Genomic DNA, 51,231 nt, shown 5'->3' with positions numbered 1-51,231 from the left:
CAGCCCCCAGCTTCCCGTAAGTCTTTACTCTGCACCTTCCTAGTTTAGACTTACCTCCCTGGACTCACCTGTTCCCTCTCCCCTCCTCAGACGCTGCTGTTCCGTTGCAATCCCCACTGGACCTATCCAGAGCGCCCTCAGTTCCCGATTTTTTTAAAATAAAATTCTTTAATTTTTCTAATTGACTCGTAAGTCATGAATTCTGCATGTCTTGGGTTAAACTCGTCCACAAAACCATGTCATTTTCCTGCTTATAAATTGTATAATTCAAATCAAATCAAATCAAATCACTTTTATTGTCATGTCACATGTGCAGGTACACTGGTACAGTACATGCGAGTGAAATTCTTGTGTGCGAGCTTCACAGCAACAGAGTTGTAAAAATACAGTAATGTAAAAACAAGTAAAATATAAAAATGGCTAATCTAAATATACAAATGAATAAAGTAAACAATAAGATAAGAGATATAAATATACAGAGGCTGTTATGTGCAAAACCGTGGCATTAATGTACAGTATGGAGCGTGTAATGTTGGAGTTTCAGTAGTGAGGGTGAGGTGTCTGCGATGTGTTCAGCAGTCTGATGGCCTGATGGAAAAAGCTGTCTCTCAGTCTGCTGGTTCTGGACCAGATGCTGCAGAACCTCCTTTCTGATGGAAGTAGTCTGAACAGTTTATGGCTGGGGTGACTTGAGTCCTTGATGATCCTCCCCGCTTTCCTCAGGCACCGCTTCTTATAGATGTCCTGGAGGGAGGGAAGCTCACCTCCAATAATCCTTTCAGCACACCGCACTACTCTCTAATTGGGCCTTCACAAATGCAATCTTTCTGTTTCTGTGCATTTTTTGACATGTTTGTGTGAACTTGAGTAAATCTAGAATCTAGGTCTAAAAACGTCTTAATGCTGCCCCCTGTGGCAGAACAGCAGCTACTGCATTTTAAATTTGTGACTGACTGGGGCTGGAACAATTTCATGTCATCGGTACAGTCTCCTCCCATTCCCCCTCCCTCCCAGGATGGAAATTCCCCACACTTGGCCATGCTACTCTGTACCTCCTGGCAACGCCAACTTTCATAGCATGTTTCAAATCTTGACTAGGGATGGAGTTACATTTTCTGACGGTGTGCAGTCCCTCTTTAAGGTTTTAGATGACGGGTGAAGCTACGTCATACACAGTAAGATGATAAGTAGATAAATTCACTAAAATCAAGTTGTTTTAGAGCTGACTATTGTTTTTTACTTGTTAGCATTGTTAGCTCAACAATAGCATCTAGCCTGCTTTCCCTGATATTAGAGCAAACCAAAGAAAATGTTGTGGCTTCTTAGGGGTACATAAGCTTTTAACGGCAAACATGCTTTCTGCTTTTTGCCAGCCAACGTCAAATTACAAATGCCAGCAAAGCAGTATTTGCCGGCGCAGACTTGGTAATTGCGTGGGCTTGAAGATAATTGCCTCTGGAACCAAGTAGTATGGAGGCGGGACAAATTATAAACATATGTTTCAATGTAACTTTACTTTGAACACAATTGAGACATGATTCTGTTTTATAATAATTTCACTAGAGAATTCTTTCATATGATACATTTAATAAGACTTTGTTTATGTATGTTCATTTTTTTCAGTCATTTGTCCTGAGAGCAAAAGTGGAAAGTTTTTTTTATGTGGATTGGATGATAGTAATCATTACTAGAGCAACCTAAATGTGCTCTTTACAAAACGCTCTGGTCTCAGAGTGTTAATGTGTATTTATATTTAATTATTTAATTAATTATAGCTGCAAAGTAATAAAAGTTCAGTCCAGTGAATAAGGATGTATGTTTCTAAATAATCCTTACTCGGGAGACTCAGGACTACTAAGTGCTCAAAAGGGGGGAAAAGGAGAATTTATAGTTCTTTAAGTGTGAACAGTTTATTAATTTGCTGTTTCTTTAATACATAATTGACAAAAAAGGACAAAGAGGTTCCAATAACATCTGTAGCCAGAAGGAGGCAGAAACAAGTGAACAGTTAGTGGGTCTTAAAGTTGAGAGTTCTTGTTTCCCCAATTTCATCATGCTTACCTCATGTCTTCCCTTCTAGTACCAACAGATTGCTTTCTTCTTCAAGTTTTAAAGATATATAGCACATCATTAGGTGAGGCTACTGTTTCTTTCCTGAGTCTAGGATTGTTTCATCTGGGTTCTGGGTGTTCCATTCTTACACAACACACCCAGATATGCCTCAAGATCTCCAAAGCTTTTGGGTCATCATCCTTTGATTCTATTTGTCTTCATAAATGAAATCATGTCAGCTTGGAGAAGTTCCTCTAATTGTCCGCTACAAAACCATCTTTATACAGATCCATCAGTGAACCCATATACACTAGGATAGAAAAGGAAAAAAAAGACTAAATGACTAAGTAGAATAGAATTTACTGATCTCACAATAGAACAAAAATAATCCAAGAAATTAAAGTTTTGTGTTTAGAAATGCCGAACTCCTTACTAATTTCATCCAGTCAAGTTTGGATCAAACTAAGTCACCCAAAGATAACGATTTTATTTTAAGTAGCCTTTATTGCAGACTCACGGTCCAAAAAATACATAGAAAAATATACAAAGGTGACATTAAAAAGAAAACAATTAACTTGTTAAAAGAAGAACAGTATCCTACAAGAGACGATCAGTGCTTCCATAGTTTTAAGGTAGCGTACAGCACCTGGTATTAGTCAGAGTTAGGATGACACCGTTCGTAGACATTAATACGGCATATAAATTTATACATAAAAATTCTTAAAACAGCTTTCAATGTGCTGACCCTGACAGAAACAAACTAGCACTGGCCCATCTGGGCTTTTTTTTTACCAGAAGTTTTAATACATCTTTGTAAGCCACCTGCAGTCTCTGGATACTAGCTGTTTTATAGTTCCACCATAAATGTGCTGTGTATAGTGAGGTACAGTAAGCTCTAAAAAAGTTAAGTTTGACATTAACAGAACAATCTCCAAATTCACGACACAGTACATTAGCTTGTGCATATAATTTCGGCACTGACGATAAATGTCCTCATCATCTGACAGGTTGTCTGTCAACACGACCCAGATATTTCACTACATTTGAGACACATAAAATAGAGCCAGATAGCTTGAAGTCAGGAAATCTAATCCATTTGTCCTCTTTAGTTCGACAGATCGTGATTTTACTTTTTGCAGGATTAAATTTAACATCATGCTGTTCACCAAACTCAGAGCACACATCAAGAAGCTCCTGAAGACCAGCTGAATGGCTAAATACCACTATGTCATCAGCATACATCAGATGATTTATTACTGTACCTCCTGCCATACAGCCAGTTCTACACTGAATTAATTGTTTAGACAGATCGTTCATATACAAATTAAACAATAGTAGCGTGGTCATGACGCTACACAATGCCGGTGCTAAAATGCTCCCTTGTCTTACTCCGTTACAGACCTGAAAAGGTGCAGATACACAGTTGGCCCACTTGACCCGCATGGTCTGGTTTGTATACCAATATGACAAACATCCAACTGTGTACTTAGGCACACCAGCTTTCCACAGTTTATAAAATAATTTTCTGTGGTTCACACGATCGAAAGCCTTGGAGGCATCTAAAAACACATAAAAACTGTTGAGTTTTTGTTTTTTTAGCTACTTGATAGCTCCTTTAAAGCATGCATGCACATGTCAGTGCCATGTTTAGGCTTAAATCCAAATTGGTTGTCAGTACACTGTATCAATTTGTCCAATCTTGTCAGTAGTATTTGTTCAAAAACTTTACAGAGAATGCTTGCAAGAGCAATGGGCCTTATCTGAGCTGCCTACTTTCCCTGATTTGTTCTTCATCACAGGAACCAAAAGAACGTTCATTGTGGAGTCTTGAATAAAACCATGAAACATAAAGGCAGTGAAGCATAAGGCAAGAAGGGGGGCTAACCTTACACTTGCATATTTAAGATGTTCAGTAGAAATCAGATCCAATCCTGTAGTCTTACCTACAAACACATTTTTAATTGCTTGATGAACCTCCTGAGTGTCAATTAATATTCACATCATCAACATTATCAACCTGGAAAGGTTCACTTAGCACACAAGTATACAGTTTACTGTAGTGCTGTAGCCAGAGCTCTGCAATCATATCTGACCCAGAGACACCATCTATCATATAGGGGAGTGAGGGTTTACAGTTATTAACCATTTTTATCTGTTTCCAAAATGCTTTGCTATCCTTGCCTAAGAGTGTCTTAGCCATGAACTCTGCCCTTATTTTTAGGGTTAGGGTTGCCCTCATATTTAAAAATGACAAAGTGCATTTTTGATGGTTGTTTTTAAATGATAGATTGTGTTCATTCCTGGCATTGTTTAGGCTTAGAATAGAAAATTAGTGCAAAGGGTTACATGTGTTCTAAATGTTTTTGCTCTTTTTAAAATGAATCAAGGCTGCATACAGCAGATCTGGTTTTAAATGTACTCATGATGCCCTCTAGAGGAGCAGTAACAGCAAATCTGAAACACTGTGGTGAGGATCATTCCTAATTATTGGGTTACAAAATAAATGCTGTTTTCTGGGAGCTCCGGTATAAAATACTGCAGTGGTATGGGGTGCCATTAAAGTCAAACAGTCATAACTTCATTTTGGGTCATTTAGCCTATAAGAGAAAAAATGGGAATTGATTTTTCTAAATCATATTTTCACCGGTATTCCTACATTTAAATATGTTAAAGTTCCCAACTAAATATTTAGTTTTTAAAATACATTTTACATTTTTCAACTAAATATTCTATTTGAAGGAGAAAAACAAAACATATGAATAGTGTTAAAATAAATACTACAATATTTCACAATAAATTGATGCCAGAACCATTTCATCTCCTTGTCAGAGAGCCACTCGGATCCTACGTACAGGTGAGTCATTGTGATAGCGGATAGTGAGACATTCTCATGGATGTTATTACAATGGTACACTTTGTGAACTTTCAGGCTGCAGCTGTTCCTTTACAGTCATTCTGGCATCATTTACCACCTCATCATGGCCCTATTTATTCATCTGATACTGAATCTGTTAAGATCTAGAAAATAATACATTAAAGCCTTTTTAAAACCTGCTCTCTGTTTAATATTCTCATCACTATTGAATATTGAGAAGTGGTAAAGAAAGAGGAAATTCTATTTCCATAAATAGTGTCTGACTCAAGTCAGCTGTTGTCCCACCCGTGTGTCACACACTCATGGCTGAATTTAGTCATACTCAAGCTAAATATGGATTTTAAAAATATACTGTTAGACCAAAAAAGTTTAACTGGTGATGACAGAGAATCTAGAACGATAACCCAAACAGCTGAGAAAATAACCATATTGCATGATGTCAAAGAAAATGGTGTTAAAATAGAAATAAATACAAATATGGATTAAAATAAATCTATTTTAGGAAAAAAGTCTAAATGTTTAATCTGTTTCATGATGAAATCTTTAGAAGTGACGGCAAATTTACCCGATTTGAAAGTAAATTAACTCACAGCTAGACCACACTTACTGCTGGCTGACCTTTTTTTTCCAGTCTTTCGCAAAATGTCTCTCCACAGTATTTTAGAAATGCTGATGGAACCATTTCTGTATATTGAACAGCAGAGCATGCTTTCGCTGCCTAATAATACATTAGACAACAGGAAACAAGCTGACCGGTCCTCGCACCCATTTGCAACTTCCTGTTTCTGCGTCTCTGCAAGCCTGTGGTTTTCACGCTGACACACATGCAAATGCACAGAGAGAGAGAGAGAGAGAGAGAGAGAGAGAGAGAGAGAGAGAGAGAGAGAGAGAGAGAGAGAGACAGAGAGAGAGAGAGAGAGAGAGAGAGAGAGAGAGAGAGAGAGAGAGAGAGAGAGAGAGAGAGAGAGAGAGAGAGAGAGAGAGAGAGAGAGAGAGAGAGTTTGTGAAATGGATGTGACAGTTGTTATAAAAGTGACAAGTTCCAATCGACGGCAGCAGAGAAACCCAGTAATGGAGCCAGAGGAGATCAGAGAGGGTTACCTAGTTAAGAAGGTAAGAATATCTGTAGAAATACTATCTACTTCCTAATACTACACGTTACTAATATTCTAGCCAATTTTACCACAGAAAAACTGGGTTTTGTAAAAACATGAAACAAATTTTAACATCAAAAACTTCCCATGTAGACAACATACTAATAAATGTTCTAATGTACACATTTTGGTGTGTTTTAGAAAAATGCTGAAAAGTAAGCTGATGAATGAGAAACATCAAATCAAAAGATAAAAAATGCTGTGGATCCACTTAAATAGTAAAGGGTGATAATGTTAAACATCGAGCCAACTTTTGGATTGAGGAACAGATGCCACACATTTGCAACATGACGTGTGAAAACACACTTCTGTTGTTCAGTTAAAAAAAAACAAGTTCTGTTTTAGAGCTGAGCAACACATGAACTCTTGCATTTTTATTGTAAAGTTTATTCTGCAGGAGGACACCCAATAGATTATAACAAATCCTAAACTGCAATAAGTAAATACACTCAGATAATCCTCTCATTATGAAAAAATATACATGTTCTGTGCACAAATTAGATGTTTATTTCATGAAACTTTTAGTATTTTTCTAGGTTAAACTTTTTACCAAAAACGTTTTCACATCAGCGCCTCACTCACAGAGGCTGATGTTTCCCACATAGCTGAAAATTCAGCAGCAGCAGCTTTTGTTTAAGCGGGTTCCTCTTTCATTTAGTCTACATGTTCAGTTTGCTTTCCCACCTCATTTTTAATCACTGTAGTTCTATTTGAGCACATTTAGTATAAACTTAAACAAAACTGCTCACTTTTCCCCCGTGTTGAATGAGAACTGAATTGTTAAAAAGTCTTCTAGCACCTGGAAGAAGTGAAACATCACCGGTCCTGCATAGTTTTGCTGAAACTGGTTTTCTAAATTTAACAGAAAATGATTGCAAAAAAGAAACATTGCAGATCTATGAACATTTATAGGTAACCAGCTGGTGATGACTGATAACATGACATATGTTTGTGTCTGTGTTCACCCCAAAAATAAATTGATAAGAGACAGTGATGAACAAAGGAGAAAACATTACATTTTTTTTTCAAGACACAAATCAGCAAGTAACTATTTTTAAGTGTCATGTAATGTCTGAACTCCTGCGGGAGAGAAGTGGTCTTGTAAGGATGACGGATTTGGCTTTTCATGGTCACTGTCATGTAAATTGCACATTTTGAACTTTTCTGTGTAACCTACACTAGTGTTGAAAGAGCACATTCCTGGTCCTGGAGAGCCGGCATTTAGCACATTTTAGTGGTTTCTCTGCACCACCACACCTAACTCAGTGGTTGAAACACCTGTGCAGCAGCTAATTGGGCTCTGCAGAAGCCTGTTGGGTGCGTTGGAGCGGGGTTAAAACTAAAACATGCTGGATTCCTGCCCTCGAGGACCAGGATTGAGCACCCCTGCACTAAAAGATGGTCTCATGCTACTTACTCAGTGAAAAAAAAGAAGTGGTGTTTCAAACCTTTCTTTGAACTAAAGTCAGTGTTTTATAATTCCACTGTGAAGAAGCCAAGCAGTAAATAAAACAACTATTTCTGATGATTTTTAAACATATCTAATTCTGTGATGAGCTGCGTGAAACTATGTTTAAGGGTAGTGCACCCTGTCATGACACAATTAGGAAACACTTTACAAAAAGGGTTCCTTTATTAACATTACCTTAGTGCATTATTAAGCATTAATAAACAAAGGGTCCCTTTACTAATATTCCCAATATTGTTAACTGTTAAGTTTCCTTAAGGTTAGGACAAAGGGCCAAGGGGGTGGGGTGTCTGTTTAGTAATGCATTACTCAATATTCACATTATTATTAAGCACTGGTTAATACTTTATTTAATAGTTTATTAACGTACTAAGTTACGTTAATAAAGGGACCCTTATTGTAAAGTGTTACTTGATTGGGAAATCTAATAAATAAATATTTTTTTGCTTTTTGATGTTTTATTTTCTTGACATAATTCTGAAAGTCATTCTTGAATCAACTTGATATTTAATAAATGAACATCAGTCCCAGACCCACCCGTGTGGGAGGGAGACAACACCACCTGATCTGATAATTACCACATTCTTCAATGAAAAGACGAGTCATCCTATCCCAAATGTCACTTTTTCTTAACTCGATAAAGTTTTAAATGAAATGTTGATGGTTGCTTTTTTCCCCCCTAAATATAAACGGGCCAGAGGCACGTCTGAGCCAATCTGCTAATATGTGTAATATTTAAGCCAACTTCTGCAAAGAAGGAATTTCTCTAGTAAGCGGCTTCTTCTCTTTGTACAAATGACCAGAAGATTCATTTCTACGTTCTTGCAGAACTAAATAAAAACTTCATTTTCTCAATATGAAAACTTTCATTTTCTTGTAAAAAAAAACCCATGGCATTATGTCAAATTGTGAATAAAGAAGTGAAAGCTCTAACAGGAAAAAGAAGTTCAAATTGCATAGTGTTGCATTTTCATTTTTAGTCATTTATTATGGGAAGAATGGAGAAGCTGAGAATAAAAGTGTGAGGAAACACACTTGTTGAGCAGGTCAAGCTCAGTTAATTCAAAATGCATGGGACCTGTGCACCCGCAGCCAGCTACAGGTGCTGGCCAGTAAATTAGAATATCATCAAAAGGTTGAAAATATTTCAGTAATTCCATTCAAAACGTGAAACTTGTACATTATATTCATGCAATGCACACAGACCAATGTATTTCCAATGTTCATTACATTTAAATTTGATATTCATAAGTGACAACTAATGAAAACTCCAAATTTGGTATCTCAAAAAATTAGAATATTCTGAAAAGGCTGAATATAGAAGACACCTGCTGCCACTCTAATCAGCTGATTTACTCAAAACACCTGCAAAGGCCTTTAAAAGGTCCCTCAGTCTTGTTTTGAAGGCACCACAATCATGGGGAAGACTTCTGACTTAACAGCTGTCCAAAAGACAATCATTGACACCTTGCACAAGGAGGGCAAGACACAAAAGGTGATTGCTAAAGAAGCTGGCTGTTCGCAGAGCTCTGTGTCCAAGCACATTAACAGACAGGCGAAGGGACGGAAAAAATGTGGTAGAAAAAAGTGTACAAGCTCTAGGGATAACCGCACCCTGCAGAGAATTGTGACGACAAACCCATTCAAAAATGTGGGGGAGATCCACAAAGAGTGGACTGCAGCTGGAGTCAGCGCTTCAAGAACCACCACGAGGAGACTCATGAAAGACATGGGATTCAGGTGTCGCATTCCGTGTGTCAAGCCACTCTTGAACAAGAAACAGCGCAAGAAGCGTCTCGCCTGGGCCAAGGACAAAAAGGACTGGACTGATGCTGAGTGGTCCAAAGTTATGTTTTCTGATGAAAGCAAGTTCTGCATTTCCTTTGGAAATCAAGGACCCAGAGTCTGGAGGAAGAGCGGAGAAGCACAGAATCCACGTTGCATGAGGTCCAGTGTAAAGTTTCCACCGTCAGTGATGGTGTGGGGTGCCATGTCATCTGCCGGTGTTGGCCCACTCTGTTTCCTGAGGTCCAGGGTCAATGCAGCCGTCTACCAGGAAGTTTTAGAGCACTTCATGCTTCCTGCTGCTGACCAACTTTATGGGGATGCAGACTTCACCTTTCAACAGGACTTGGCACCTGCACACAGTGCCAAAACCACCAGCACCTGGTTCAAGGACCATGGTATCCCTGTCCTTGATTGGCCAGCAAACTCGCCTGACCTTAACCCCATAGAAAATCTATGGGGTATTGTGAAGCGGAGGATGCAATACGCTAGACCCAACAATGCAGAGGAGCTGAAGACGACTATCAGAGCAACCTGGGCTCTCATAACACCTGAGCAGTGCCACAGACTGATTGAGTCCATGCCACGCCGCATTACTGCAGTTATTGAGGCAAAAGGAGCCCCGACTAAGTATTGAGTGCTATACATGCACATTCTTTTCATGTTCATTCTTTTCAGTTGGCCAACATTAGAGAAACAAACATTTTTTCATTGGCCTTTAGAATATTCTAATTTTCTGAGATACCAGATTTGATGTTTTCATTGGTTGTCACCTATAAATATCAAAATTAAACGTAATAAACATCGGAAATACATTGGTCTGTGTGCATTGCATGAATATAATGTACAAGTTTCACGTTTTGAATGGAATTACTGAAATATTTTCAACCTTTTGATGATATTCTAATTTACTGGCCAGCACCTGTATTTGCCTCTTTTTGCTCAAGGCTGCGTGTTGTCTTATTGATCCTCAGGGTACGGTGTTAAACTCCTGGAGGGCAGTGTGGGTGGTGTTGTCAGAAGATGGTTTGGAATTCTATAAAAAGAAAACCAACCAGTCGCCGAAGGGAATGATCCCGCTGAAGGGAGCCACACTCCTCAGCCCCTGCCAGGATTTCAGTAAGAGAATGGTGAGAAAATGTCAAGTTCATCTTTCAGGAATAATTGAGCGCATGCACCCAGGGACCAGAGTTGTGAAAGTGGTCGCAACAACAGATGACTTAACTTAGCAGCTGCTTTAAATGTTGGGATGAAAAGTGAGAGTTGAACTGACTGATGATGTTTGATTTTAGCTGGTCTTCAAGATCACCACAGAGAAGAAACAAGATCATTTTTTCCAAGCCTCATACGTGGAGGAGAGAGAGTGCTGGGTGAAAGACATCAAGAAGGCCATTACCTGCCTGCAGGGTGGGAAGAGGTTTGCCAGGAAGTCCACGCGGCGCTCCATTCGCCTGCCTGACACGGTCAACCTCGCGTATGTCCAATGGAATCTTTTTTACTGTTTGAAATTTATGAAAAAATTACTTGTTTTATTCCAAGAGTTGACCATTAACACCCTCCAGACTGTTTGACAACAACAGATTTTTTTCTTATTCTGAATATCTGTGTGACGTGTTAAAGGTTGATCATGGAACCGTTTAACAAAAAGCTATGGTGCGGTATTATTTTAATTAAAAAGAAATCAAATATTCATTTTAATGGGCACGGCACTGGGTTTATGTTTACATGTACCAGCCAGTAGAGGGCACCATTGCTGGTTGCCAAACAGTCCGCTCGGCGCAGCGAGGCTGGCCCTGTGGAAAATGGCCGACTCAGAAAGTCAAGAAGCCGCTTCTGAGCCCAGAAGATGTTGTTATCCTTCTCAGAAGAGGAGCGACCAGAAAACATCTAAAACCAGAGTAACTTTAGGTGGTCTACAACAAATGGACCCAAATAAAACATTTCACATATCGGTAGCGAACCTCGTTACCCTGACGACAGCGAACCTTGTTCTATTGTTGCAACTGCAACCTCCACACACTAGAGGTCGCTTTGGTGCTCGTGTTCCATATTACACCTTTAATTGTCACGTTCACAAGGCTAATGATGAAAACAACAGAAATACACGAGGAGGTTGAATTTGCTTGCCCTGTGTTTTGTCAGCAATCTCTACACAGAGATGAAAGATCAGAAAAATGGAGTGAAGGAGCTGAAACTGGAGCAAGATAATCGCGTTTTCAACCACTGCTTCACAGGTAAAAACTGCTTTGCTCTCATAGATAAGCAACCGCAAGTGTGAAGGCATTTTTCTTTTTTAACTTTCACATCTTCTCAACACTTTTCACCACTTGTATTTTCTGCGCAGGTGCAACAGTGGTGGAGTGGCTGGTTTCGAATGGGCAGGCAAGAAACAGGCCCGAGGCCCTGATGTTAGCAACAGGGCTTCTGAACGAGGGCTTTCTTCAGCCTGCGGGGGACCTGTCCAAGGACGGAGCAGAGGCTGGAGAGCAAACAACCTTCTTAGATCAAACAAAAGCTCTTTACTACTTTGTGAGTTCAGCTCAGCAAACAAATATGTAATTAAACTTGATCCCAAATCAGAGGCACACTAGATGATGTGAATGTTCATCCACTCAGGCTGACGTGGGTTTTTGCATTTGTCTCCTCAGGCAGACAGCGGCTTTTTCTGTGAAGGCTACTCTAGCGACGAAGATGTTCTCCTGAAGGAAGAATTCAGAGGAAACATCATAAAACAAGGCTGTTTGCTCAAACAGGTGAACCAAAATGCTCTGCTCACATGCAAACACCATCCTAAAACAAGAAGTTGACTTTTGAATGTGATTCTCACAGAACTGAGATTATGATGTAGTTTAAACATGTTTGATGAAATACACCCGATATTTTTCAAATGTGCTGCAAAACAGGGGCACAGACGAAAAAACTGGAAAGTACGGAAGTTCATTCTGAGAGACGACCCTGCTTATATCCACTATTCTGATCCCTCTAAGGTAAATGCTAGGATTTGGATTATCATGCAAATGAATATGACTAAAAATTAAAATAAACATCTTTCTTAGGCCGATGATCCTCTGGGCTCCATTCATCTCCGTGGAGCTGTGGTTACAGCTGTGGAGTACGTGCCTGATGGTGGGTGAAGTTGTTGTAATAAGATCCACATGACGATCCCCCGCTGTGACCCAAAAAACAGATCTTATGTGTGCTGTCGGTATAGTTTCTCTTCCAGGGAGTCTTTTAACTCCTTTTTTTTTTCATTTTCCCGGTTTCAGCCAAAAAGTATGACATTGATGGCAACCTCTTTGAGATCATCACAGCAGATGAGACTCACTACTTCCTCCAAGCTGCAACAGCTGAAGAAAGAAAGGAGTGGATCAAAGCCATACAGACTGTGTCAAAAAGTGGGAAATAACAGAAGCTGTTGAGCAGCGGAGAATATCTGCCAGCCACACTCGTAACAAAACTGGATTGCAATCAAACTTTTGCATCTTTTATGTTTTTTTGTGGTAGAAAAACTGGCAAGTTTATACACACAAATGATGGGTTTGTGCACTATGCACAAAATGATGAAAAAAACATAAATATGGTATAATTCAGTTAGTCGGGGTTTCATTATGAATAAGTATGCTCTTATTCGTCGTAAAGAATGATTAAAAAAAAGCTGGCAAGTAATTCTGAAACCAGCACAGTTTATATATTAGCTTTTGTTCCTAACTATTTAAATGCATGGGCTGGTAGAAAACCAAAGCACAGAAGCTTTCTTTTTCGTTTTTAAATTTGATCTCACACCTTAAAAAGGTGCTGCACCCAAAACATTTAAAATGCTTCTGGGATGATGTCAAAACGGAGTTTTCAGACTCATCATTTACCCACTGTGGTTTAGTGATTTCCTCTGTACTTACTTGCTTTTCAAGAGGGTTTCTACTATCAAACGAACACACTCAGTTCCTGTGTGCAATCTGTCGATGCTTCTCATCCTCCCGTTGACGTTTCACAGTCACTTTGTCACTTACATGCCTTCTGGAAAATGTAAGACAGCTTATCGGCAGTAAAAATGATTGCTTGAGTGACAGACAGCATGACGGGATGGAAAGAGTCCGCCACAGAAGGGACAGGCATGTTTAGAGGAATCGTGTCATTAGAATTTCCCCAGTTTTGTCAACTCCACTCTGACATCCAATAACCCTCTCAATTTTTCTGATACAACTTTCATTTTTTCCCCCAGATGTCTGATGACTAAAATTAGGTTAATGAGCACACTAAAGCCAGGAAATCATGAAATTAAATAATTGCACTAAAACCCAATGCTCCAAATAAAATCTCATTCTGTACGTTACAGATTATTGTTTTAATCTACTTCTTAAATAAGGAAATAATTTAGGCAAATAATGAAAATGACTTCTTCATGCATTGTGTCTTTTTCAAACACCCGAGGGCGCCATTTATCAACTGATTATTGTTCCTCTAAGCCACATCAGAGCAAATTGCAAAGTGGGATCTTGTTTTCAGGACTGCAGAGACATGTGAATATGCAGGTAAATGCATGTCGGGGTTGACATTTTTAAAATCTGGTTTTCTTTGATAATAGTTAAAAGAGAAAAAGTCATAAAACTGACAAAAAGGGTTTTTTAAACTAAGGCTGTTGCCTCTAAACTGTGTAATTAATATGATTAATTTGTCTAAATTATCTAAATGATGTCATCCTGCACCTATAATATCTGAGTGGTTTAGGAAGGCTTTGGTTTTTACTGTGCCGTTAGTGCGCCTGTATCTCCACAGATGAGTGACTCGTTGCTGATCCTGGAAGTGGAAAACTAACATGAAGTTATCCCGTTTGACACAGCAACAGTATTTAAAGTGTATCGTGTTCACATCAAGCTAAAGCATTAACAAGAAAACATCAGGCAGCTGTTACTGAATTATATTTAAGTTGTTCTTCTGTTTTCTACTCTGTTTATTACAGCATCAAACAGGCATGTAGAGGATCAGGATCCAGCCGTTATTTTTCCACTCCTCTTCAATTAAGATGAAATGCTTTGAAGATTTTGGTAACTAATGTTTATCTTCACTGGAGAGGCAGGGACTACTTCTGCACGTCTAAGCAGTTCTCTTAGCATCTCAATGATCGAGGGTTTTCTTTGTTCTGTAGCTGGTGAAGACATCTGATTGCCATCATAATTCTGTTCTGTTAATAAATAAGCAAAGTTTGTTTTGTAGCACGTATAGAAAGATAAATCGCAAAGTGATTCACGAAGGTCAACAAAGTAAATAAAAATGTCATAAAATCGTAAAATGATCATAAAGACAAAACAGCAACATATCACACAACAAAGGTAAATAAAATCAGAAGACGTGATTAAACAGGTGAAGAAAACAAAAACGATTCATGTAAAATCAGTTTTAAAAGGTCTGTTTTTTTTTTGCTCTTTCTGAATTATAACTCAAAGAAACTTCACCATTTACTGAGTAAAACAACTTCCACTCCATCACATCACATTTTTTCTTACTTTAATTAAATTGACTTTCTTTCACAAGCTGCACTAAAAATCATTCAACATAATTGTGTGAATGATTGATCAAAACAATCTGCACCTGCATATCATTTGGTAAATATAGAGTTATATAAATGCATTGGAGGATGAGTCACTGAAAAAATGGGAATAATGTAAAAATCACTTGCTTTGAACATAAAAATCGAACACTTCTCAGTTAAATAAAGGTAAAAATATAAGGAAGTTTCTATGGTGCTTGTTGGTGTATCTCTCAACTCACAACAATTAAACCTCATTAATTATGAAGCCTAACATTAATAACTACTTACTGTAACTGTCCGTAAAAGAAAATGACAGCATTGTGGGCCAGAACTTAACCCCATCCTCCCATGAATGAACTGCTATCAAGTCAAAGTAAATTGCTGATGTAAGAAAGTCAGCATTGTCTAAACATCACCATGCTCAGATCTCCCACAATGAACTTTGCAAAAGTCTCTGTGTTAATGTAAGTGAGTTTAAAAAAGGATAACCACAGTGTTCGGATAATTTCAACTAGTCAACCAAGTTAGGTTCAGTGGCGGTTTTACCATTAGGCATAGGTCGGCGGCCACCTGGGGCCTCCTTATGCTGAGAGCCCCCCTAGCCCTGACTGCTGGCACCCCTCTGTTAATGCCACAATGGACTATTCCTTTAAGATGCCGATGCACAAACAGGAAGTGATTGGTAGTCATTCCACTCCAATCCAATTGGTGGCAGTAATTCACCAAATTGTTGTTTGCCAAGTGCCATAAGACCACAAATAAGAATAAGAAGAAGAGTAAGCAGAAAAAGAAGAGAGGCGGGACCGTTCGTAACAAACTTCGAAGCAGTAGTCAAGCATGAAATGGAGTTATCCTAGTGCAATGTTTCTAACTACCAAGCGAGCTGACCCTCTGGTTCTTTGAAGTTCATTAGCCTGGTAAGGGATTCATGGTCTGCGTGAAGGAGAAATCCTTTTCCATTGAGGAAGTGGCAGAAGGATAGAAGTTAACCACACCTTTAACTAATTTTAAGTCAGTTAACACATCCAGGACCAATAGATGAACATTGAAATGGTTGTAGGCTGAAAGTTGAGCTTTTACCGTATTTTCCAATTCAGTAGATATCTGCGGCTTTTAGCCCGGTGCGGCTTACATTGAGGTGCGCTCTATAGTCCGGAAATTAGCCTAATTGAATTGAACTGAATTTTACATTTGTTTATATAGGTTGGCCTCATTGAGACCTATGGTTAAATTTTCTAAAGACATATTCATAAAAACAATGACATTATATTACAACAAAGTAACAAAAACAGTGAAAAATGTCCATTGATTTTCCACGTCTCTTTCAAGGCTGTCTGAAATAATCGGCTGAGATGTTCAAGGTCTTATGGTCCAGCATGATGGGGTAACTTATGAAAAGACCTTTGTGCTAGTTCTTATCAAACAATGAAAATGAATGTTAATGTTGATCGAACTAAGCATTTGATCAGAAAATACAGAGTGTAGAGGTGCATGAGGGTTTACATCCTGCATCTTACAGCCCTAGTAGACAGCATCCAACGTCTTCAGACGACTAGCAGAAGCATGTATGTATAAAGTATCATCACAGTCAAGGAAGGAGGCTGCAATTTGCTGGTTTTAAAAGAAAAACGAGCTGTTCCTAACAGAAAAACCAAGTTTGTTTAAGCTTCTTAGTAGACAAAAAGGTCTCTTTAAACAGCTGGAGAAAACAAAAACAACATGCTACAAATTGGACTTAAAGCTGCAATAGCAAATTTGGAAAGGAAGTTAGCCTAAAACACGTTTTTCATGCCTCATAACAACGTTCTAACAAAGTACGGCTAGAAATTTGTTGTGGAGATTTAAAAAATGAAAAAAATTAATAGAGTTGTTCGCTCGCATTTGTCTAAAAACCTCCACCAATAACATTGTTCAAAACCTAGCTTGTTTGCAGACTCGCTGTAGCAGCTTTCAACAGATAAAGTTTTTTTTCATTGTTCTTTTGTTTTGTTTAGTGCGGACGAGGATTAGGACCACTGAAAAGAAAAAAGCAAAGAAAGATAATTCTGACTTTAATTTCTGAATTCTTACTTTAATCTTAGAATTAAGAGAAAAAATTCAGAATTCTGAGATTAAAGTCAGAATTCTCTTTCTTTACTTTTGACTTCTGTCCCTCTCCACATGCCATAAATAATCCATCTACTACATCACAGCAGTATCTTCATGCTTGCCGACGAGCTTCAGATCCAGGCAATTATTGAAAGGCTTGATTGACAAAGACTTAAATCTCACTGGTATTGTAGGTGCTGAGTTTGTTATTGATGGCGTTGATGGGGTGTTGCTGCGTCATGAGAATGTTTGCTTTTGTTTATCTGTCCTCCCTCTCTCTGAAGCTTCAGAGCTGCTTCATTCTGGGCCATGACAGGCTGTCATCAGTAGTTTAGAGCCGTATTAACTACTGGTGACAGTGTTGAATGGATGGGTCCTGTGAGAGTTTGTCCCCGGTGGGGATAAAGTCCAAAACATTGATCTGTCCACTGTGATGGGGAGTTTAAAATTACATTTTAATCAGCATGCCCACAGTCTTAATAAAAAGCTGCTGTTTATTTTTACAATACTACAGTTTATAAACATTTATTAAAGTTCATTCGGCGACATTGTTCACCAATAACTTAAGAAAAACCCAGAAAATGGGTTGAAGGATAACCTTGATTATGAGCGGAGTGTGACTATTAATCAGTTGATACTATTTAATCACTTAACATATTTTAACTGCTTGTTCCAATTGAACACAAACTTGCTATGACATTATGCCTAAAGTATGGATTCATTCTAAATTCCCATGCCCAAGGCCAGATTAACCATATGGGCAACTCGGCAATTGCCCAGGGGTCCACAAACTCTAAAGGGCCCAGGGCAGCAAGGGCACAAGCAAAATACTGTATCTGTAATCTCCTGCTTTATATTAAACTAGGGTGACCATAAGTCCTCTTTTCCCCGGACATGTCCACTTTTCACTCTCTGTCCGGGGTGTCCGGGGGGTGGGGGTGGGGGGTTCTTGTATTGATGAAAATGTCTGGTTTTTCGTCCAGGAGCAGGGATCGAATTATGGGGGAGCTGTATATCCTACACATCCAGGGAGAGCCGGAAAAAAGTGTTCTACCTATATTACATCAGTATATGGACTCTCAGTGTACCGGGGTTCGGAGAGCACAGAGAGCGGCAGAGCTCTGATCGTTGGTGCGCTCCAGGCTGCTGCGTCCAGCGCACGGTCCATTCTCAAAGTGGCGCAACCAAAAAACTATAATTAACACACGATCGTTCATGTCCGCACATGTTCTCTACTTTCTGTCTTATTTGTGCCTGAAGCGCTCTGCTACTGCGGAGCTCATCGCCTGTGCTGCGGTGATTTCACCTCACTGACGTAGCATCAAAACACGTTCTCCGCTTTGTGGTCAGGAGATCCCTTTGGTCTGCTCAAATGTAACTGATGAGGTGAAAAAGTAAGAATCCAGGCAGCAGTTTTCCTGGAGAGTTTAGAGGAGATGTTTGGCGTGGTTTGTGTGACGTTGCCATAGTGTGACGTCATAGGCACAGATCCCCTGTCCTCTTTTTTGGAAATGGAAATATGATCACCCTATATTAAACAAACTGTCCACCCGGGCTTTTGCGCTGCACAGAGACGCTTCGCTGCCTATGACTTTGAACGTCAGTTGAAAGTCAGTCTCATGCAGACTGACCAATGAAGAGAGGGCCTCAAGTTAAGACCCTCTCCTCATTGGTCAGTCCACATGAGGTGGGTCAAAGGTTACTATGAGCGGGTTACGTGACGTCAGGAATTCAAGTATTGAGTATATTTACTACATATTACAGTAAAATATTCTGTATGTGACCATATTATGGTGATCCTTGGGTCGTGATGATGGGGCCCTTGAATATTGTTGCCCAGGGTACAACAAAGTGTTAATCTGGCCTTGCTCATGCCTGAACTACAAATAAGGAGAGAACGATAATTACATTTTAAAAGCACCCTTGCTGTGTGTGCCAGGGTGTGCTAAGTATTGTACATTATAGTCTCTCAAACAGATGCTTTAGGGAAAATGAAATGAGAAGTGGAGTTGAGAGCATCAACATGTCTAATGAAGCAGGCTGAAAAAACAAGAATATAGCTTCAATATACATGAAAAGCATAGGATTCCTCAAAGGAAGGAATATTACTCCCTGGCTTCCATGTCAGAGAAGAAAGTCAAGGGAAAAAAATTATCTATAGATATGTTGGTTTCATTTAGAAACATTTGTTTTTTGCAGTCTCTTGATATAATTCACATTCTGGCACCTGGACTACAGATGAAGCTCAACAACTTGCATAGCGTTATTTAGTTTTCAGGAGGCCATGGCAACCATACTGAATGGAATTGACTCTGAAAGCCATTCATTTAATGATGTCCCTATAAAGTTAACGGTCATAAAAACCTTTAAATCCATCCAATGAATTATGAGATACATTTTGCTAATAGAATAGTTAATGGAGCAGTAAGTATACTTGTCTGAACTTGCACACTAATGTACAGGTATCAACTTACTGTGCATGACTCCACTTTGATTGGAGTCTTCTGGCAGGGAACCCTAACTGGCAACAGCTTTGAAACTCACAGCCCAGCAGTGAGAAAGTGACTTTTTGCTTAGAAAAATGAATTTGACCACATCATGTCATTTTTACATATTTCACCTCTAAATAAGTTCTTCACTGAGAAACCATTTATTACTATTATTTTATTATTATTTCTGAGTTTTTCATGCAGGCTGAACATGAAAACTAGTCTCGTACATCTATTTTCTGCATTAGCTTCTGATAGCAAATAGACGATGAAGCTCTAGGATTAGAAAAGACAGACCTCTACATCCCACTGTCTCTTAACTTGCATGATCTCACCCATCTTGACTCGCAACGGGAAAGGCTGTTGTTGGTTTAGCATCCAGGAAAGAGCTGAGAACGTCTCGACTAGTAGAAGCTAACCGTTAACAACACAAAACCACGGCCGAACTCTTTCAGGTTTGTGTTATTTATGGAGATAAAACATTAATTAAGCAAAGAGTCAGTGGTAGAGTTGCTTTGCTGTTATCCAATCAGAGGTGAGATGTCAAAATATCAGAAAATAAGACTCTAAATTGTGGTCTGAAGCTACTTTCTCCTCTGGCTGAATTCTCAGTACTAAAACACGCACACTGGAACTTTTGTCCCCAGAGTACAACTTCCAAGGCATTCATTCATTTTGTGCGATTGTTTCTCAGAGTTGTGTTCTGGATGAATCCCAGCAAGGGTCAAACCCAGTTTGAGGTAAATTTTTAATAAAGTTGTGTTTTGTTACTTGAAAATTAATCAGCAAAAAATAAAATGAAATGTTGCAGACATTGAGAAAATAATAAAACATCAACAAATTAAACTGGCTGTAAAATTTTATATTTATAAATATTATAGAAATGGGATTATTACCATGGAAAGAAATCTTTATGTTTTCATCCATAATTTCATAGATTGCACAAAGCCATTATGTCACCCTGGTTTCCAAAGGACAAAAGACAAATGGACTTGTTTTATTTTAAACTGTTCAAGGAAGAATATTGATTAAATTGTTCTCAAGAGGGCACAATGAAAGCCTAAAATCAGAATCATTATTTGTGCCCCGCCAACGATTTCCTGTCACAGAATGCCTTCTTGTGTAAATCCGTAGGCACAATGAGGGTAGAGAAACACACCGAGACCTTACATTAAACTGGTGTCCAAGAAAAGCAGGCTTGTCGTCTAATAGTCTTTTAACTGGTAAACTTGCTCCTGGCAAGACTTGGCCACTGATGTAAAGAGCAGAGCTCTTCTTCTGCTGCTTTATTGAGAAAAGGAAAGAGATTAGTTTGGCTAAGTCTGCTTTTTTCTGCTTCCAGCTCAATTGTTGACCTTCAAATTTCACGCATTAATTTGTCATTTCATCTTGACTTATAAAAACAATTAAACAAAACTGTTGTCTTTGTTACAAACTGCAATAAATCAGGGTTTAGTGTGCACTGGGACGTAATTTGGGGGGGGGGGGGGGGACATGTCCCCCCCACTTTTTCAAAAGGCAGTTTTGGTCCCCTGCACTTTTTTCCGTCCAAAAACAATATTACGCTCCATTAAATGGATTTGGTTGAGCACTAGGACCGAAACGGAAACCGGTTTCCTATTAGACCCAACCAAAAGCTAATCTATTGGCTCTGCTGATACTTGCTAACGTATTATTGGCTGTTGCTGCTGTCACTCCAAATTGTAAACAGTCAGAACGTGCTCACGTTGTTTTGCTAGTTTGGAGCCGCTAGGGAACACCGGTACTGAGTCACATCGTCAACTAGACGCTGTGTAATATCAGAGCTCAGCTCAGCTTCCATTATATAACATTTGAATAAGTGTTCATTTGTGAGTCTTTGGTAGTTAGGCACAGCCAGGAGGCAGCATGTCAAGAAAACGAAAAGTGGATATAAGAGACTTCTTTCAAAGTCAAAACGTAAGTTGGAACATGTGACACCGCTGCATTAAGCTCAGACTCACCTCCTCCTTCACAAACATACTCAAAACTAACTTTTACAAACTCATCTCCTCCACATAACTGACTCCTCAGACACAATTTATTCGTATTATTATAATTATTATTTTTTTATTATTACTATTATCGTCATAATTATTATTACTAGTAGTAGTAGTAGTAGAAGTGTAACTTCAAAACTTTTATCATTTAACTTTATTGTAAACTTATCTATTGCAATGTATATGTTCACATTAAAAAGCTCTGAAAAATGAACAGTATCATCATCATCAACAGATTTTTTTAAGCTTAATGTCAAAGATGTACACTTTTCATTAGATTTATCTTATTTTTTCCATTTATTTTTTGTGTGTTGAAATGCAACAACTGTTTAAACACTTTTAAGGGAAAAAAACATATTTAGTATGTTTTTATACACTCAAATGTTAGGGTGATGATCATGTGTAAAACATTAGTTCAGCATGTCCTCTAACACAGCAAATGAACAAACGGCCAGATCTCAGGAGGGACCGTTTATGTATAAATAATTTTTATACTTTTGACTAGGCCTGGGAAAGTAACAAATTTTGCTGGACGATATTTTGTCCAACAAATTGTTGATGATAAACGATATCATTGTCAACATTATCTAGACCAAAATAACCACTAATACAATGTTAATATATCACAATAATGCAAGTACACCCTTTAAAATGCAACAAATAAACCTTCATTTAACATTGAAATGTCCAGAACCAGAACTTCTAAATGAATAAAAATAACAAACAAAAATTAAATAAAAAAGGAATCTCACTCCCTGTTAGAAAATGTTGCACCAAAAACAATAAAAAAAAGACCCAAAACAATAAATACAATGGCCTATCCATTGTCAACAGCCAAAACTGCACTTCAATAATGATAATAGATAAAAGTAATAATAGAGTTGTACATTTTTTAACTTTGATATATATATATATATATATATATATATATATATATATATATATATATATATATATATATATATATATATATATATATATATTGAGGATGGAAAAATTATTGAGATGGGCACGTGACGTGTCAAGGGGTCTTTACATAACACACCCCACCCAAAATCCGCACAAGCCTGCTGTGTCCCCCCCACTTCTGAAATCAAAATTTCGTCCCTGAGTGTGCACCTTCATAGATTAACTGAGCTTGAAGCAGCAAAATAATCAGGAATCTGTTAGACTGTTAAAATTCAGTTTAGACACATTTAAGATACTGACTATAGAACAACAACTGTCTGCACGGTACTAAGCTCTCTATTTTTTATAAAATAAGTCATGTTTTGCTGCAGAAAATTAGACATTTTTGACCATTTTATGGTAAAAATGTTGGGAGGGCTTCAAAAGGTGAAACATACTGATACTGGTTCATAAGCCTCATTTGACAAACGAGTTATTATTTTCATTTTTGTGTAGAAAACAAGAATGCATTAGAAGTAACGCCTGTTCCCCCTTGAGTATTCTACAAACGAATTGCATTTTAGCTGTAAAGGTGACTGTTTTGTGTCATGCTGAAAAAGATCAATCAAATCTCTTTATGTTGCACAATGTCTTTTTGGCAACGTATGTTTGTTTTCCTGCAAAGAATCATAACTTGTTCTGATGACTGGGATGACATTTAGAAATTATTCATTGCTATGCATTTCATTCTCAGGGAGGAATAACAGACAAACAAAAAGCAATAAAGAAGCATAATGTTGCTTTAAGCAGCTGGCTTAGAAATCACATAGTTGCAGGAAAATAGAGGTCTGATTTTAAGTAGCTGGATGGAAACTGGGTGGGTGGGAAAGAAACAACAGGTGGAGGTGCAAGAGGTTGCTGGAGCCGACTGCGCACGATGAGAGGATTTAGGCTATTTTGTGACACAATATCTTTTTTGACATTCAGCCCACATGCGAGGCAGACTCAAATATACAAGTTCAAACTTTAAGGCTAATTTAGTAGATCATTTTCAATCCATAAGCCAGGCGGGGTATGGTCTGACAAAGCAGCAATAGCTGTTTCCTACATTGTGAAGAGGAAACTGAGAAATCTGGTGACAGGGAGACATGGTGACCATCAAAGGAGTAGACTGTTCAGTAAAAACGTTAAATTACCATTGAAGGAAAAGAGGGCTCTAGATGTTACTACAAATGGATAAACATTTTTTTCACCCCAGCACAACCTTGGGACATTTGGTGAGGAGGAAAGCAGGGAAGAGCAGCCACCTCTTGTTAATGTCAAAGGCAGATTCCTGGACAGAATCACGGTGCTGGATGTGTTTGTGATGGTAATAAAGCTCGTCAGCCATGTAAGGAAAGCTTTTACTACACATAAAGGGAGGGCTGCTCTCCCAAGTAGATGAGAAGTTACGAGATGTTACTTCTCTGCTCACAAACTTTGTTCACACATGGGTCCAATATAAAAAGCTTTTAATTAGTTTTTAAATGAGTATATTAAAACCACCACCACAGAGATCAGGACAGTGTGGGAGGAGGAAGGAAAGGGGAAATAACTTACTATTCCAGCTATTTATTAGTTTATTTATTTGTTCATTTTTGTTCCTGTTTTGTTGAATTCCAGAACAACTGTGTGATCCTAACTATACCAAAATCAGCAGAAAAGGAGGGGAAACAATACACCAGGTCAAAGTCCAATTTGTTTATATGGCAAAGCTGACCAAAATGCTTCACAGAGCAAAATTTAGGTTTGAAAAAAGCAAAGAGATTTACTGGAACACAATAAAACTTCAGTTACAGTTAAAGCTGAATGGTTCTCCTGCTTAGTCAAAAAATTGGTCATTTATCTTCTGCCATCAAGACAAACAAGGAATTTGGGTGTTTTGTTTTTGACCAGTCAATGTCTTTTGAAGGTCACTCAAGACATTGGTCCAAAACTTGTCACGATGTGAGCCAGGAGGAGGTTTGGACCCAAAATGCAGAAACACCAGATGATAAGAGGCAGGAGCGATTTGTAAAGTAAAATCCTTTTATTTGGATGAGAAAAACCAATGTCCTAAAATCCTGGAGACAAAAGCTCAAAATCCAAAAGGGCAGAGAGCCAGAAAACAAACGTCCAAAAATCCTGGAGACCAAAAGCTCACTTAAAGAGCACAAACCTAGAGACCAAGAGGAGGGGAACAAAACAACGCTGACACAAACAATGGACCGACGAAACACTGAGACAGGGTTTTATACACTGGGGAGGATGAGAGGGAGATGAGCTGCAGGTGTGTGGGGAGAGAAACCAAGTGAAAGCAGGGAGGAAACTAACATGACCTAAGAGTAAAACCTAAAGACAAGAAAAGCAGCAAACATAACTAATATTCTAAGGGGGAGGAAAACCACAAACACTGGTGGGAAAAACACACTAAAGAGACTAATAAAATGAACAGCTGAAACTAAAGGAAAACACTACAGAAAGAAAAACTACAGGGGCGTGACTAAGGGGGACCACGGGAGCACTGGACCTGGGAGGGGGATACCTGGGGAAGGAAACCTAGAGGGCTGCAGATCTGGGGACAAATGAGGAACACAAGGAGACACATGAGGGAGACGCAGACAAGGACACATGAGGGCGCTAGGAGACACAAAAGGACAACCTAGAGAGGGATGGAGAACACAAGGAGACACATGAGGGGAGACGCAGACGCAGACCATGACAATACTGTTTCTATCATTTAAGAAATATCTCCAAACTGCGAAGGTTGGTGTCAAAACATGAACTTGAAATGGTTATCCATGCCGTTATCTCCTCCTGTCTAGATTACTGTAACACACATTTCACATGTTTTAATAGAAAAGCCCTTGACCGCCTTCAGTTGGTCCAGAAATCTGCAGCAAGCTCCTAAATTGAGCAAACAGAAGAGCACACATCACTCCTATTATAATGTCTCTGCACTGGTTACCCGTTAACTTTAGAATCCATTGTCGAATCCTGACTATAACTTTCAGGGCTCCACACGGTAAAGCTCCTCCGTATATTACTGAACTGTTAAAGCCATACCCTGGTTTCACACTGGAAGCATCAGCGGCACAGAACAGCAACGGAACGGTTTACTCGAGAACCTCAAAGAAGTCCTTTTCCTACTGGGAGAGTCTTGGCAGTGGCGCAGCTTCCTCGCTGTGCTCTTCGCTGGACTCGCAAGAACACACGATCCCTGGAGACTTCGAGTCACGGTTTATTTATGCAGTCCGCCATTAAACCAAAAAGAAGGAAATAAGTTTGATATTGCTGTTTTGTGTCATATATGATGTTGTTCCTCTCCACTGCCTGGATTAAAACCACGAAAAACACACCGCTGCAAGTCTGAAACGATGCTGTGAGTAAATAAGCCACTGGGTCACGCGTAAGCTTCATATATATATGAAACTGCGTTGCTGCAGTTCTTTGATTTAGAAAATTACTGGGGATTTGACACTGAAACAGTGTGTCATTTCCTGTCTAGTCCTATGTTAACTGTGGAAATTGACGCATCCCAGAAGCGGCTCGTGGCAAAAATAGAACCCGATCCTATCTTTTGGGCGGTAATTGTTGCCTCGCTGCTGGTTTGAAACAGTAATGCTGTTTTTATCCTAACTTGTTGATTTTTATGGTTTTATGGTTTTTAGTTATACTTTCTTGCGATTTTATCTTCTGTGTTATACAGCACTTTGGGTTGTGGAAGCAACAATAAGTGTGCTTTAGAAATAAATGTGACCTTGACCTTGGTATGAAACAGTGGCATTCTGCTGCCGTTTAAAAGTTCCAAAGACCAGATATAAAAGTCTTCCTTTATCCTTACGCAGCACTGACAGTCTGGACACTTTTAAAAAACAGCTAAAGACCCTTTTAGCTGCTTTGACATATTTTGTTTTGTAATTTTTAACTCAAATTTGTAATAATCTTTTATTTGTTTTATGATATTTAATAATTTTATGACTTTATTTTTTCTGATGTTGATCTATTTCTGTTTTGAGATCATTAAGATTTTATGACTTTGTTTTATTTTGCTTTGATCTATGTGAAGCACTTTGTGATTCTATGTCTGTGATAAGTGCTATATAAATAAAATTTACTTATAAATAAATACATTTACTAGAGCTAAAAGTCACTCAGATGTTGAAACTCTGTCTAACTTCTCATTTTCTGAACTGATTTCTGAATTTGACACTGAAAATAGATTTACCATTCTTTTAACAGATGTGACCTATAAAATGGTCAAATCTGCTCAAATAATCCGGGAACAAGAAGAAAAGAAAACCACTAAGGCCTTCATTGTTGAACTGGTTCAGGGAACGATTCCTGAATAAACAGACCCTTCTTCTGAACAAATGTCTATCTATGAAACAATCCAAATTTAAGTTGCAGCTTCACAAACTTCATCAAATTCTGAAGCCGACCAAAATCCCATCATTTCAGAACAAAGTGACGTTTGTCAAGCAATAACAGAGGTAGCTTCTGAAGTCTGAAACTTCTGAAAACACGGATGTTTTAGAACCAGAGGAAGAAAAAGAACCTCATAAAATGTCTAAGGCAAAAAAAACAAACACACTTTTCATTTTCTTTGTGTGTATGTATGTTAAAAGCAACTCTCCTTTGATGAATCACTATCTTACCGTGATGGAGGGGTTTGCACACCCCTGTGATCCTGAGGTTGTTCAGAGTTTTCCACCAGCCTCTCTCCCATGACAACCTGGTCCCAGGAGGGGGGTAGGACTAAGAGTGATTCTAAAACATCTTTGAAGAAAGACAACAAGCAGGTTATCTTACACCCCAAAACAAACAAATGAGCATTTAAAAAGAAAAAAAAGATTAATACAAAAAGCTTGATGTGGGTCCTGCTTTATGTTTTGATGTCACAGCCAAAAGCTGAAGGCACGCGTGATGGTATAACATGAAACATATGTTTATAATTTTAGTGAAGCAATACATTTAATCATCCGTCATTTCATTTTTAGCTAAATGGGAGATCAGTAGTTCCTGAAGTCTGTTTAGCATTTCAGAATGCAGCGTAATCCTGACTTTGGACAGCTTTTTGGCTCAAACTCTCAACGAACATGTTTGTTGCATCAGACTGAGTTCGGATCACGGTCACATTAGAAAAAATCTATCTGACATGTCCTGTTTGCATTTACTCTTTTTGCTTAATTGTTTCAACACAAATCAGTTAAGGAGTTTCCTGCTCATTTCTCTAAAATGAAATGCAACACACTGCTTTTTTTCATTATTTTATTTGACTTTATTCAAGGACAAATTATCAATAAATGTATTTTACTTGTAATACTTTCAAAGAACAACAGAACACAGCTTTTTTAGATAACCAGTTTTTTTGTTGTTTTTTGTTAAAATATCAACTTTGAACTAAGTTGATTCAAGCAAATACTAGTTATAGCCATAGGACCATATGCTGTTATCAATAACAAGAGTTCTATGTTACAGACAACAAAACTGAACAATATACAGTAACATCTGTAAGAATGGCACAGTAGTTACAATCTGCTGAGACAACATCATTTTCTAAGGTAACTCCTCCAATGAAAAATTAGTTTTCTCTGCAGAGGGGCTGGGCTCTCCCTTAGAGATAGGGTGAGAAGCTCGGTCATCTGGGAGGGGCTCGGAGTAGACCCGCTGCTCCTCCACATCGAGAGGAGTCAGTTGAGGTGGCTCTGGCATCTGGTCAGGATTCATTCTGGACACCTCCCTGGTGAGGTTTTCCGGGCACGTCCAACCAGGAAGAGGCCTAAAGGGAGGCCCAGGACACGCTAGAAGGACTATGTCTCGCACGTGGCATGGGAACGCCTTGGGATTCCCCCGGAGGAGGTGGTCCAAGTGGTTGGGGAGAGGGAAGTCTGGGACTCTCGCCTTAGGCTACTGCCCCTGCGACCCGACTCTGGATAAGCGGCTGAAAATGGATGGATGGAACTCCTTCTCCAGTTTAAGGTCAGACGCTGATTTTATATTACAATCGTCCATTCATTCAGCGCTTGTTGTCTGTAGAGTCTCTAATACAGTTTTTTAGTTTCTGTTTTATATACATGAAGTCACATTGACCCTGGTGAACAAACTTGAGGTAACGTGAAGTTTACTGGCAGAGTTTGCATGTGTGGAATGAGGAAACTGGGATTACACCACCTGGTCTACTGGTCTACTTCCTAAGCTCGTCCTATCCAGAGAGTTTAATTTACTTGTACTTCACAAGGACTGAATTTATTCTGGAATGCGAGGGGAAAAAAACTCCAAATAATTAAATCAATGCTTTAATGTCAACAGTTTATTGTCCTCACCTCAGGTGAATGCATTCAATTTCCTCTGTGACTGGCATGGAGGATGTTCTTACATCTATTTCATCTGCATTCTTGCTAGGTACATATGATGACCTCCAGTGCAGCAGTACGATCTTCTTCAGGTACTTAACAGTGTTATTCTTGACACTGACAAAACAGAAGGTATTGATCATGCTGTTGCTCATGGCAGCGCACTCAATGATGTAGAAAGCCACCAACGAGTTTCTCTGGCGGGAGATGAGAGTTGGATGGAAGTCTCGCAGAATAGTGAAGCCGTAGTATGGCGCCCAACACAGAATGTACGCTGTTAAAATTCCAATCAGAACCATTACCGTCTTGCGGCGACATCGCAGCCTTTTCCTTATTTGCTCTGTCTGAAAACCGGGTACATTTTTGAACCACAGTTCACGAGAAATGCGAGCGTAACACATTGCCATGACGATCACAGGTCCAACAAACTCGATTGCAAAAACAAACAGGAAGTAGGACCGATAGAAGGCCTGCTGGTCAACGGGCCATATCTGAGCACAGAAGACTTTGTGAGTGTTCGTGATGTTGTCGACATGAGGGTACATGGTCTCAGAGGCAAAGTATGCAGATGGTATGGATATCAGAATGGGAACAATCCAGACTCCTGTTATTAGGCAGTAGGCTGTTTGGTACTTCATACGAGGTTGCAGAGGATGGACGATGGCCATGTACCTAGACAGACAGAGACAGAGAATTGTATAACATAACAGTTAAACTGCCAAAATAACCCTTTCTACATGTAAATCTTCCACCTGAGGGCAGTAGACCTGTATATGACTGAAAATGTAAGGCTTTTGATGACAGTACGGAATGCTAATCGATCTGGACCATATAAGATGATAGTTTCATGTGAAATTTAAACAATATTCTGAAAGGAAGTAGCCAAATCTATAAGTAGCCAAATCTATGAGAACAGTTAAAAACTGTTATGTTTGTATTCAGTCAGTGGGCCAGATTGGAGCTAATTAGTCATTATAGTAGCAACATGTTGGTTCTAGTATGCTGGTTTTCTCTAAGACGTAATTTTAATTGATGTAAAGGCTGCATTGCAGGGAGAAGGATTAGGATTTTTTTATGGTTACAACTGAAAATAGATGTCTAAATATTACCAGTCTAAACACTATTTTATACAACAGGTGCAAGCCAGCCTGCACTTCCATCCAATAACTGATTAATAAGCAGTGCTTCAAATGAGAGTTTCACAAATCTTCAAAAGCTTTTTTCACCATTTAATTTGAGTTCTTTGTCTTCTGCAGCAGAATGTGCGCAGTGCCGTGCATTAATATATTAAGCCTTTATTTATGGGTTGTGTGTGCCACAATTGGAGTTCGAGTACAAAGAATATCAATTATCACCCAAATGCATGACAGCAGGGCTGTGGATTCTTCTCATCAAGCAGAACACTGTAGGCTTGTTCTTGTTCTTGTTCTTGTACATTTAAAATAATGACTGTCGGGCTTAGCAGCAATTATTCAGCTTTGCTGTTCAATTTAAGTACATCTAACAACAATCCTTATTAAAAAACCTCAAACCCAGAACTATTTTATTAGCATTTTCAGTGCACTGTGCACACGTGTGTGTGTGTGTGTGTTTGTGTGTGTGTGTGTGAGTGTGCGCGCGCGCGTGCTTCAGGTACATTTGCTTTATAATACTGCTTCCCACAGGTAAACTGGGCTTAAACTAATAGAAACCAGGCTACACCAAATAAAAAATAAAAAAAATCTCATGCCTTTTACAAAACAATGCTACGAATAGGGAGCCTAAGTCTCCTCCCTTTCCGGTTGGCTCATGGGTCCCCAGAAGAAGGAAAAAATGAATACAAGTCAACGGGACTAAAAGAGCTGTTGTCTAATTTGTTTTGCCTTAGTCCCTGTATCGCATATTTGTTGTACTGCAATTTAAATGAAAAGTAATGATGGGTGTTTCAACCATGCCTGTAACTTCCTTTGAGAATGATCAGTTTGTAAAAGTTTGTAATTAGCATGACTACAAATTTGATATTGACACTTCGCATATGTGACATCACCACATAATCTCATCTCCCCTAGCATAGCTGCTACTCACCAAATGGCCAGATTTATGGTGGTTTTTTTTTTCCTTCTGAAGGAAGGATTTGAAGTTCACTGAACTTACAGCCATTTTCCCTCAGTTTTTCTCCGTGTCTGGATCAATTACATCACTTTTGTGAAGCGCATGTGTAGTCCTGGACTTATTTTCACACAAAACCTAAAATAGCGTTTCCCCCCGTTCGAAAATAAGCACGTTCTTAGTATCTAAATGCTTCTTTAAAATTCATTATGGGGAGCTTAAGTCACACCCATCTACTTCTGGACCATGGGTCCCGGGAAAAAGAAAAAATGAATACAAGTCAATGAGGCTAAAAGCGTAATTTTCTAATTCCGCTAGTTTTGTGCCATGGATTTCACATATGATGTCCGTGAAGCATTTTAATGCCACTACTGCGCCAGGACTACAAATGTGCATCACTAATTTGACATAATCGAACCAGACACAGAGAAAAGCAATAAGTTCAGTGAACTTCAAATCCTTCTTTCAGGAAGAAGGAACCACCATAAATCTTGCCATGTGGTAAGTAGCAGCTACGCTAGGGGAGAGGAGATTATGTGGTGATGACATGCTGAAGTCTGATTTGTAGTCATGCTAATTACAAAGTTTTACAATCTAATTAATCTCAAAATATGTGACACACCATTATTTTTCCATTTAAATTGAAGTATAACACATGCAGGGTTTCCCTCGTTGGATCCAGGGCGTGAGACAAAGCGAGTTAGACAAGCGGATTGAGAGACAGCTCTTTTAGCTTCATTGACTTGCCTTCATTATTTTGTTCTTCCAATACCATGAGCCAGTTGGAAAGGGAGGAGACATAGGCCTTGCCCACACATAGCTGTTTTTTATTAATGTCAGCCCTCCAAGAAATAGTGTCCACACCACCACTTTTTTTTTAGAAAAAACTCCATCTGCACATAACCGCATAAGTGCCTTGTTAAGCACATTCTCAGGCATGCCGGACCCGTAGGTGGCAGTAGTTCCCCGAATCCTATTCATTTCGTCTTCCTACTCAACTTCAAAAAAACATGAAACATGAAGCCTAGAATACAATAGAATAAAATAGAATAGAATAGAATAGATCTTTATTGTCACTGTTGCAGGATCAATGAAAGTCAGTTAGTACAGTACACAATAGCAAAGATAAAGTTACAAGTATTTACTAAGAAAGAGATATGTTTGCACAAGGAAGCTGTGTATTGCACATTGAGTGGGGGTGAGGGGTGTTGCTGAAGCTATAATTAATAAGTTTGTAATAAATTCAGTTTAAGAGGTAGGAATGTCGGTTGCATTGTATTATAAATAGAAATACAAATTATGTTTATGTGCTTAGCAGACGCTTTTACCCAAAGCGACTTACAATATATTTATATATATATATATTTTTACCTATAGGGCATGTTGTGATCTGTGGGGGAAACCGGAGTACCCGGAGAAAACCCACGCATGCATGGGGAGAACACGCAACTCCACGCAGAAAGGCCGCAGCCGAGTTTTGAACCTGCGACCTTCGTGTTGCGAGGCTACAGTGCTAACCACTGCGCCACCATGTAGCCCCATTTATAAATATAAATAAGATGCAGTGTCCATATCCATGAGTGTCGGTGGAGCAGTTACCTTTTAATCAGGGTGGAGGTAGGGCATGTTTAACAGCCTGTGGGTAAAAGCTCCTATTGAGTCTGTTTGTTTTTGTCCTGACTGACCTGTAGCGTTTACCAGAGGGCAGGAGGCAGAAAAGTGAGTGTCCAGGGTGCAAGGGGTCTTTGATGATGACGCTGGCCTTCTGCTGAAGTCTGCCAGATGTCTCTGAGAGGGGTTAGTGAGGTGCCAATCGCTCACTCTGCAGCCTTTACCACCCGCTGCAGCTTCCTCTCGTCCTCTGCGCTGCAGCAGTTTAACCAGTGTGCAGCAGTAACTCAGAAGGCTCTCGATGGTGGAGCGGTAGAAGTTAACTAGCAGTCTCTGGGGTAATTGGGCCTGACGCAGTTTCATGAGGAAGTACAGCCTTTGTTGTGCTTTCCCTGCCTGGTGGGAGATGTTTGTGGACCAGGTAAGGTCGACAAGATGTGGGCTCCAAGGAACTTGAAGCTTTTTACCCTTTCTACCTCCTCCCCATCAATGTAGAGGGCAGAGTGCTTAGTTTGCTTTGTTCTTCTGAAGTCGAATACCATCTCCTTGGTCTTGGCCGTGTTCAGCTGCAGGTTGTTGTCGTCACTCCACTGCTTCAGCTGCTGAACCTCCTCTCTGTATGCTGATTAATTGTTATCGTCGATCAGTCCCATGATGGTGATGTCATCAGCAAACTTTATAATGGTGTTACTGGTGTGGATTGGAGAGCAGTCTTGGGTGACAGTACAAGAGAGGACTAAGGAGACATGCCTAGCTTATTTGTGTGGACCAATAAGGAGGTTGAATTTCTCTTAAATGTAGTTTTAAAACTAGTTTAAACACTAGTTAAATGGAATTTGATAACACGAGCCCAGCTCTGAAGGCATCCATTTTGTAGTGTAAGCACACATGGCACTTGTCGCAGACAGGGATGTTGCGAAACCTAAAAGTTTGGTTATTTCTGTCCACACAGAAATGCTTAAAACAGATTAACAACACAAATCTTTACTTTGGCCAAAGTTTTTAAAAAGATTTGTTTTTGTTGCGTAAATATGCGTTTTTGTGTAGATGACAGGCCAAATCGTAGAAAAATATCTTCGTTTAGGGAGATACCCGACCACGTGTGAGCAGTAGTGCTGTGTCGGTCGCAAACGAACCGGCTCTGAGAGCCGGCTCTTTGAAGTGAACGACAGGAGCCGGCTCGTCATTGGGAGCCGTCCCCTCCCCCCTCCCCTCTTGCTTTGGTGAAAGCTACAGGCTTTCAACATGTGTAACTGTGTGTCCAGACTGTCCACACAGAGCAGTAGGGGCGAGGAAGAGGGAGGATCAGACTCAGACACACAGCAAAGCACATGCGGGTGGAGGGAGATGAGAGGGAATGAGGAGGAGGAAAAAGGCGAGCGAGAGAGAGGAGAGTGCGACGGTGAGAAAATGAGCGCCAGCAGTCGGAAATTGGAGATTTCTTAAAGTGTTCAGTAACTAAATCCATAGAAATGATAAATATTTGATATATAGCATTTTTTTACATTAGTAAATCATTTTACATATAGTTTAGCATTATTTTGGTTATAAATGTACTCTACGCAACAGAAAATCTGAGGAGCCACTTGGGAGCCGGCTCTTTTTGGTGAATTGTCGGTAATGTGGCCCAATCGTCCTTTTCACAAAAGACAATGAAATGGTGGTAAAAATGAGGTATGGGGGTGGTCTCAGTGCTGTCATAGACTTTATTTTAGTTTGAACATAACACAATTGAAGCTGCTCTCCTTACATTTTTTTTCACAAGCCATTCCTGAAGGTGTCTGTCGACTGCCGGCAGAAAGCTCAACAATAGTAGGTACTGATAGGTTGGGGTAAAGTTGGGGGGAAATACCAAACTGTGCTTTTGGAATATCCTGTCAAACTGAACCACACTTATCTGAGTAATGCTAAGCAGTGCCGTTGGAAAGCCCAGACAACCTGCCGAGAAAACTCATTCTGGCTGCTTGTATCCACAATGTCATTCTTTCGCTCTTTATCATGGATTAGGGTTAGAATCTTGATCGACAAGTAAATTAAGAGCTTCACATTCTGGCTTAACTCTCTCTTCACCACAACAGATCGATCTTCTGCTCCATCTTTCGCTAATTCGTAAACAAGATACTTATAGGGCTTCCACACTACCATCGGCTCGACTCCGCCTGGACTAGGTATTAAGTGTTCCCACCTGGGTAGCCTTGAATTTCCCCACGCACAATCGGTTGTTTTTCCAGCCCTCTTCCCAAGGGCTGAACTGGTCCAACACACCCACTGCCGACTGAATCGCCGGCTCCATTTCACACCTACCATTAGGGAAAGCCTCCGATTGGTAGGTAGAATTAGCCAGCAAGGGCTTTCCGCATGCACAATTCATTATCATACTGGTTACTGAAGATGAAACAAGCCTCTGACTGAAGCGGTCTATCTAAGGAACGAGTGCATATAAACACACAAACAGCGTATTTTTCTCTCTCTCTCTCTCTCTCTCTCTCTCTCTCTCTCTCTCTCTCTCTCTCTCTCTCTCTCTCTCTCTCTCTCTCTCTCTCTCTCTCTCTCTCTCTCTCTCTCTCTCTCTCTCTCTCTCTCTCTCTCTCTCTCTCTCTCTCTCTCTCTCTCTCTCTCTCTCTCTCTCTCTCTCTCTCTCTCTCTCTCTCTCTCTCTCTCTCTCTCTCTCTCTCTCTCTCTCTCTCTCTCTCTCTCTCTCTCTCTCTCAAGAACGAGTGCGTACAAACACACAAACAGCGTGTGTTTCTCTCGCTCTCTCTCTCTCTCCCTCTCTCTCCCTCTCTCTCTCTCTCCCTCTCTCTCTCTCCCTCTCTCTCTCCCTATCTCTCTCTCTCTGAGCTTCAGCAGCACAAGGACAGACACAGCAGTCTGGATGCAAGCAATAGCACATCATTTCACACTTTTTACTAATCACCTCATGCTATTTTTGTGTGGTATAAATATCATGCATACCCTGTGGCCCCCCTTTTTAATAGGGGGACCACCACCCCAGTCTGCCCCTGATGTCCAAGCAAGCCCCCAAAATTTGGGCCTGAAAGTGAAACCAACACGGAAGTGAAATAAATTGCAATTCCACCCTCATCCACTGGGGGCTGGTGCCAGAAGCGAGCAAATCGTCATCAACTCCCATGTTAAAAATACCTATTTCACAGCAGAAATAAACATGTTTACAGCCTGGTTCCAAAACATGTTTTAGGTTTAATTGATCTAGTTTATACTCATGACAACTCTTAAGGGGGTGATTTATTTTTTGTGTGTATTAAATGCCTAAAATTCTGAATAATGAAAGAGCACCAAACCCACATGACCGCAGAGCTAGCTCTGTGGAAAGGCCTCAGCCTGAGCCTTGGCCTCGCCTGAAAACTCTTCTGCGATTTTTGGTCTCTCAACTTAGATCATTAGTTGTGCCATTTGTGTACTCTTTTTGGATATTATTTGTGCAGTTGTTGGACAAAATGACTTGCTGTGGTATTAATTGCACTAATAGAGCGTCCAAGGGGTCTCCACTTAATTTTTTTCTGTAAGTAAAATTATATTTATGTATTTTAGGTCACTGCCGCTCTTGCAGTAGCTGAGCTTAGATTTTAACATGTACTGTTTAACCATGAAATTTAAATTTAATATGGTTAAACCCAAAGCATGCTGCATTTTTGAAAATGGGTTGAAATATAACATGTTGTAGGAGCTGGACTCCGACTATCAGTATGGTCTCCCTCCCTTCAGCTGCAGCTTGGCACATCTCTGATTGCAGCGGCACCTGTCTGCTGCGCGGGCTGCTGGCTTGTGGAGCTCTCAGATGGAAACCAATGTTTTCCACCCGGTTCTCCCCAGCGGCAGCTCAACGCATCTCTGATCGCAGCGGTGCCTGTCTGCTGCTTGGCTGCCGGCTTGTGGAGCTCTCTGGAGACCTCTGTGTTCCACCCGGTTTTACCCAGTGGTCAGCCTGGCGTATCTCTGACTCAGAATCTCCGGTGTTGTGCACAGTTAACTCCGGATGTACTATAGCTACGTAGCTATACCTCCAGTAGCTTAGCTCCCAACTCCGTGTTAGCTTTGGGTTTGCTTGTAGCTACATCGCTTCAGTTCGACGGGTGTCGTCATTTGATCCCAGCCTTACAGCCCCACCCTTAGCTCCACCTCTTTTCCCTTTTGTGGAATTGTCTGGGCTTGACGGAACCTGTGACAGGGCCAACATGGCGGTGGTGGCCACCTCTCATTTTGGCTTAAAAACTTATTATTGGAGCCTATGGAAACAAATTTTCCAGTATATATGTTGATGTGTCCAAGCAATATTGCAGAGCCACATCAACCAACACAGCCCCACAACATCCAGAGTCTTGAGGAACTCTGGTCAAATCTCATCCACCCTTGGGGCATTGCTGCAGAGGAGCCTTTTTACCACCTTGGTGGTTTATCAGTTAAACTAGGACACATTTTTGATCATGTTAACAATTCACTGAGTCTGCCACTTATGGACACACACAAGTATTTTTTTTTACTTTAAATATAAAAACACTTGAAGCTATTAGTCAGATATTAACATGAAGTTCTACTACGGCCTTTCGTCAATATTTTTCCTATAGTAATCTACATCTGTGCTGATTGTGATTACTATACATGCAGCCTCATTTAGTCAAAGATTTTTCTTGTAACATTTCAAATGTAGCAGATTCGTTTTCTTTGTCACAGAAGTAAAAGAAAATGCATTGATTAAATTTAACAGACTAAAAAACAGCAGAGGTTAGAGATTCATGCATTTAAATTAAGTGTACCCTACTTTATTTTTTAGCAGATATGCTTTTTACTTTCAGGCATGTCAGAAATGCCACATGATGAAAGACCTTCTAAACATCCACTCCTTAACTAGTCATGTGCTCCGTGATTGCAGCTGTGCACTTTCACATTTCAATTAAATTAAATTCAAAAATACTTTATTAATCCCAGAGGGAAATTAGAGTTTCAGTACACACAATTCAGAGATCAGACATACATAGACAAAGACTCATGACAAGAATTGGTGACTGTGGTCATTCGCAACCCTGAGTCGCGCTACCTTAATAGAGATCAGAGGGGTTAGATGAGGATTGGTTCAGGTGGAGGGAAAAAAAGGCACTTCAGAGTTACCCTCCACAGGGAGGGCAGCTTTGCTATGCAAAAAACACCTCAGACAGAAATCCAACAAACTTCAGACATTACACAACATAAGTGTTCACTAGGTGGGGTGGTGGGTTTGGGACTCTTCACACGTCAGTGCATGCAGCCACAATAAGCAGCACACGTCACCTCAGTCAGGACAGTGGAAGGAGATTGATGGGTTTGGAGGGCACAGTGACTCCTGGAACGATTCGGCAGCCTTCACAGCCCGCAGTCCCGCCCAGGCTGGGATAGGGAGACAGAGCTGTCATAGCGACGGCAGCATTCCACATTTCTTCTGAGGGGGGAGTATTCGTTGCAGCCTCACAGGCTCAAGGGCACCAGAATCAGATTAGAAATTGTTTTGGGGCCGGACAGAGATAATTTCCTCTCTGTCTTAAAGTTCCATTGGTCCTCAACCTTTCAAAATCCCAATAATGGCGTAAATCTATCCCAATCCATACTGATTCGTCCACTCGCTCCTTGATGGCATCCATCTTTTGTGCCAACGCATGAATCTCAGCCAAAGTTCCAAGCTTACGACTCATCTCGACAATTATATGAGTCTGTGAATTCACAGCGCGGTGTAATCCATCCCTGAGCTCGGGGAGAGCGCCAATATTCCTCGACAGCTCGTTAATTTTCCAGTAAGCCAGGTAGCCTCCTAGGCCAATAAGCAGGAAACCTGACACCAACACCATGATGTCTTCAGAATCCTCTACAGACAGCTGAGATAAACAAATCAAGTTCCACTTTTTCCTGGAGTCCATGATATGCCCAGCTGGCTCTGCCCCAGAGGGGCACCCTGGAGCCCCTTCTCCCGTTCTCATCGTTGAAAAAATTCTGTCAGTCGTGTTAAGTGACCAGCTGACCAGGTCTATTTTAGTAATTTCAGTTTCCAGTTTCCAGAAAAAATGCACAAGCAGCCATACACCCAGAGACAGACAAAGAGCCTTGGGATAAGATAGGGAGGAGAGGAGGGAAAAATTGTCTGTACTCTCCAAGAGCCGAAAGAAGAAGCTTGAAGGCCTTCTTGCTCTGAAAGCACTGATGTCTGAGATTTGGAAGCTCTATGGTTTTATCACACTTCTGTGCCCTGCAGAATTTATGCAGAATGTCATCAGCATATCCCGTTCTTTCATATTTTGATTTATTATGTCTGCACATTATAATTTATTTTCTCATTAATAGTTTCTTATTTATATTTACCATAAAAATTAATCAAAATTACTTTCTATACTTTGAGACAGATGCAAGTTGTGTACAATCAAATCCACACATTTGAAAGGTCAACTTCACTCATAGTTTTATTACAATTGCAGCAGCCTCTAGTAGGAATGAATGCCTTTTAAGTTGTTCTCAGGCAAAAAAAAAAAAGAAAAAAAAGAAAAAATAAGCTATGGTGCACCCGTTTGAGGAAGTCAGCTGGAGGAGAAAATGGCAGCACATGGCAGGTTTTGGAGTCTTACTTCCTGATATTTGGACGTCTCACCTCTGATTGGCTAACAGCAATGCGACTCAACCACTGATTCTGCTTTGCAACTTTGATGTTTTATCTCCACAAAAAAAACATAAGCCTGAGAAGTTCTGCCATGTTGTGGAGTTGCTAATGCTAACAATTAGCCTCTACTAGTCGGAAGCCAATTCTCTGCTGTTTCCCGGACCCTAAACCAACAACAGCCTTCCCCAACGTGAATCAAGATGGGTGAGTGTGACGTAGATCTGTCAAGATTTTCTGAACTTAGTGTTTTTACGTCTATTATCTATCAGAAGCTAATGCAGGAAATAGGGGTAGAAGACTAGTTTGACATTCAACCTGCTTGTTAAACTAAGTGACTGACCATTTAAAAAAATAAGTTAAAAAAATGGGTTTTCAGTTCAGCTGGTCTTTAAGGTTTTTACTCAGCAAAAGAAGCAAAGGACTAAGTAACTCAGGATTTTTTCCCACCTGTGTGAAGGCTGTATTTACTGTAAGTGCTCTTCCTGTATTTTACCTCTTAGGTTTATAGCAAATATGCAGCTTGTATCTGTGGCTTTAACATTCAACAGCAAGGTGTAAAATGTGACTGTCTGATGTTTTGTGAAGACAAACTAGCCACTAGAGTGAAATGTTTGAAATCCAGTATTCTATGATGGGTAAACATCTGATTTTCTATAAAAGTTATTGGTGTGATGCCTGCTTCAATTAGGCCAACAACACCTGCACCAGAGAATAAAAATGAACCAGCTATGTTTAATAATTCACCAGTCTTTTTCTTGTAATAAAAAAAGATCAAACCTTTTACATGCCCTTTTAAATGTTTATTTGTAGCCTGAAAAAGTGCACATTTGCATTTTTTCTTATTTGAATTTGTACTGTCACATCTGTATGCTATAAAAGAGATTGCACTGCTAATAAACTCTCAGTAAGAAACTTTTATGGGGACAAATGTCACATTTAAATGAAGGTTGTTCTGCTGAACACATAAACAGATAAACAAATACATAAACAAATAAATACATAAATAAATAGCACCCAAAAGATACAACAAATGATATTTTTGGGATTGTTTACTATATCAACACTTTTATATTATCAAACAGTAAATATGGCAATATGGCAAATTTGTGTTCTCATTTTTCATATTTTTTGATGATATTTTTAAAGAAGGTTCAGAACCCATTTAAGTAAAAGTTATTCCTGTTACAGTAGAGCAGCATTTGAGTTTATTTTTGAATGTTTTAGAAACAGCATGCAGATTTAGTTTAGCAAATGATTCCTTTAAAGCTATCAGGACAGGTTCTGCTTAATAAAGTGAGGACATACCACATGAGCTGTTTTGAATGTGAAGTGATTACAATTAGAAAATGTCTTAACATTAATTTCCTTTAGTAACATCCAGCAATGGTCAGTTTTTAGGTATAGTTTGACCATTCAACATCTGGTCAAAATGGAGACACGAGACTGCATGTGTTCCCTTTAAATCGGCCTGCCTTCATCCCATCATCTGGAGCTCAGAGCCTCTCTGCAGCTCTGAACACGTGATAACAAATTGTCAACAATGATGTTCTCTCCTCAAGGTCCTAGCTTCCCTCATCGTCCTACAGGATTCTTCATGCCTCTGAATAAGCAACATTCGCAGCTCAGATTAGTTGCTAAATCAAAGAATGATTTCTTAAATTAAATATGAACTTTTAAACTTATAAGCTAGATCGTTATTGAATAAATGTTTGTTTGTTGCTACTTATAATAATTATAATATAATGAAATGTTTTCATTAATCTGCGCTTGAGTGATTGAAGTTTGAAATGAATGTTATGTTATGATTACAGTGACTGATATATGTTTCAGCATGTTTATATGACAATCTCATCACCATTTGCACTCACACAAGGACAAAGTAAAGTTAAGTTAAACGCGTGACACATAGACAGTCCTTTACCCCAGATCAGAGCATCGGTATCAAGGAAGGCATGTTTCTTAGTTGTCTCGGAAATATTCCTCAACTTGTCAACCTCTGGTTGGCCACATAAATCATAACATTAGAACATTAAAACTGGATCACTCTGGTGATTCAGCAGTTCAGCATCAGTTCTAGAGAAAGCTTCAGACCGGCCATCTGAAGCAAAACCTCTTTAACCCATCAAAGCTTTAGACACGTCGTCAAAATCTTTTTGCTCCTGCGAAGCTGATACAGCAAACAGTTCCTGCAGAACAAGCTGATATTGTTTAGAATCCTTAAGAGTCCACCAGACGCGCGGTTCCATCCATTTGTCGTGACCCGAGACATCTCTGGACTGAAGAGTCGGTGCTACGGTAAATCTACAGCCCTCTGTGCCAGAGGTCATCTGATCTCTCTGACCTTCGGATCCACCACAAGGGTCTCCGAGAACGGGTGAAGTAGACACACAGACAGCATCTGATGCCTTTTGATAATAATCAACTTCATAGCTTAGCGCAAACCAAATTCTTTTACACCCAGAACTCAGCTCTCCTAGATACGGAAGTTCTGATAACATCACATTCATACATAGGCACCATACACTACACCCGGGATTCCATGCCGCTAGGGGGTGCTAGGAGGTGCGCGAGGTGAAAAGTGTAATTACTGCAGAGCTCAGAGAAGTCTGTCAAAAGTCACCATTAGCGTAGCCAGAAACTCATTTGTGGGTGGGCTTAAGTAAGTGGGCCCAATAAATGCAATTGAAAACAAGTATATTTTGCTTGTGTGTGTGTGTGTGTGTGTGTGTGTGTGTGTGTGTGTGTGTGTGTGTGTGTGTGTGTGTGTGTCCTCCGCATGTACCCCTCATATTAATAATGCACCGAACTTCAGCACTCTGACCTACGCACGCTGTCAATAGCAAGATATGTTCCGTATTTGATCATTTTTAACGATGTTGGAGAAATCTGAAGGTGGCGAGTCATTCTGGCAGATTATAATAAACACCCTGTCTCATGCAGGTGTTCTGACATTGTAAACCTCACACACAGAACATTGTGGATGTAACAAAATAAATCAAGAAATGATTCCCATCTGAGCATTTTAGCATTATTGTATTATTATATTAGCACACTGACTGTGGGACAGCATTCTAAACGTGTCAGGCTATTAACAACGTGCTGAAGATCTGAAGTTCAGAGTGCGTCTGTCAGAGGTCAGACGCGTTCCAGCGGAACCACGGCTCACAGGTGCACAAGTGAGCACATCTGGGCTGGGCAGAAGTAATTTTACAACATTAGTTTAAATAGCGCCAATAACGAGACGCGGTGACTGGAGCGGCTCATGGAGCTGTGCCTCACACACGCACACGCACACGCACACACACACACACACACACACACACACACACACACACACACACACTGATTCGACAAGCGCACGTTGCGCTGCGCCGTCAGACTGAAGGCAGAAATGAGCGCTGCCTCCTCCGTGATAAAAACTTTTAAGAGGTTTTATAACAACATTTTTCATTCAAGGCCAAATTAAGATATTAGCTTCTATTTTGGGATGACGTATGAAATTCGAGTCCACTCCCGCCAGTGACTCCTCATGAACCTGACCACAACTCATGTTACTGCATATGTTATTATTCCAGTCTGCGTGGAAGCAGATCGCAGATTCAGCCACAACATAAAACAGCAATAAGTTCGTCTGAGGCAAAAGTGAACCTCATGGCTAAAGCTTTTCCATCTTTTCCCCTATAGACATTTGATATGCACAAGTAGGTGACCAGCTCAGGTTTATGCAGAGCAGAAGGGAGAGAGCTCGGGCCACAGGTTAAACATTTCTACTTTAAGAAAACCGTTAAATTGCATTGTTTATGTGCTACCTGGGCACTCTAAATATTTATTTAAAATTAAATCAAAGGAAATTGTAATGGTATTGAATGTTTATTAATTACTATTTCAAAAATGCATAATACATAAACATAAAAATGATAGTGATGGGGAAAAAGGCCGATCATATTTTTTTAACCCTGTCTGTCGAGTGACTGTTTAGCGTGACGTCTGATATATGTATTTATATATATCTCGCTATATATATATATATATATATATACATATATATATATATATACACATATATACATATACATATATATTTATATATATATATATATATATATATATATATATATATATACACATATATACATATACATATATACATATACATATATATATGGGGAAGAGAGGTGATTTAAGAGACTGTGAATGTGGCATGGTTGTTGGTGGCAGACAGGTGGCAGACAGGCTGGTCTGAGTACTCCAGAAACTGCTGATCTTCTGAGATTATCACACACAACCATCTCTAGGGTTTACAGAGAATGGTCCGAAAAAGGAAAAATATTGAGTGAGCAGCAGTGCTGTGGGTGAAAACGCCTTGTTGATGCCAGGGGTCGGAGGAGAAAGGCCAGAATGGTTCGAGCTGATAGAAAGGCAACAGTAACTTAAATAACCACTCGTTACAACCAAGTTATGCAGAGGAGCATCTCTGAACACACAACACGTGGAACCCTGAGGCAGATGGGTTACAGCAGCAGAAGACCACACCGGGTGCCACTCCTGTCAGCTGAGATCAGGAAATTGAGGCTACAGTTCACACAGGCTCACCAAAATTGGACAATAGAAAACTGGAAAAATGTTGCCTGGTGTAATGAGTCTTGATTTCTGCTGTGACATTCGGATGGTAGGGTCATAATTTGGTGTCAACAGCATGACAGCATGGATCCATCCTGCCTTGTATCAATGGCTCAGGCTGCTGGTGGTGGTGTAATGGTGTGTGGGACAATTAATTGGCACAATTTGGGCCCTTTAGTACTAATTAATCATTGTTACAACGCCACAGCCTACCTGAGTATTGTTGCTGACCATGTCAATCCCTTTATGACCACAATGGACCCATCTACTGATGGCTACTTCATGCACCATGTCATAAAGCTTGAATCATCTCAGACTGGTTTCTTGAACATGACGATGAGTTCACTGTACTCAAATGGCCTCCACGGTCACCAGATCATCCCCCCCTTAAACCTGTCTGACACTCCCATCACGATGGTGGACTCATGTCGCTTCCTGGGCACCACCATCACCCAGGACCTCAAATGGGAGCCCACCATCACCACCATCAGAAAAAAGGCCCAGCAGAGGATGTAATTCCTGAGGCAGCTGAAGAAATTTAACCTATCACCACAGTCAATGAGGCAGTTCAACACCGCTATCATCGAGTCCATCCTCACCTCCTCCATCACTGTGTGGTATGCTGGAGCCACCACCAGGGACAAGAAGAGGCTGCAGCGTGTCCTGCGCTCTGCAGAGACGGTCATTGGCTGCAAACTCCCCTCCATTTAGGATCTGTACACCTCTAGGACTTTGAGGCGTGCAGGTCGGATAATAGCCGACTCGTGTCACCCTGGACACAGTCTCTTCGACTCGCTCCCATCTGGCAGAAGGCTCAGATCCATTCGGACCAGAACCTCTCGCCACAAAAACAGTTTCTTCCCCTCTGCGGTTGGACTTTTGAATGAAAATCCTAGGGCAGCCCACTCAAGTTGATTGGTCCCAGTCACGTGACCCGATGCTGTGCTTGAACCATTCAACAAATACTCAGATTAATACCTACACGGAGTAGATAGCTGCTTCTCTAATTCTTGCCACTTTTTACATTAATAATTTTATCATGTGTTTTACTACTTCCTATATTTGCTTATCTCTTAATTATTATTTTTTTCTCTATCTTACCTTCTGCACCAAAATACCGCAGCAATTTCCTAATGTTGTGACTTGGCACAAATATGGCAATAAAAACTTCTGATTCTGATTCTGATCTTAATCCAATAGAGCACATTTGAGATGTGTTAGGATGGGAGATTTGCATCATGGATGTGTAGCCGACAAATCTGCAGCAACTACGTGAAGCTATCATGTCAGTATGGACCAAAATCTCTGAGGAATGTTTTCAGTACCTTGTTAAATCTATGCCACGAAGGATTAAGGCAGTTCTGAAGGCAAAAGGGGGTCCAACCAACTAGCGAGGTATACGCAATAAAGTGGCCAGTGGGTGTGCATAATATAAATAAGAGTCTCATTGTTCACTGCTAATGTGCACAATCTGTGATTAAAACAGTGTGTGCTTCACAAAACTGAACACACTGGTGTGCACCAAGCCTAAACCCTCAGGTGAGACTTTCTTTTCTAGAACTAATTGCCAGGAGGTTTGGCACAAAGTGGAAAAACATATAATTTTTGACAACAGATAAAGCTCTTAGCGGTTTTGCTTTGATATCTCGAACTTAAGTCCTAAAAATAAAACACTCTCTTTCCCCAGTTTGTGTGAAGAATTGAAAAAAGAAGCAGAAAGGTGTGTGTGTGTGTGTGTGTGTGTGTGTGTGTGTGTGTGTGTGTGTGTGTGTGTGTGTGTGTGTGTGTGTTAAACTCAGACTAGTGAAGTATCTCTTTTTCCAACATGAACTGGCTACTTTTGAGCTGGTGGGGAGTCATGTGAAGTATCTATGGTGTGTGTGAACTCACAACAGAGCACACCATGATCAAAAATGAGCCAATCTGATCTTTTGGAAAGATTTGCTGCATCAAGCTTGAGTTTTGCTTGGTGCGCTCGAAATAAAAAACAGGTGCCCTGGGATTCTCCAGAACTCACAGATTGCCAGTCCGCCTCTGCTGTAGGATTCAAGCAGCATGGATTCTGGGCTTCGCCATCCTTTCTGCAGACTCTGGGACCTTTAGTTCCAAATGGCCGGCAGGCTCTATTTTAATCAGAAAAGAGGACTTCGGACCACTGAGCATCTGTCCAGTGCTTTTCCTCCTAAGCCAAGGCAAGATGTCTTTGACTTGGTCTCTGGTTCAGGTGTGGCTCGACACAAGAGATGTTACATTTGTAGCCCGTGTCTGCATGAAGGAACTCTTGATACTCCGACTCCAGCCTCAGTTCAGTCCTGGTGATGCTCCCACAAAGTCTTGAAGAGATTTAGCTTGACAGCCTTCTGAAGGCTGCTGTTCTTCATGTAGCTGCACCTTTTCCTGCCACACTCCTTGATTTAGCATTACAGCAGTGTTTCTCAACTCTGGTTCTCAAGGCCCACTGGCCTGCAAGATTTCTATGTAGCCTTTTCAAACACCAGTGTTTCCCTTCTTCTTCTTCTTCTTCTTCTTCTTCTTCTTCTTGTTTATTGGCGGGTGGCATCTAACTTCTAGGTGCATTTCCGCCACCTACTGTGCTGGAGTGTGAGTCAAAGTAAGAGCGTATTAAAAAAAAATACTAAATTCTATTCAACAAACCACTGTGTTTTAGATACTCAATAACCAACCTATATTTCCTTTCTTCACCATTTAACAAATTCTTTGCACTTATCACTCCACCTCCTATGTTTTTTAATCTCTCCCTGAGTTGTCAAGTGTTTCCCTGCTACCACACACCTGACTTAAATGAATGCACTTGATGTCCTCCTGAGGAGGCAATGTAAATCAGGTGTGCTGAAGTAGAGATATGGAAAGCGTACAGGTCAGTGGGTCCTGAGGACCAGGGTTGAGAAACACTGCCTTTCAGCATTTTAATAACCAGAAAATACCTCTGACCTTCAGTTAGCCACAAAATTACCTTCAGTGGCTTCCACTCTTTGTGAAGAGTGTCAATGACTGTCTTCTGGACATTTGTCCAGTCAGCAGTCTTCCCTGTGACTAGGTAGCCTGCAGACCCAGACTGAGACCATTTAGAGGCTAAGGAAAACTTTCATTTTTTCCACAATATTCCCATTTTTGTAGACACTGAATTTTGGATTTTTATTATCTGTAACCCATAATTATTAAAATTACAAAATAAATAAAAAATCAAATCTTTGAATCGATGAGTTTTACTTTCTGACATGAGCCACAACTCGTCAGTAAAAATGATGAAAATGAAAAAGCTTTGAATTGTGTCTCATATCAGGATACAGAACGGCTAATAAACATGTTCATGTTTTGATTGAACAAAGTTTCCTCATTTCCACTTTAAACAGAAATGCACAAATGCTTCCTGTTGTTTGCTGCTTTGCTATTTTCTGGTACAACCGTGTGGCTAGAAGCTTTTCTCTGTGGTTCTAATGAGAAGGCGTTAAAAGAAAAAAGCAAAGATTTATTGATTCGGCTCTCAGTGATGACTATGATGAGGAAAAACTCAAAGAAGCTGCGGCACATCGAACACTCTTACAAACACGTAAAAACATTATTTTTTAAACGTCGACATACCTGTCAACTGCAATGGCAAGCAGAGCATTTGTGGACACGTAGAGCGACACCGTCCGGAGATAGTTCACAGAGGCGCACAGCACCAATCCATGGTCCCAGGAAAGCTGTTTCACCACATAGTAGTCCACCAGGAACGGGCAGCACACCACCGCCACGATAAAGTCTGAGATGGCCAGATTAGCAATGAGAAGGTTGGTGAGGTTGCGTAGCTTTTTGTAACGTGTCAGCGTGGCGATGAATATGAAGTTTCCCAAGCCACAAACGAGCATGATGCACACGAGGACAATGCCGATGACGATGGTGGCCACAAAGAAGGCCTGTCCCTGTGTTGTGTCTGGGATCTCATCAGGGGGGACGCTATAGTCCATGTCATAGCTGTCCATGTACCGATCCAGCTTGTCATCGGAGTGACTGTCCTGCATCTCTGCAGCGGCTGCTATGATCCGGCTGACATTTGACTTCACCATGTCGGAGCACACACTACGTATTTTAAAAATAAACAAAACAACCCATCTTTGGTTATCATGTAAGGAAAAATGATGATTTGCACGTGTGATTTTCTTTAAATAATTTGATTGCTGATGAAAGGGTTAACAGCTTGACTCTTCGATGGAAGCTGAGTTACATTTTCACCTGGAACAGAAAGTTACCATCTCAGGATTAGGATTTAAAGCAATAAGGGGAAAAAAGAGTCAAAAATAATAACCATAGTATAGGTCATGTGTTGTTTTAATTTATATTTCAGCTCTAATTTGAAGGGTCATATTCAAGCAAAAATGTAGGATTATATCAGATTCAACAAGCCACTGGAGTGGTCAATTAAATCCCACAGCATGCATATGAGATCAGAGGGAAAATCATCAACGACCCAGCTTCCAACCATGTCTGCTGACCCAAGGCAATGAGAGGGGAAATAAGAGACATATGATTCCAAAGCTAAACAAATAATCAAATCATAAAAGCTTCAAATAGGAGCCAATCAGGAGATAATGCAAAAATCTAAATAGTCATTTGGATTATGGATTTTAACTAGTTTAAATGTTTACTTTGAGGATTCAGGGCAACAAATGTTCCCAATGAGTCATTTAACAGCTAATTATGAGACATTTATAATATTTAGACACCTACCCGTAAACGTTGGATAAGGTTTTAGGGCTCCTCTCAATTTTTTTGTGTCCAAATGCGCCGAAATCCCGTTTTACAGGAGATTTTAACCACAGGAGACACGCAGTCGCTCCATCAGCCAGAACAGTCTGCTGAATCCGCGTCCAGCCGCTCCCGCGACGCGCCGCTCTGAGCAAAAGTTGCGTGTGCCTCTCCTCCGCCTCAAGTGATAGACCTGACAATGAGGCGTGAAGAAAACGCACACACGTCTCTGTGGGTGTGTGATAAAGCCTGGAGCGCGGTTGTGTTCAGAGGTGAGGGTGTAGTCCTAATTTATCCCCGTTTTTTTTTTTTTTTTTTTTTTTAACTACCGGTTCATCTGCGTAGAGAAATAAATCAACATTAAAAATCTTCTGTCCTACTTGATCACTGGACCAGCGCTTGGTCGCAATCCTGATGTTTGACAGATTATAATCAGTATTTCTCAGATTATAATCAGTGTGTCTATTCAAGCAATGAGAAAAAAGCCAGAGAGAGGTGGAAAATTTAGGTAATATTTTTTTCCAGTAAAGTTGCTCATTATTGTGGTTTTATGCACACGTAAAATATCTGGAAGATGGTTTATTTTGATATAAATTACAATAGGATAAAATCTAAATTAAAATAAAATTAAATTACATTATTTAGCCAGGAGAAGATGAGATTTAAAAAAAAAACTCTTTTTCAAAGGAGACCTGGTCAAGATGGGCAATGGCATGCATCATAGAAAACAATGTTACACGGTTAAAACACATGTAGAAACCACACAAAATATAATAAAAATAGTTTAAATCAACTGAAAGTTAGAACTAATCTAAATGAAACAGTTACATGTCATGGAGTTGGCCTCGGTTTAGATTTACTAACAGGATGACCACTTATTGTGATGACGTTTCTCATGTCTGTGTGTGAAAGTTCTCCACTTTCACGATAGTAATAGAATGAAAATATATTCAGCATAAGAGTTCTGTAATCAGCTTCACAGGATTTCTCATATTATGAATGAAATAGTCTCACCGGATATGACTTTTTTAGCCATTGAATTTATAACTTATTTTTTTCTGTGAACTTACATAATTGAATATTTTAATCCTTACCCTAACCCTGAAATTGCTAACCTGCACCAAAAAAAATTTATATTTGTTTATTTTAACTGCAGATTTTCATCATTTAAAAAATCAAAAGCAAAAATATACAGTAAAAATGTCATCTGTCAAAATTCAACAAAATTGAGATGAGATCCTGGTGACCCAAGCCAAAGTAATTGTTACTGGATGGATTCGAGTGGCTTTTAACCAATCAAATTCTGCTTTGTTGATCATGTGACACCTGTGAGGTCCTCCCAATCACAGACATCTTATATAAAGGCCTGATGTGGACTGGCACTGCCTGTTTGAGCTGGCGTAGATGCGTGCCGCCATCTTGGATAGGTTCCCATTCGCCCCCAGTGCGTTTATATTGAGGAAGGTGCTACCCACCTAAAAACACGTTTATTATGCTTTTTCACAATGTCAGATATGTGGTATGGCATTATAATTAAAATTGAATTAAATTAAAATATAAAATCCCAACTGGTAGGCTAGATAGTAGATCTGTTTTCAATAGTGCGCTGGTTGTTGCAACCGAAGGCTGCACGAAAAACCAGCATAGGTGTTCACCCTGCATTGATTCCAGCTGGGTATGAGGAGTGACAACCACCCAATATGGCGAAAATGCTGTTACGCTTTCCAGCGCCCGCCCAATGGAGCTTCCACGTATTCATGTCTATGCATTCTATCCAGCAGCAATTGCTTTGGCTTGGGTCACCAGGAGGTCACCTCATTTTTAGTTGAACGTATGCTGTTGAATTTCTGATGTCAACATTCTGCAGTTGAATCTTTGCGGATGAAATTTTTGCTGGTGAATTGTAAGTAAAATGTAAAACATAATTTCACAGAATAAAAATGCATTGCCATAAATTCAATGTCTAAAAAACTGTCACATTCAGATGAGAGTGCATTTCCTCCATAAAAAAACCCACCAACATACAAAACATTGTTTACACCAGCAGATTTCCTTGAAGGTCAGTGGGGATCTTCAGAAATGTGGAGACATGAGAACTTTTCTTCTGATCACCTCCTCTGAGATCCAGACTTTAATCCAGCTTGGTTGGACAGAAACTATAATCCATGGCAATGATGAAGTCAAACTTTTAAGATGCACATACTTTCATCATCATCAACATCATCATCATCAGATAATAACATTTAGTCCTCAGCAGAGCAGCAAGATTAAAAAGCTGGATGAAAGTGTGACATTTTTAAATGAACATGTTAATTTATGATTTGCACAGCATTCTTCTATTTACATTTATGTATATAAGCGATCTGTCACGCCCTGTCCTGTCTTCTCTTAGGTTTTAGTCGGTGTCTCCGTTAATTGCTCCCACCTGCCTCTTGTTTCCCAATCACCATAGCTCCCTCTCCTCGTGTATTCAAACCCCTTCTGTTCTGTGTTCCATGTCGTGTCATTGTTTCCCATGTCCAGCGTGCATCATTAATAAACTTATGATAAAGATACCTACCTGTTTGCCTTCTTCCTCCCCGCGCTTGGATCCTCCTCTGATCACCTCCTCGCTGCCCGGCACGCTCGTGACACAATCCATCTTATTTCATTATAAAACAGCTTGTTTATCCATTTAAACTACAGTTTATGTGGCAGGTATTTACTCCTGAATGTGTCTCAGACTGAATATGATGGCTCTCAGAAATGAGTTTCCTTCTGCACTTGGAAACCTATATTGCCTTTCTATGAATGCAAAGCCAGCCACCA

The 51,231-nt window shown here is 40.0% G+C and overlaps 2 protein-coding genes across 3 annotated transcripts; one reads left to right on the top strand and one right to left on the bottom strand.

The window, feature by feature from the left end:
* The first annotated feature begins 5,906 nt into the window (after window positions 1–5,906).
* On the top strand, window positions 5,907–13,368 carry plek (pleckstrin). Its single transcript, XM_015944905.3, has 9 exons — window positions 5,907–6,040; window positions 10,309–10,464; window positions 10,627–10,808; window positions 11,477–11,568; window positions 11,679–11,863; window positions 11,983–12,087; window positions 12,238–12,321; window positions 12,391–12,460; window positions 12,601–13,368. The coding sequence occupies exons 1-9, from the start codon at window positions 5,936–5,938 to the stop codon at window positions 12,738–12,740; spliced, it is 1,119 nt and encodes a 372-aa protein (XP_015800391.3). The 5' UTR covers window positions 5,907–5,935; the 3' UTR covers window positions 12,741–13,368.
* A 14,257-nt stretch (window positions 13,369–27,625) lies between these two features.
* Window positions 27,626–48,696, bottom strand: prokr1b (prokineticin receptor 1b). Of its 2 annotated transcripts, none has more exons than XM_015944904.3 (3): window positions 48,406–48,696; window positions 47,278–47,910; window positions 27,626–29,390 (listed from the first exon to the last, which is right to left on the bottom strand). In XM_015944904.3, the coding sequence occupies exons 2-3, from the start codon at window positions 47,742–47,744 to the stop codon at window positions 28,685–28,687; spliced, it is 1,173 nt and encodes a 390-aa protein (XP_015800390.1). In that variant the 5' UTR covers window positions 47,745–47,910; window positions 48,406–48,696; the 3' UTR covers window positions 27,626–28,684. The 2 variants fall into 2 exon arrangements, with proteins under 2 accessions (XP_015800390.1, XP_054606327.1); XM_054750352.2 differs by having other exon boundaries at window positions 47,278–47,757.
* Between the last annotated feature and the right edge of the window lie 2,535 nt (window positions 48,697–51,231).

Source organism: Nothobranchius furzeri, chromosome 12 (assembly GCF_043380555.1).
Source record: "Nothobranchius furzeri strain GRZ-AD chromosome 12, NfurGRZ-RIMD1, whole genome shotgun sequence".
NCBI classification, from domain to species: domain Eukaryota; kingdom Metazoa; phylum Chordata; class Actinopteri; order Cyprinodontiformes; family Nothobranchiidae; genus Nothobranchius; species Nothobranchius furzeri.
Note: the sequence above shows the minus strand (reverse complement) of the source record. Positions and strands in the feature narration are given on the sequence as shown.

Bases quoted from the DNA above. Each gene is read 5' to 3' on its own strand.
- plek (XM_015944905.3), top strand. From the start codon at position 5,936: ATGGATGTGACAGTTGTTATAAAAGTGACAAGTTCCAATCGACGGCAG. The intron at 12,088-12,237 runs GTGAACCAAAAT...GCTGCAAAACAG, and splicing joins AAGGCTGTTTGCTCAAACAG to GGGCACAGACGAAAAAACTG. The intron at 12,322-12,390 runs GTAAATGCTAGG...CATCTTTCTTAG, and splicing joins ACTATTCTGATCCCTCTAAG to GCCGATGATCCTCTGGGCTC.
- prokr1b (XM_015944904.3), bottom strand. From the start codon at position 47,744: ATGGTGAAGTCAAATGTCAGCCGGATCATAGCAGCCGCTGCAGAGATG. The intron at 29,391-47,277 runs GTATGTCGACGT...CTGTCTGTCTAG, and splicing joins CTTGCCATTGCAGTTGACAG to GTACATGGCCATCGTCCATC.